Consider the following 64,795-nt stretch of genomic DNA (forward strand, 5'->3'; position numbering starts at 1 on the left):
CCAGAACAGCCATTCCCCAAGTTTATCACCACCAAATCTAAGCATATCAAGTTTTGCAAAACCATTAGCATCATAATAGATGTTCGACGTACCATATCTCTCGTCGTTGGTGTCAGAAATTACGATCGGAGGTGGAGATCTTAGCTGTGAGTATCGTCCGTAGTTGTAAGCTCCCAGCGATTGCTTTGTTTTACGATCAACCGCCTCCCTCAAGAGAGAATGTTTTCTCTTCCACTCTATTGTTTCCGAGGACACGACTGGATCTGATACCATTGATAACGTAAAACGTGAATAAGAGAATAATAGATTCAATTGAAGTTAACTTGATACAAGGTTCATGAAACGCAGCACCAACTTCTCATCTGCAAGAGACTCCACAGAGAAGCTCCAACAAAACGATGCGGAACAAGGTCACCAACCTCAGAAAATAGAAAACAACAATTTAGATTTTGCATAATGAGAAATGATGAGCTAACAGATGCTCTTATAGAGAGTTAACAAACAGTGTTAACCGATTTGTTTCCTTTCCGTGACGTTGACAATATTATTCCGTTACAACTCCAGCTGCCTTTGTCTCACGTGCTTTTCTTCTTCTTCTTATCTTGACCACACATGCACACTCCCATTATACTATATCACCATAGAAATCATTCGACAAATCCATAGAAATCATTCGAATTAAGGTGATTATATGAAAGCCATGCCTCCTTACGGTCCTAATTCTCAAGGTGGTTATCATGGGGGAGGTTTCTCCTCCGGTCGTGGTGGTGCTTGTCGTGGTGGAGGGCGCGGCGGCGGTGGCAGTCGTGGTGGTGGTGGCGGCGGTCGTGGGGAACAACGATGGGGGAATCCGGTAATTTGTTTCTTTCTCTTTTCTTGTAAGTCTACCCCTCTCTCTCTCTCTAATCTTTTTCCTTTACTACTAGTGAATTGATGATTTCTATGTTGATGTGTATTTGGATGCTAGAGAGCTTCTTCATGTATAGATTTATGCAATTGTGAAATCCAGATGAATTGTGTGCCCACTAAGCTAAAATAAGACCATTATGCAAGCCTGAACATATAAGCTAGTGATGATCATATCCATCTCTGCAGTGCATTAATCATCTTATTATGAATCTAGTTTAATAGATTCTCAAGCATTAATCAAGTTGTTTTTTTTGCAGCGAAGCGATATTTTGTATCTCAAGCAACATTGTAGAAAGATTTCGTCTCTTGTCCTTGAGGAGGATGAAGAAGTAAGATTTTTAATTTCTCTTTTCAATACCATATGCTTGATAAGTGATTTAGGATTTTCTGTATTTTGATTTTGTCTAGATAGATTGAAGAGCAACATAGGAAAGCATTAGAGGAATATCCTTCTGATTTTGCATAAGATGAGGTTAGTATAGACTACTGATTGGTGATTGCTTTGAAAGATGTCATCAACATCTTCTCTTACGCTCATTACAGAAGTATTAACATTGAATGTGGGAATGAAAGACGAGGCCAAAGGAAGCATGGTCCACGATGCTAAGGCTGGTGAAAAAACTGCATCCATCTTCCAGTTTATATTTGCACTTGTTGAGTTAGCGGATTAGATCTTTATTGGTTCAGGATAAGCGAGGAGGTTGAAAAAAGATACAATATAGTCAGAAGTGTTGGCGAACAATGTATACATGATGATGAGCTGAAGGACCTTCTGGCTAAAAAGGCGGTTCCAGTTTGCTATGATGGTTTTGAACCATCAGGGAGGATGCATATCGCTCAGGTAAGAATGATTCTCATATCTTTGTTTTATATTGTGTATCATGCTTTGGAATTCTTTCATATTTCTTTCATTTTTAAGTGAGAAGCTTTTGTTAGTGCGTATAACTCTGCTATTACCTTCGCAGGGAATGATGTAGATCTTGAATATGAACAAATTGACTTATGCGGGTTGCCGAGTGAAAATTTGGATTGCAGATTGGTTTGCATATGAACAACAAGTTAGAAGGTTATTTGATAAATAAAAACCAATTGTTTAAAAAATTAATATTCTAATGATTAAGCAATCTTATAGGAATTCTCTAGTGGAAGGTTGGTTTTGTTTAAATTTGTTAAGGGTTGCTTCGATTAGTTTAATATTAATTATAGGGAAAACGAGCTATTTCCCCCGATAACTATCATATCTAGCCAGATAGAGCCCAAACTTTGACCTCGATCTATATATCCATCAAACAAACGTTCTACATCTATTTCTCCCAAAATAAAAGTTTTCTATTTAAACCTCCTCGAATTGATAGTTTGAGTTCTATTACCCCATAAATTTGGGTTTCATCTGTTTATTGTTCACTAAACTAATTACTAGACAAATAAAACCAATTAAAACCAAAGAAAACCAAATTTATATTAGATTAGAACCCGATTGGAACCTAAAACCAAAACACCTGATCGATGAAAACAAAACCAAAACACTCGATTGGCACCTAGAGCAAATTCTTTGTTCTTACAATAAAAACAATTTTTTAATGGAAAAAATGAAGGAGAGCATATTTCATGTCCATGACACTACTATTATCGTATATGAATTTGAAGTCTTCATAATTTTGTTGACACCACCGTCGTTGGTGTGGGATGAAGGCGCTGTCGGGGATCCATAGGTTGTTGAAGAAGAAGACGAGTGAAGAGGACGAGGAGGAGGGGAGAGAGATGGACACAGCTTCATCATCGTCGCTCCATGGATTGAGATCTGGTAAGGGAAGAGCTGTTCCAACCGAGTTGACTCAGCGAGGTGGAGAGTGGAGATGGTTGAGGAGAGAAAGAGGAGTCGAGGAAAAGCGAGTCTTCACGGGTGAGAGACATGTCGAGAAGGTGAAGGCGATCTGGGTAGTCCACCAAACAGCGCCGTTGCAATAATCCATGGCTCTGTTCCTTCCTCTCCACCATCTCCGTCAGCTCTTGCGACGCGACTCTCGGCTATCACTTCCACTCATCTTTATCATCAATCTTCCTACTCTAACAATTATGGTTAATTACAATCTAGTTTAATTACAATGAATTTATCCAATCAGTTTTGTAATGAAAATCCTTTTGTAATTGAAATTGAAAATCAAATTTATCAATATCATTGGTTGATGGAAGAATCGGGCCAAGAAGAAATATCAAATCAATTAATGATTGGTCAGATTTTAATTCAGAATCAACTCTTAGTGGTTTAATATTTGGTTTAATTCGGGTTTTGAAGTGTAAACCAATGTAACCGAGATTTGGGGAGATTTAAATATAAAACTTTTATTTTGGGGAGAAATAGGTATAGAACGTTTGTTTGATGGATATATAGATCGAGGTCAAAGTTTGGGTTCTATCTGGCTAGATATGATAGTTATCAGAAGGAAATAGCTTGTTTCCCATTAATTATATGATTAGTTTAATTAGGAGTAACTTATATGAGTTGCTCTAGTAGGAGATGGTCTCACAGACCCTCTCTTGCTTATCTGTCATTTGATTGCTCAATTTAAAATCAAAAATAATTAGTTAAATTAGATAATAATATTGTATTAAAATATTAATAAAATTGAAGGGTTTACTGATGGAGATGCCTAAAGACCCGCTGATTTGATATTTTGTTATTATAGCGGATGAAAAGCATATTTTTCTTTTTTCTAACTTTTAAGTTAACTCATGAATGTTCGTTTTGATGGAGCAGTATTGCTTGTGGTAAATAAGCTGTGATCGGATCATACAGAAATGCTTCTTTATTCTGATGCATATAAACGTACACCCATATACAAACATATATAATGTTTTATGATAAATTAATATGAAGATGACCATATACAACACAAACGGCCTTTACGAAGGCTCAATTACATTCAAAATAGCATTTGCATGTACGGAATCCATAAACTCCCTCGCAACGAGCATAATCATTAGGCCCGACGTAGTTCCTCTTACAGTACGCATCTCATTCATTACATGATATACCCTCGTTCTCTAGAGTGCAGTACCTACCTTCAAACCCATGAAAGATAAGAACAAACATGTGAGTATGTGCATGGTTAGGCATTTGACAATAGATGAATGAGATTGCATGTGAGCACACGTTGCGAAGCTCTAACTACCTGGATATGAGAAGATGGGCTGCCGGATCCATGGACCATATCGTCTAGCATGAGCCTGCTCACCCTCAGTAGTAGCCCAAACAACTCCACCATCTGAAAGAGGCTTAAGGTTGCGCTTCTCCATCATCTCAGCTTTGATTATATGCACCCAAATGTATATAGTCAAATTTATAACAATGACACATATGTACTGAAAGCATATCTACATATTGTGAATAACGCTATCTCTAATGTGTAGATATGTTTTATCTTATTAAAACACATATATAAAAGTTAAGAGATAAGAAAACATGTTTCAAAGTTAAGAAGTTTGATATGGTACCTAATTAATGTTGGAGAGAAAACACTGAAAACAATTGCAAAAATGAAAGCAAGCGTCACCACTTTCTTTGCCATATCTCTCTATTTAGGTCTTGCTTGTTCTTGTTGAAACCAAACAAGCTCTCGGAAGATATTTATAAGGTTACACTCTGAAAGAAAAATATGGACACGCACACGCATATAGAAAAAGAAATAAAATATAATAGAAGATAAGAATCACACTGGCTACAAGTGTAAAGTGTAGCTTCCGTCCACTACCGCTTAATATATTTCTCTTAACATCACAAAAAAACTGGTTACTTTTACAAAACCCGCACGTTGTGTCTGTAGTAAATAAACTTTATTCACTTGATATATATATTCCATAACAAGATTTTTAGAGAGTAGCTCTTGTTTTTGTAACATATACTTCTAAACGCTGGAGAATTGAAACAGAATACTCTCCATCCGTATAAACCTTTGATTTGTGTCATCAACAGCCACAAATCACTAGCGTAGAGCCTAATGTAGTTCGGCACATCGGTCAGTTGCACATTATTTTACGTAATACGGTAATCGTGTTAAGCCAGCAGCAAAAAAAAAACAAGGCTAAATTCTCGGACAACTAGTCTTAAGTTCACCAAGGCCCTTGAAAATATCCGGAAACGAAACGAAGATTTATATTTAGATTTTTTTTGTAGTGATATACTGATATTTATATTTTTAATAGAGAGCTCTCATCTGGCCATAAGTGTGGAGCGTAGTACTTGTCTTACTGACTTATATATATTGCTATTACTTTCTACATCACACAAGAGGTAGTTACTTTGAAAACTCCACACGTTTGTTTTATGACTTTATCTTTATTCACTTCATACTTCATAGGCTGAGGATGGGAGCTATTATTTTGTAACATTCTTTTACAAATTAGAGAATTCTCCATCTTACTTTTAAATTCTTGAATTATCAACAATTATAAACACAAGCATAGGGAATATAATTACAGTTATAGTCGTATACCAATTATAATTCACAACAACATTTACGTCTATATTGGAAGATTATCTATGTAGGCAAACTTTAAACCGAAAAGAACATGTAGCATAATAGTTTATAGTAGTGTTATCGCCAAGCCCTCATTCAATAGTTCAAATAGGAAACTTGCACAAAGAAAAGAGGGCTTATTATTTATAAGTATACTTTAAACCCCTAAAATCTCCTTAGATCCTTGAGGTACTAAAGAAGATTCAATCTTAAAGTTTACATCCACCAAAGTGTACATAAAAAAAATCTTTAAAGTGTCGGTCTTAATTTGGGTCGTCACATGTAATTTATCGTCAGTTTTAACTAAGTCTTTGTATGTTAGCCTGTCGGGTTGGCTGACCTCTAGTCGTAATTTGACCAAGAATGTTTGATTCCAACCAAGAATGTTTTCGCCTTTTGGAATTTAAGTTCCAAATATTTAGTATGAAAAAATTTTGTTTTGTTTAATTCGAACACATTAAATGCGCATCAATGAAGGGTCCATATCGTCTAGATGGCGCCTAATTAGTAGCCAAATCATTTTCACTCTCCGGGGGTGGTATCACTGTATCAGGTCGCTCTTTTCAACTATTTTAGCTTTGGCTACGTACGTAAATCTACCCAAATGTAAATTTAATTAATTACAGCAATGATCTTTAATGATAGATATCGAACAATTTTGTATATTTTATGCTACATATTATATATCTCTTTATTAAATGTTTTTATTCAATTCGGATCTTTCGTAAGCTAAGTTTAGTTTGTGTAGATATGCTTTATCTTCCTCATGTAAAGTACATAGAAATAAGAAATCACTCTTAAGAAATAAGAAACATGTCAGTAAAAAGTTTGATATGGTACCTATTGTAGGAGAGAGAAGAACACTGGAAACAATTGTGAAAATAAGAGCAAGCATCACCATATCCTCAGTCCTGTCTGACGTCTCCGTTTAGGGTCTTGCTTGATCTTGTTGGTTTGGAACCAATGAGCTCTAAGGGTAAATATTTTATAAGATTACAGTCTGAAAAGAAAAATGGAAAAAAAAAAAATGTGGACACATATACAGAAAATCAAAATAGAAGATAAGACAGGTTCACACTGGCCAGTGGCCACAGGCCCACACTTATGTATAGTTCCATTAATTACTGCTTATGGCTTCTACTTTCAGCATTACACAAAAGTTTGGTATTTGCAAAATCTATAGGTTTTTACTTTTTAGTAGATAGACTTCATCACTTCATACATATTCACAAAATGACTTTAAAAAGGATATCTTGTTTTTGCACCATCCTTTAAAAGATTTGGAGAACTCCATCTTTATGATATTTTGTGTCATCAACGGCTACATATAACACATGCATATAGAGAATTTCATTTAGTTTGTATAGTGTATGCCAAGTAATTAATACGGAAACAGTCACATGTTTAATCAAAGGATATATATGTGTCTACTACTATTAGGACATACTCAATCCAACCATAAGCCTTATAGATTGTAGTAGTATTGTCGTATCATCACCTGGTAGATTCCTTATCCTTGAAAAGGACACAAAGAACACTTAAAACCAAGTCTCATAAATTCCAAATATAACCAAGTCTCATTCGATAGTTCGAATAGGAAACTCAAATCAAGAAAAATAGTATGGTTCTGAAGTTTAAACTCTTAAATCACCTTAGAACCCTGTGGAACTAAAGGATTCCAATACATTTTAGGGTTAAGTTATATCACCCACAAAAGGGTATTTGAGTCGAGACATTGAGGGTCATTCAGCTGATTCAGTATTAAACTTTACATCCCCAGACCCAAAGTACAGAAAAAAAGAGAAGCTTTCTGTAAATTAGTAGTCTCCTCTTTTGGTTGTATCCCAGTAAGAGATGAGAACTAAACCGCCATTTTCATCTCTATCTTCTTGTGAGGATCATAGCCTATGAGGTCAAAGTCAGCAGCCACAAAAGAATCAATTTGTTTCTTCTCTGGGTTTATCTTCAAAACCTGCAGTAATAAAGGCCATGGCAGAATATAAAAACACAGTAAGGATAGATGAAAAATACATTCCTATGTAATGATCGTTGCTAGCTATACTTACTGGAAAAGGTTTTGGTGGATTCTGAAGTTGCTCTTGCAGAGGCCTCACATGAGTTCTGTACACATGAGCATCCCCTATAACATGGATAAAATCACCAGGAACAAGATTGCACACGTGAGCGAGCATGCAAGTAAGAAGAGAGTAGGACGCAATGTTAAACGGCACACCAAGTCCCATGTCTGCTGAACGCTGATACATTTGACACGAGAGTTCCCCTTCTGCCACATAGAACTGCAAAGAAAAGAGTAATAAAAAAATCAAACTCATTGTAACGAAACAAAGGTATTAGCAATAAAGTAGAATTACTTGTGCAAACATATGGCATGGAGGAAGTGCCATCATCTTGAGATCAGAAGGATTCCAAGCTGACATTATGATACGACGATCATCAGGATTGTTCTTGATTTTGTCAATTACATCTGAGAGTTGATCAAATCCTTGACCGGTATAATCAGCATGCATATCTGTGTACCTGTAAAACAAGAGAGAGATGTTTCACCAAAAGAAATCCATCCAAACAGAACAAAAAGCCAAAATGTGCATAAATATGTTACTGACTTAGCACCAAAGTGTCTCCATTGAAATCCGTATACAGGTCCAAGGTCACCTTCCTCTCTCTCTTTCAGACCGATACTGAAATTACGGTAGATAAATAAGCGAGAAGTCCATCAACATCAGATTTTCATTTACCGCAAGGATAATGCCGGTTAATAACCATACCCATCAAGATACTCTCTTGACGCATTCCCATCCCATATATGGATACCTTTCTCCTGAAGGACCTGCCCATGTATAAAGCCTATCAGAGAACTACCTAATTCATTTGTATAGTTTTAGAGAACAGCAGAGACTGACTGGCTTAATCATGGTGATAGAATATCTCTGTTTTACCTTTGCACTGGTTGAACCGCTTATAAACCATAGAAGTTCCTCAACAACACCTCTCCAGAAAACTCTCTACACAAAAGATGCAAAGAGAGCGTGAGTTTGAATATGAGATAGTGTAGATATGCAACTGCCACCAAATTAAAACCACCAAAATACAACAGAAGACAAAGTGAGCATACCTTTGTTGTCAGAAGTGGAAAACTTCTTCGTAAATTGAATTTCATCTGTGTTAAAAAGAAAATGTGAGATGATGTAACCTTACTAACCAACCAGAAAGTTTGAACACATATAAAGCTTTTTCACATCACCTGGCAACCAAATTTCGATAATGTACCAGTCCCGGTCCTATCATTCTTTACGTTGCCATTAGAGATAATATCTTCAACCATATTCAAATACCGAAACTCCTCATGCTGATCAAAAACCATCTTAGGAAGAAATGAAAACTTCTTCCCATCAAACTGAAGAGACTGTGAGTCATTTCTTTCATCAGAGGATTCATCAGCAGAACTTTTCACTCGGACAAAACTCGTGAAGCAAAACCTCAGACCATTTTCAGTAACTGGAAACGACGAATACCAAGGCTGATAAACAGAAGCATCAATCCCAGGTATAAACGTATCACAGTCAATACTAGTATCAATCTCAGTTAAATGGATAGCATCACAACTAGGCCTGTTCAATGCTTCCCTACACAAATACAACCAAATCAAACAGTTAGTTGCAACAACTAGGACTAAGAGAATCCAGCAAAAAGAGGGATGAGACAGAGACAACAACACATTACCTCAATATGTCACCACCTCCTATAACAAACACCCTCTCAATAGACAAACAATACGGCGGTAAAGCTAACAAATCAAGAGCAGAATCTACACTACTGCAAGTGACAACATTCTCAGTATTGGCAATATCAAACCCACCAGAGCGAGTCAGAACAACGTTAAGACGACCCGAAAGCGGCCTATGCTTAATTGGAATAGACTCCCAAGTCTTTCTACCCATCACAACAGCATTTTTTTTAGAGGAATCAGACGTTGTTAGAGTGATGTCCTTGAAGAACTTGAGATCCGTAGGCAAATTCCATGGCAATTTCCCATCTTTACCAATACCCATTTCTTTAGTCGCAGCAACAACAACTTGGTAAGTCCTTTGAGGCTCTGTAGCAGCCATGACGGTGGTGTCGTTGCTAACGAGAGTCGTTGTTTCCATGGTCGAAATCGAAACCTTTGATGATGAATTGCGAAAGAGATTACAAAGCCGTCTTCGGGACTGAGAGATAAATTATAACACACAAAAATTAAAACAAATTCAAGAATCGAAATTTTCAACGACGAGCGAAGACGGTAAGCAAAAAAAAAAGGGTATGGAGATGAGATCAGTACTGACCGATTTAAAGGCGAAAGGAAGAATCTTTGAGGGATTGAGCAAATACCCCAGAAGGGATTTATCGAAATCGAAGAAGAAAAGACGAAATCAGGATAAAGTTGGTAAAGCTTTACCTTTTTTTTTTTGGGGGGGTTTTGGTTGAAAAGGACAGAAGAAGAGAGAGAGGATAAGCGGGAGAGAATAGAGGGAAACGCCGATTCTTAAAACTTTTGCGTAAACATTATTTCTGTTTGTCGAAATTTGTATACAGTTTACTTAAGAATGTCAAAACAGTTTACTTAAGAATGTCAAAATGGTTAACGCAACTGATTATCCAATTAGTTAAAAGTTAAATGGATTGAGTCATTTAACAATTGAGTTGGATTAATGGACGAATACATTTAGTTAAATGAGTTAGATAAATAATTAGATTAATCAACTACAATATAAATTAACTAATATTTAATATAAAATAATTATAATTAATTTTTATTATTATTTTTACTATTATCATCATTATCACCATCACATAACTTTTTATTGGAAAATTATAGAGGAAAAATCTGGTTTTGCATTTTTGACAGGAAAATTGTAGGTTTGGGATTTTGGCGGAAAATTCTGAGTTTGCGTTTCTGACGGGAAAATTACAGGTTCGCGTTTTTGGCGGAAAATTTATGGGTTTGGGTTTTTTGACAAAAAAAATTTACGGATTTGTATTTTGGTGGAAAAATTGCGAGTTTGCATTTTGGCGGAAAATTTATGGGTTTGCATTTTTTGCGGGAAAATTGCGGATTTACGTTTTGGCAGGTAAATTGCGGATTTTTGTTTTTGGAGGGAAAATTATAAGTTCAAAATTTTTGCGGGAAATTGTGGGTTTGCAATTTGAGCGGAAAAATTATAAGATGATGATGATGACACCATGCTGTTGACTATGATATATATTGATATGATGATGGTGATGTTAATATGATTATGAAGGTATGATGATGATGATAATATGACAATGTTGATGATGATGATAGTATGATGATGTTGATATGATGATGGTAGGTTGATGATGATGATAGTATGATGATGTTGATGATATTAGGTTGATAATAGAGAAATTGATGGGTTAGTGGTTAACTCATAAACCCATTATAACCAAACTCATTTGAGTCATGAACTCATTTAATCATCAACTTATTTAACCCATCAACTCATTAGGGTCTAAAATTTCAACTCATTAGAGTTCATTTAATTTCACTTATATTTTTAGTGATGTGTGCAATGTTTATGTATGCTTGTTTTAAAATTACATATATGTTAATATTACTTTTAATTAAAATAATTTATTATCAGTTAATTATTATGATAATTATTAAATAAAAAAATCTTTAAATAATTATTAACCTAACATTTATGAAATCCAAACTTTTGTATCACTTATTTTATTTGGTATAATAAAAATAAACATATCTTAAAGATGAGTTAAACCAAATTAAAATAACTGTATAAAAATCTAACTTTATGCATAGATTTATAAAAAAAATAAAAATCAAATTTATTCCTTAATTCTTGGTTTCTTTCGTTGATCATCAATTGGTTCTTGATATTCGTTACGGATTTCACGTTTTGTTCCGTAATTTTCATCGTTTGAAGAATGTAAAAGTTTGATGTGATGCATCAAAATCAAAAATTTTAACTTGAATCTCGAACAAATAAGTATTTCCAACAATTGAATGCACACATGTGGGAACGTCTTCTAGTTCTTTTTCACCCAAATTAATTTTTATCTATATGAACAACATAATAATAGTTAATTGAATTTTAGGTCTAAATATATTAATTCATACAATAAAACAATTTTCTATAATGGAAGTGTCTTTAGTCAAGTGGTTACAGCACCACCTCTGCGACCGATTCCACTGGAGTTCGAATCCACTAAGTCGCCTTATCCCGCGTAGTAGGGATTGGCTATGAATCGGGCCTTGTCGACTCAGTGTTGACAAAAAAAAATTCTATAATTTATAGCTCTTACGATTTTTACAGTTGTTCTAGTGATTTTTTCTGCATCTTTATCAAATATAACAAAAGATAATATCTGGTAATAAATTATATTTCTACCTGCTGTAATAAGGCCGAAAAAGACTCCATCTTGTAGGTCTTTAAGAAGTTCTTCCCATTTCATTTTAAATACACTACATTCAATATCAGGTCTGTTATTTGCATACTCATTTCCCTTCTTTTTAATATGTTCGTTCACTTCTTCCCATTTTGAATTTGCTGTTCTAATAATGAAAAAGTCTGGATTTCCATACAGTCTACATATTGTCATTGCGTCTCGATAATTCTCTACCATGTATCGCGGTCCACCTGTGAACAAAGATGGTAAAATTATTTCTTGACCTAGTTTTTTTGAATCTGCAGCGCCTTGTTCAACTTCATCACATACATTATTGTAAAGATCTGCTCTAAGTTTTTTTCTGGTTATACTGATAAAAGTTCATATGTTCTTGCTCAATAACAGTGTATGCATCAACCACGTATTGATGGAAAAGACGGCCTGAACAAATTATTGTTCCTGAAGATGTCAATCTTGAATGTATTTGGTATACAAAATACTCTCATATTGTAATATATGATTTTTTCGTAGTATATCCTTCTCTATATGGAAAGGTTCATTCCATATAACCTTGTTAACCATATGGAAACAATAAAAGATATTGTAGATACATGTACGATGGATGTAAATAGCTGATGTATTGTGGTTTGTTCATTTTTGGATGCACCATTATATTTCTCTCACAATTTGGAATAGACATGTCACCCATAATAAGTCCAATTATCTCGTCTCCTTGTGGAAGGTCAAATTGTCTACCACGTTTTTTATTTTTGATTAATCTGATTAATTATTCTTCAATTATTCAGGATCCTTATCTATCTCTAGCAATTCTGAACCTTTTAGCTAACTCGTTGTATTTGTCAAACATTTCAATCAATTCGCTGAGAACAGTTTCATTTAACTCATTATTTTTTCTTTTGGCAAGTGCATTAAGACAATTTTGTAGTGAGCGGTATCCTATATGTATAGCTGTGCAAAACGTGGTAGATCCCCTTCGACTGGTAGTAGAGATCCAATTTTGTGGTAATTTTGACCATGCATACAAAAAGTGAAAGGACCATTTCCTGAATTGATATCGTAATCAATTTCCACCCATTGATGTAAAAGCAAGCATTGAATTATATACTCGTATATTGTTCTGAAACGATGTTGACCGTGATAATAAGTTATCTAAGTAAGTTGGAGATTGTCGAGATAGTTGCAGCACAATTCGTCCTTGTTGACATCAAATCAAAAAATTCAACTCTTTTCCACTTTGTTTAACACTTTCAAACTTTCACACCAAAGTCTCACAATAATTACATGTCACTAAGTGATTGTCTTCTCCTTTATTGTTTTCTGAACAAAGAACCATACACTTTTATAAAATAATATAATTTTATGCAATTTTATTTAATTGTATAATTATTATAGTAAAGAATATTGAATTTCATAATATAGAATATAATTATTATCACGTTTGTTTGACGTTTTCTTCCCGGGACATCTTCATTTTTGGTTTAGAGCACAATTATCTTGATTTTTAACAATACATCCTCTAGTAGATGGATTGCCATAAAAATATCTTCAATTATCCTTTTTCTGTAAGATTTCCTTCCAAGATATATGTGGTTAAATTTGATGGGTTTGAATGTTTGCTATTTATAACTATTTTGGAAAATTAAAAATGCAAAAAGTTAAATTTGTTACCATTTTCTTAGTTGCATAGTTGTAATCTGGGGTCCCTATATTTTGTAAAATAATATTAGTCAATGATGAAAAATATATATGTGAAGTTGAATATGATTTTTATACTTACGCATGGATTTAGTTTGTTGACCCATGCCTCTATTGTAGCTCGTTTCAGCCGCATATGAGGTTCATCTATGAGCGCTTTCTCCATCATAACAATCTGATCACTATTTATAGTTCCATTCCTTTTGTTGGCTGACTTTTCGTTCTTTTCACAGTTTTGGTTTCCATCTCTAATGCTCATGTTTGAAAATTCTAACTGAGTTGGATACATTGGAATGACCTCTTCCTCTCTCTATATATATGACAAAGATACAAGAGACTACATATATTTATATTTAAATTCTTTTTCTTTTAGGATTAGGCCAATAATTCAATATAACGTAGATTGTTTTTTTTCTTTATTTTTTTATTTTTTAAAGTTTCTTTTTCTTTTAAAATTAGAAATTTGTGTAAAATTGACACTTGTCACGATTTTATGAGTTAGTAACTTTTGAAATTGTAACTTGTCACAATCTGGTGAATTAGTAACTTTTGAAATTGACACATGTCACGATCTGGTGAGTTAGTAAATTTTGAAACCATACTTTATATAATAAGATACTGATTTTATAACATTTTGAGATATTTTCATAATTATTTCTTATAAATTGAATATATTAATTTAAAATAAAATTAAGATAGGATTTGATAAAATTAAGGTAGGATTTGTTTTGATAGGGGTCAAATTTTATTTAATAACCAAAATCTATTAAAAAAATTTGTGGAGATCAATGAGCATATTTTTAACAATTTTGTGGAGGTCAATAAGCATATTTTTAACTATTTTCTGATTTATTTGTGGGGTTATGATTATGAAGAATCAGACTCTACTAGTCCAGTTGCTTCAACCAAAAGAAAAAAAACAGTTGGCGAAAGGCAGGGAAGGAGCAACAATTTTGGAAGAAGTGACATGAAGGAGAATCAAACTCATCTGCTCTTCCTTTACGAAATGTCACAAACAAATTTATATAAATTATGTTTTGTTATTTTTAAGAAATCATATTTAAAGACGGTTAGGAGACGGCATAGACAATTCCGTTTTGATAAGCACTGGTTGGGTAAAGAGGGTATAACAGGTGCGGTCGATTCAATTGGAATCAAACAAAAAACTTTCGGATCCCAGGTTTTGTGGATAAGATTAGGAATTGCCGGAATTCGATTTCGTGGGGGCGAAAGAATAATATTAGTTCTGGTCCCTCAGCTGTTTCTTTCTTGAAGTCGGCTTTGCAAGAGGCGAAAATGGATGATTTGATTTCTCAGGCAGAAATTCGGGGTATTGAGAGGAAATTAAAAGAGGCGTATCGTGATGAGGAAATATACTGGCAACAAAAAATCAGGAAATTTTGGTTAAGGGTTGGGGACAAAAATACTAAATATTTCCACGCCTCTACTAAATAGAGGCCGATGAGAAATAGGATTATTGGTTTATTTAATGCTGATAATGTCTGGAACGAATCTCCCTCGGGTATGGAGCATATTGCTACTAAATACTTTGAGGATCTTTTTAAGAATTTGGATGGTAGGGGTATTTCCGAGATGCTTCAGGAAATAAACCCTCTTATTAAGGACAGGATAAACAGAGATCTTACTAGGGACATTACTGAAGCGGAAGTCCGAAAGGCTTTATTTGCTATGCATCCAGAGAAGGCTCCAGGTCATGACGGTATCTTTCAACGATTCTGGTCTTCTTTAAAAGGGGATTTGGTGGCTCTCGTTAGAGAGTTTTTTCGAACGGGTAGTTTCGATCTTCGTTTAAATGAGACGAATATCTATCTCATTCCTAAAGTTGAACGACCACAGCGAATGGCGGAGTTTAGGCCAATTAGTCTTTGAAATGTGAGTTGCAAATTTATCTCTAAAGTTTTGTGCTTCCGGTTACGACGAGTCCTGCCTCTCTTGGTCAGAGACTCAGTCGGCTTTTATTTCTGGTCGTCTAATTACGGATAATATTCTTGTTGCTCAGGAGATGTTTCATGGGCTCAATACTAACCGACAGTGTAATTCGGAGTTCCTGGCCTTCAAAACAGATATGAGTAAGGCTTATGATCGGGTTGAATGGAATTTCTTGGAGGAGGTTTTGGTTAAATTATGATTTGATCAGAAATGGATTTCGTGGATCATGTGGTGTGTTTCTTTTGTATCGTATCAAGTTCTTATGAATGGTCAGCCTAGGGGTTCTATTATTCCACAGAGGGGCTTACGTCAAGGGGATCCTTTGTCATTGTATTTGTTCATACTTTGCACAGAGGTTTTGATAGCAAATAATAAAAAGGCTGAACAGGAGAAGAACTTGACGGGTATCATAATCGCTCGAGATAGCCCCACTGTTTCACATTTGTTGTTCGCTGATGACAGTCTGTTTTTTTGTAAGGCTGAAGCGACTGAATGCCGGAAGGTAATGGAAATAATAGGTAATTACGGTAAAGCATCTAGGCAAGAGGTTAACCTGGAGAAATCTTCTATTATGTTTGGTAAGAAGGTTCCACCTGAGATACTATCTCAAATAATATCAGTTATTGGTATTTCCAAAGAAGGCGGTATGGGCACTTATTTGGTTCCACCTTCAGGGTTCGAAAACTAAGGTTTTTAGCTATGTGAAGGATCGGTTGGATGACCGAGTAAATGGTTGGTCTGCAAATTATTTATCGAAAGGCGGAAAGGAAATTATGATTAAATCAGTGGCGTTAGCACTTCCCTCCCATGTTATGCCGTGTTATAAATACCGCAGGAGCTGACGTCTAAACTAACGGGTGCAACTTCCACCTTTTGGTGGAAGGCTAACGATAAGGCCCCTGGTATGCACTGGATAGTTTGGGATAAACTGTGTAAAGATAAGTTCGAAGGGGGTCTAGGTTTCCGAGCTCTGGAACAATTTAATGATGCCATGCTGGCTAAACAGTTTTGGCGGCTAATTCATTATCCGACATCCTTAATGGCTCGGGTGATGAGAGATCGACATTTTAGGAATAAACATCCTCTATTGGCCAAAAAACCAAATAATCCTTCCTTTGCGTGGAGGAGTATCTATTCTACTAAGGAAATGGTGGAACAAGAAGCGAGGTGGGCGGTAGGCTCATGCCGTTCTATCTCAGTATGGCGGGATCCGTGGTTACTAGATGTCCGGCCAAGACCAGCTAATGGTCGGGGCGGTGGTTGCTCCCGAGCTTGATGGTTAACCACTTAATTAATCCGATTACGAAGGACTGGAATTTACCCATATTAGAGTATTTTTTTGATCTGGTGGATATACCGATTATTCAGAGTATGACGGTCAGTAAATTCTATAAACTAGATCAATTAGTATGAGACTTCACTAAGTCGGAGAAGTATTCAGTGAAATCAGGCTATCGTTTAGCCCGTGAATTAATTGCGGAAGTGGAATACGGGCCTACGTGCGTGGCTCTTTGAGCTCAATCGTGGAAACTTGAGGTTCCCCCGAAGGTTCAACACTTTTTCTGGCAGGTTGCTTCTGGTACTCTCCCGGTACTGGAACAGCTCGCGCATCGGGGTGTTCGCTGTGATACTCTTTGCAAACGATGTGATTCTGCGACAGAATCTATAAATCACGCTCTCTTTAAGTGTCCTCGTTCGCGAAATATATGGGAATTGTCCCAACTATCTTTAGATCCTGAAGGCTTTCCATATGCCTCAATTTATGCAAATTTAGATTTTATTTTTGTGGCGGGCTTCATGCCAATTGGGAGTAACTGATATAGCTGTCCGTCTTCCCTGGATTTTATGGTCAGTTTGGAAAGATAGGAATAAGAAGGTCAGGGAACAGAGGCCAAACCAAGTGATATTTTAAATCAGACGAATAATGATAAATTACTGTGGGAGGAGGCCAAATCTTTTTCGAGGAGATATCTGCATCCTCCGCCTCTTTTGGAGGAGAGGGATTCATTTCCACACTGTCAGGTTGATGGTTCATGGAAAGGTTCGGATCCTTTTTAGGGTCTGGGTTGGTGGTATTGTAATGGTGAAGATTCGACACTTCTCCTGGGAGCATGAAGTCAACGACGTGGCCCAACCCCACTACATGCAGAGTTACAAGCTCTTATCTGGGCTATGGAATCTCTGTTGGCGGCTGGGGTTGACTGTCATGCCTATGAGACGGATTGTGCATAGTTAGTTGCAATGGTGCAGTTGCCCGATGATTGGCCCGCTTTCTCGAACCTGCTGGAAGATTTCTCTTTGCTCCGTTCTTCCTTCCCTTCCTTCACCTCGACCAGGATTCTTCGTGTGTCCAACGTCAAGGAAGATTGTCTTGCTCGTTCTTCAAGATCGTTAATTTCTGAAACTTTTTTTTGTAAACTCTTACCCTCGTGTTTGGGCAACCAATCTTGGAGTTATCTTTTAATTTATTTAATGTTTGGTTTAAAAAAAAAAACATCATATTTAAAGTTCATCAATGGAAGAAGAAAAATAATAAAAACTTAATAAGTATACTTTAATTAAACTAGTATAAAATTTAATATTAGTTTATAGTAAAAACATTCATTAGGAGATCACTAATGGAGATGACCTTATTTCACACACATAGAAGCAAGTTGTCTTGGGACGCTAACAATGGCTCAAGATCAAAAACAACATATTTAGGATCTGAATGGTGACTGCGGTCGGGGCGGCCAAATCTGTCAGCGGTTTAAACCGCTCCAAAAATAAGGCGGCCAGCAGACCGCTGCAGACCAATTCTATTTGTACACAAAAACGGTCTGTAGTTGGTCCGCAGCTTTTTTCTTCCTATTATCTTTAGACTGCATCGCTGCGGACTGTATTTGATGAATGGTGAATAAAAAACGGTTTAATCCACTGATGGATTTGTCCGCCCTGACCGCTGCAACCATTCACCCCCTTAATTATCCAAAGGATCTCAAAAATCCTATTCCAAAAATATGGTTCATGAGACGGAAAGAAAAAAAAAATTCTCTTTCTTCTCGCTCTCTACATCTTTTACAGAGAGAAAGTGATTTCCTTGTCGTCGTCCGGTGTATTATCCGGTTAGCCGTCCGACATCTTCCGTGTTACACAGCATTGGTAATCGGCTCTCGTCCAACATCGACCGGTTTCAATAGCGGCGATGGCTGGCTCTCGTCCAGTATCGACCGGTTTCATTAGCGGCGATAGCTAGCTCTCGTCTGGTATCGACTGACTTCATTAGTGGTGATGACTGGCTTTAGTTTCTTTTCTGGCGGAGTTTAGTTTTCTCCTTTCGGTTTCTTCCTTAATTTTGTATTTTTCTAATAATCTCTTTGAATCTCTGGTTGGTTGGTGTTGGCGATCTCGTCAATTCTGCTTCACGTCCATTGAGTTTTCTCTTGGCCTAAGTTGTTGTTGTTGCTCAACTCGCCCCTGAAAAATTTGATTCCCTTTGGCTGCTCTTTCATGATTTCAGAGTTTCTCTTTGATAGGCAACCGTGGCCTTCTCAATTCCGAATTGAAAACGCATATTTGTGGCTAAGTCTAGTTACGATCGACTTTGTGTTTGTATAAGCATAAAGCAAATAACGCACAAGTTTTGTTAACGGAGTTCGGTTTTTCCTACATTCCTGGGACCTAGTCCAGAACAAATTCACTAGAACAAGATAACAATTACAACTGCATATGATACAAGCACTACTATGCCTATCATTCTATTCTAGATGAATAAACCATCAAAAGATCTATCTATCTTGTTGATGGGGCGACACCACACATCTTGTATGTATCTCTCAAAACTACCTTGAAGCGCGCAGGTCTTCATGAAGCGCCCTCTTGGTATTTATATCAATTGTCCAACCCCTAGGGTTGACAACTTTCCTATTATACAACAAATAGGAAATTGAGAACTTTCCTTTTTCTTTTTGGATAAGGAAAGTTTCTCTTCATGATCTCATCTTGAATCTTCCATTCAAGATGTTCATCCAGCTAAGCAGCCGCCACTTGATTTGTCCAAGTCGGACTCAAGCTTATGTACTCAAACTCTTCAATTCAGCTTCTTGTCCTACTTCCTGTATTTAACAGCGGACTAGTACAAGAACTGCTTCAGACGTTTGATACATCCTCCCATATATCTAACTGCAGGGTTCTTGATTCAACACCTTATCTTCTCTGCTTTGTGTTAATCACTGTGTCAGCATGATCACCAAGTGCTACTTAAGGTCTGCTCTACCGGCATTTGTATTAAGTAATACTTCATCCTTTTTGTCAAGTAATACTTCATCTTCTGTGTCAACTCTTCCAGCATTTGTATCATGTAATGCATCAGCCTCTGTGTCAGTTTTGTCTTTGTTTAAGTAGAGAATCCATGACATGTTCTAAGCCTTATAAAACTTCAATCAACACAACATCTTCAATCTCTCCCTTGGTGATTGAGTTTTATAATCCATGTTCCTTTTAAAACCAGCTTCAATCTCTCGCTTAATGATAGAATTTTCAATTTTATGCATCTTATAAAACCATTCATCACAATATTTCTTCAATCTCTCCCTTGATGACTGAGTTTTAAATCTCTTTCAATCTCTGATTTCATCATGCAATGTGTCTTGAAAGATCAAACATCCTCATTCTCCCCCTTTTTAACTTAGTTTGATACTCAAGCATTCTTCTCTTAAATCAGATCCAAGTAGCAACCAATCAATCAGACCACAACACTCCCCATAAGATCAACAACTCTTCTATGTGTGATATCTCCCCCTGCTTGAGTGCATAACTAAGTTAAAAACTCTAATTGTCTGTGTGCTATATCGTATGTATGTTTGACATCCTGTGCGGACTCTAATAGATATGGTGACACAACTTTTGATTGTTCTCGGAAGTTCCTTCTATTCAACCGTCACTTACAACACAAGTGGTTCAGTCTGACATCCATGGAGCATCTTCTGCATTAACCCTTCTGATATTTCCTCTTCATTCCTTCTCTTGAAGCAAAATATTAAGCTCTCTAACGTAATTCCTGCAAAGCTTTTCCAAAATCACCATCTAATCCACAAACTTTCACCATGAATTGAGCTATCAAAACGCTCCCTAGTATCAACAAGCTGCATTCATGCTCTTCTTCTAAATTATCATACTCAAAATGCCCAAAGATTTAACAACCAATCTGAGAGTATTTCTCTGCAATTACCCATCATGAACTCGACAGTTTAGACTTAAGTCGCCCCTTTTTGTTCTCTTTGCTTTCTAATATTGAAAGCCTCTTTCTCCTTGTGATAGCAACAGATCCATTAATACTTCAATATGCAAATCCTCATGTTTAAGAATGAGCTATTGAGTGAACTGATTCTTCATCACTATCTAGTGCTTTAGGAAAACACAATCAGATTTTTCCTCATTAATAACTATTCTGGATAAACCAGATTCTGAAGACGACGACATAGAGATCAGATTGATATTAGAACTGCTGTGTCAATGCTGAATTTTACCACCATAAGCCAAGCTTGATAAATCCTTGCAAAATTCCTTTAAAACCCACAACAACTCCTAAATCAACATGCCTTGATTAACCAGAAAGTCTCATGACGCAATATCATCATAAACCTTACTATAACAATGAAGAAGAACCTCTTCTACCACATATTTTTATCTTTCTCATGAACTAGGAACTTTTGATGCCTCAACTTTTTTTCTTAGTCTCAGTTGCGATCTCTATGTTTCACAATCTCATCTAAGAATACTTTTCACATATTCCAGAATGCTTCCCAACATCTATGCTCTTCAGCTTTCATGTTATAAGAAATTCATTGTTATGCCAGACTTCGAATCAGCTGTTTTGAACTATCATCCTTCAACTGTGTCCATGGACTCCAAAAACAGTTCCCTTCTACCCGAATCTAGTTCAACATGTCTATAGTATCTCTGCCAAATTTCATCTCATTACAAGTTCATTTGATCCTCCTTTTGATGTCACCACCGGAACTGAAAAAACCTGAAACTTTGGAAAAAAAACTGTGCCTGAAACACACTGAAGATGCTTGAATAAATCACAAACCAACCGTCAAAACTTCAATCCAACCGTTTAATCTCAAGTCCGTAATAGCACCAAGCTCCTCACAAAATTTCAGCATGATCGGATTACTTTGGGATCTTCTAACCCTCTCTTGAAGTTGCTATCTTCAAACAGATTTTTGTTATCTTTCTCAGATTTTTTGAAAAATCTTCTCAAAGAATTTCACAAAAACTCACAAAAACTCGGCCTCAAAGCAACCTCAAATCTTGACCAAATCCTTTGTGAACACAATCCATGACTCAACAGAGGTTAAAGGCTTTGTATTGAAGCTTTTCCAAAAACAGAGAACTCTTGACGGAAGCATTTACATCCGAAAATCATATATTTTGACATCGATGATGCAATTGAAATCTCCTCTTCCCTTACTTCTCCCCCATGGCTGCAGCTCTCTCTTCCTAAGAGATCTCTTTTTATCTCTTTAATCACACAACCTTCTTTATGTTATTTGTTAATCACACATGCATGTTTACATGACCAAACGGGATCATCTCTAAAAATATGATCTGCAAGCTGGCCTTCAAGAATTTATTCCACAACTTCTTGTCTTGAAACAACTAAAATTATGCTCCATTAGTAAGTAGATCGATCTTTCCTTTCATCGCCAAAAAGAAAATTGAATTAGCCACAGAAGATTGATTCCCATAATCAAACAACTCTTGAACTAAAACTTTTTAATCAGTTTTGAAGCAGATCATAAACGGAGCAGCAAAACAACCCAGAAAATTATGAAACTTGGTGAAAACATCCAAACCAGTCATATGAAGCCACAGGAAGAAACAGATCGCGATTTGGGTTTTCGGTTAGCGAGTTATGCTCAAATCCGTAAGACAGCTACGAAACAAAACAGACCAGCGAGCAGCCAACTTTAAGAGCGATTTACCATCAAAATACATGGAATCAGAAGGTGGTCTTTATATCAATGGAAAGATCTCGCTTCCAAGTTTCTAAAACATCTTTCAAAACTAGAATCCGAGTTCAGTAGCCATAGTAACTGAAGAAGACAGTAGCAACCCGTGTTCTAAAAATTGTTCTTGAAACCTGCAACCTTCTTTTCATCATTCTTTTATTTCTCTGCAACTATCAGCATTATCTTTAAGAACTGTTTTCTAAATTCTCATCTTTGAGATTCATCTGTCTTTCTCATGACATGAACCATTGTTAGCTGCATCAAGAACTAAACTCCCTTTGCTTTGAACAAGAATACGAACAAGCTTTTTATTTTCTTCTCATGAAGCTCAACTTTCTTCTCCATCATGGACAAAGAGAGCACTCTAAGCTTTCCACTTGAATCACTATTGATTCTTCCTCAAAAATAAACCAACTGAAATCTTCACAACAAGAACCATAAGTTACTCTTCTTTTCCTTTTATTCTTAGATCTCCAATAAATCTTCTAAAGCTTCTTTCCCGGTAATAGAACCACCTTTCTTAAGAGTTTGATGCAATTTTCAATGTCATCTTTGCAGCTCTGCTGAAATCTCCGTCATGATGAATAGACGATTGAACCTTCTTTGAGTACTTAGACCCAAATTGTTCTTATGCTAACAATTTTCACTTTCCACCTAGCAGCTTTTTCAATTCGAAACCTAATCTGTAAGGAAAAATCTCAGTTTGATAACCGAAACGGTCAGTACTTTTGATTTTACAACTTCTCTTCTTCAGTCAATCACGATTTACAAACATACTCTCTCTAGAGACGTCTTTATCCAATACTCTTTCGAATCAAAAACCAAACCATGCTTAGTTACTATTGTAATCTGTAATCAACCCAACGAAAATTTGCCCAGCTTCTAATCTCAATGCTTAACCAAGTTTTGGAACAGACCCATCACACAGCTTCGACACGAGACTGACAAAGCTCATCTCTTCACCAAGACTAGATTCGCCTCTTTCATCTGACATAGATACTGACCTTCCTAGTTCCTCCTTGGTTTCAAATTTGTACCCCGAGACTTCCACTAAGGCTTGAGACGAATTCCCGAATTGCTAACTTTATTTCATAGGCAAATTTCACCATCACAAAATAAAAACCTATTCACCTTCTATGCTTGTGCTTCAAAATCGACCTCTTTCTTCTTCCTTCAGGGTTTGTGAATTCTTCTTTTACTATTATATTCCCAGACAGATCCACATGCAACACATCTACTTCTGAACCTTTGAGAGTTGAGATCTTATCCTTATCTTCGCATCAATAGAATCAGTTGTAGCTCCAGCTATAGTTATTTGCATCAAAGCATATATCCCATGGTAAAATTAAAAATCAAATTTGATGCTGTAAAGTTTCTGAATCAAGCACCCTCTGATTTTATGAGCTTCTCTATTCAACTTCTGATTTCTTCCTCTAACTCATGATGAAAAATCTTGCTTTACAATTTTGATTGACCACGATTTATCCGGTCTGATGACGTCTCTTTGCCAACCCCAAGATAAATGTAGAACTTTATTCCCAATTGATTCTGACTTTTGGGCTTTGAAACAAACAACAACCAAAAAGATTTCCTTTTCTAACATCTGACATCTCTCGTACTGGAGCTTCTTCACACATCTTGCTTCATACTTAACGACTTCAACACTTCTTACGCCTTCGTTCCGATCTTGTGCTGTCAATGTTATTCCCTTGTTTATTTTTAAACAAAAAAAATCACACAAGACTTAAATACCAGTCACATTCATAAAACCATATGAGATCCTCTTCATTCAAACTCCTCCTTCTTTTGACAGCACAAGAAGCGATGATTCTGAATCTTCTTTTGAACGTGATACGTCGTCAACTTTCATCATAGCCCTAACACACCGTATCTCTCTTTTGCTTCGTTTCTTCAATTCTCACAAAGCATACGCATAAACACGATCGCACTTCTCATTCTTCTTGTCTAGCCACAAATCCAGGATCACACCCGAAACAAGAACAGATCTCTATCGAACACCGCTCTGATATCAATTGAAAACGCATATTTGTGGCTAAGTCTAGTTACGATCGACTTTGTGTTTGTATAAGCATAAAGCAAATAACGCACAAGCTTTGTTAATGGGGTTCGGTTTTTCCTACATTCCCGGGACCTAGTCCAGAACAAATTCACTAGAACAAGATAGCAATTACAACTGCATATGTTACAAGCACTACTATGCCTATCATTCTATTCTAGATGAATAAACCATCAAAAGATCTATCTATCTTGTTGATGGGGTGACACCACACATCTTGTGTGCATCTCTCAAAACTACCTTGAAGCGCGCAGATCTTCATGAAGCGCCCTCTTGGTATTTATATCAATTGTCCAACCCCTAGGGTTGACAACTTTCCTATTATACAACAAATAGGAAATTGAGAACTTTCCTTTTTCTTTTTGGATAAGGAAAGTTTCTTTTCATGATCTCATCTTGAATCTTCCGATGTTCATCCAGCTAAACAGCCGCTACTTGGCTTGTCCAAGTCGGCCTCAAGCTTATGTACTCAAACTCTTCAATTCAGCTTCTTGTACTACTTCCTGTATTTAACGACGGACTAGTACAAGAACTGCTTCAGACGTTTGATACATCCTCCCATATATCTAACTGCAGGATTCTTGATTCAACACCTTATCTTCTCTGCTTTGTGTTAATCACTGTGTCAGCACGATCACCAAGTGCTACTTAAGGTCTGCTCTACCAGCATTTGTATTAAGTAATATTTCATCCTTTTTGTCAAATAATACTTCATCTTCTGTGTCAACTCTTCCAGCATTTGTATCATGTAATGCATCAGCGTCTGTGTTAGTTTTGTCTTTGTTTAAGTAGAGAATCCATGACATGTTCTAAGCTTTATAAAACTTCAATCAACACAATATTTTCAATCTCTCTTTTGATGATTAAGTTTTATAATCTATGCTTTTTTAAAAATCAGCTTCAATCTTTCGCTTAATGATAGAATTTTCAATTTTATGCATCTTATAAAACCATTCATCACAATATATTTTCACGAATCTCTTTTACCCGTGTTTTGCCGGATTCCTTTGAGTTTCTAGCAATCAGTAAGATTGGAGATTGATGTTTTTGGTGTAAATCGTTTTGGCCTTATTCGGTGATCAAATCAATGATGTTAGTTGGTGAATTCCGGCGACACCCTCAGATTCACCGGTGTTGGAATCGCATGTAGCGGAGGTTGTGAGCAGAACACGTGTCCCCAGCTTATCAAAATCGTGATGACAAGGCTTTGATGTTGTGTCTTTTTCTTGGGCTTTGCTTAATATAAAAGTTTACGTATTTGAGCTGTTGTTGTAAAATACGTTTCAGCTTTGCCGTCCCCGTAAACCATTCGGGTTTTGTATAACTGGTTGTGATATTAATGATACTAGCCTTTATGAAAAAAAAAATGTGGTTCATTTTTTCACAATAAAAAGATAGTTTATTTCTAATACAAAATCCATTTAACTTTGACTCAGAAATATACTACTTTCTCCATTTAAAAAATATAAAATGTTTGAGTTAAAAGCATGCATAATAAAAAAATATTTATTTTTTAAAAATTTAATTAATCATAAACAAAAATAAAAAATGCATAAAATAAATAGTAAAAAATATAAAATTAATTAAAAATTTACTAGATAGTTAAAAATATCTTATATTATAAAATAAAATAAAATCTTTAAAATATCGTATATAATAAAATGGAGTGAGTACTAAATATGGTTTAGTCTCAGTAATCTAAAGGAAATAATGTGAAATGTGGGAGAAGAGCCATATATAACAGGGTGGCCACAAATCATGAAATTTTGGGAACCAGATTTTGGATATGTGAAGTAACTTGGATATGAATTTGCTAATATCGGCAGGTCTGAAGATCTATAGAAACAATTAAATATGTATATATAATTCTTAAAATAGTTCTTTATTTATATTTAATAATTTTTCATGTAAAATACCTCAAATTACTTTATTAAAAATATTTTAAGACATATTTATCTGTTCATTTTCAAACATTGTCACCAAAATTATATATATACTAGCATTTGATCCGCGTTACGCACGAGAGTTAGATAAGGGTGTTTTTCGATTGTTTTGTTAATTTGTTTTTAGATTATGTATTTTTTCTCTTTGTGTCTAGTTATGTTGTTTGTATGTTTTTCTTTGCACTTTTGTTGGTTTATTTTTTTTGTATGTTTTTTCAGCTAGTATAAAGTAGTCAACTTTTTTAGTTTTAATAAATTTTAGAGAATTTGTTAAAAATACTATCTTTTGATATGCCCCTTTTCAAAAATACTCCTTTTTTGGCCATTTTCATTTTAGCCCACCTTTAATTTTTAATGACCAATTTACCTTTAGATGAAAAATATTTTATTTAATAAAAAGAAAAACAAATTTTCTGCCAAAAAAATTTCCGAAATATTTTCCCGCCAAAAAAATTTCGAAAAGGTTTTTAAAAGGTTTAATAAGGTAGAAATCTTATAAAAACTTTATAAACATCTTGTAAACGCTTTTACAAGATTTTTAAAAGAGTTTTAAAAGGTTTAATAAGGTAGAAATCTTATAAAAACTTTATAAACATCTTGTAAACGCTTTTACAAGATTTTTAAAAGAGTTTTAAAAGGTTTAAAAGTTTTTTAAAAAGTTTTTTAAACACCTTGTAAACGCTTTTACAAGGTTTTTAAAAAAATTTCAAAAAATTTAAAAGGTTTTTAAAAGATTTTCAAAAAAGATTTTTTATAAGATTTTTTAAAAAAATTTGAAAGGTTTTCAAAGGTTTTTTAAAAAGTTTTTAAAAGGTTTTTTAAACACCTTATAAACGCTTTTACAAGGTTTTTAAAAAAGTTTTAAACACCTTGTAAAAGCGATTACAAAGTGTTTCAAAGGTTTACAAGGTTTTGGCGGGAAAGTTTTTTTATTTTGGCGGGAAAAAATAATTTTTGACGGAAAAGTTTTTTGATTTTGGCGGGAAAAAATAATTTTTGACGAAAAAGTTTTTTGATTGTAGCGGGAAAAAAAAAATTTGGTGGGAAATTTTTCATTTTTGGCGGAATTTTGTTTGATTTTGGTGACTTACATTTTGTTTGTCATTTAAAGAAAGGGTAATTTGGTCATTTTATACATAAAGAGGGGTAGTTTTTAAAATAGTCAACATAGAGAGGTATTTTTAAAAAAGACATAGAAAATAGGGTATTTTTGAGAATGCCCCTAAATTTTAAATCATTATGATCTTTTTTGGTTTAACAAAAATTTAGAATTAGAAGTTAAGTTTGTATAGTAATTGTTGTTGTCTCGCTTTACTCGTTAGTTGTGCTTAATTTAAATTATTTGTCATTTTGTCATTAGATTGTTATTTGGTTTTATTATATGTGGTTGTAGGTAATCTTTTAATTTATTATCATTATTTTTTTTTGTCAACCATTGAGCCACAACAGGCCGACCCATAAGCAAAATCTCTACATTCGTAGGGAACGGGACTCGATCCTTAGTGTGATGGCGCCTTGTGCTTTAAAGACTTACCATTAGCCACTACACCAAGATCACTTCATAATTATTTTATTATTTAATTATTAACATGTGCGAGTAGTTTTTTGTCAATGCTTTTGTGTTTGTATTGATTAGTTAGTGGTTTTTGATTTAAAATCTCAATTACTTACAATTCTGTTTTCATTATTATTATTTTTTTCTGTGTTTCTGCCGTTTGGTCTTATTTTCTATAAAACTTAAAATTGTGTTGGCCCATTGGGTCGTTAATTAATTTATTCATTGTTTTTGAGATCTTAGTTTTAAGTTTTGTTTCGGTTGGCCCCAAAGTGTGGTTTTCGATTGGATGTGAATTGTGTGTTGTAAAATTTAATTTTCGCCTCTATAATGCTTTTTTAAAAAACATTTTGGGGTGTATATTTGTGGCCGGTTTAGTAAGCCATTCAGTTTAGGTCTAATGTGAACAAAATGTAGAACTCGAATTTCAGAATCTTTTCCTTCAACTATCGGTGTGTATCTCTTATATTTTCTTCTATTTGGTGATGGTTTTTTCAATTGCTAGCGACTAATGTTCATTGAATTTTAGTTTTGTTTCCCTGATCCTCTATAAGTGTTTGTTTTTTTTTCATTTGAGTTATTTTTTCATTTGATTTTTAAGTAGCCCTGTTTTTCGAAGCCAACAATTTTTATGATCTCTATGTCCCTGAAGCTAAAGACCTTTTTACATATATCTATCTCCTGGTAGTCGTAATACTTTTAGATCTGTTTTTAAGATTGTTTGTTGGAAGTTTCTTCAATATATGTTGATCTTGTATGTTCTGTTTTTGTTGTCATGGTAAGTGGTGGATTTTTTTTTTTTTCCAATCGTTTGTATTCTTGCTAAATTTTCAGTTATGTTCTCTCGTTCTCTTGTTTAAATTTTTTTGAAGGCATAGGTAATGTTTATGAAGGAGGAAAACAAATACTTTTAATTTGAATTTTGGAAATTTTTAGAGGATGATAATATTGGTGAATCTTTCGGTTTATCCTTAAGCTAAAAGATTAATTTCAAAGATATCCTTTAAGTGGTCTGGGACGAAAGAATAAAGAAGGGGAGAGACACCTCAGGTTGCACACCGGCGGACGGTTGAGTGGAGCTTCCTGGAGAAAGGTTTTATTTCCATAGCATATAAAACATGTATTACTAATGGATTGAGTTTTTAAAGAAATATGAAACTAGACTTTTAAATAAATATGAAACAAATACATAGGAATTATTTAGTGGGTTATATCAAAAAAATATAGGTTTATTTAAAAGAAGAATATGCTGAGGTGATAGTACCAGGAGTGAGGAAACTGAACTTTATATATATAGTATATATATATATATAGCTTATTTCGATAATATTTTAAAAATTATACTATCTATTTGTAACACACATAAATTTTACAAAACCGGATCTATATCGGATTCAAGTATCGTGCATGATCTTTGAATTTAAATAATTGGATCTGGATTAGAAAGCTCCGAATACTCTAATTTTTAGATGGATCTAGTCAGCTCTTGGATCTCAGATATTTTGCACATTCTTAATATTAGCATTTAATTTGGTTGTAAAGTAAGTTTAATTATGTAAGTGTAAGTGGTGGGTTGCACTTAGTCCAAATTGGCGTCATACACTTTACAATTATTTAGCATTTACTGTCCAGCTATGCTTCAATTTTCATAAATTTTAATATTATATCGCACACATGTCCATTTCCATACATTAAGAAAATGAACCAATTGTAAAAACGAAAAAATCTTTTGGACCTAATCAATAGCTTGTTAGAACATATCAAGTAATTTTCTACATGTCTTGATTAGTTTCAGATGATCTTCACCATTACCATTTCCCACCTTCCCCCCTCAAGCACACATCCCCAATAAGGTAAGAACAAGAAAAAATCTATTTTCCTAAATCTTGATTAATTCTTATATTGGATTCTCTTTTTCTTGATCTTTCACCATCTACCCTTCTCCGGGATCAATATGATGAACTTCATTGTGCGATTGGGTGTTTCATTACACAATGGTATGAATAATCTGGCCAATAATTATTTGGAACAATCTTAATCGTCTTGTAGGTGTTTCATCAAAACCATGGCTGACACCAAACAAGGTTAGAAGTCAACAATGCATTTGCCTTGTCAATAATACTTTTTTTGTCCTGTCTAAGTTAATGCAAAATAATCATGTGCGGTTTAGATTTGGAGATTTCAGAGGATGAGAGGAAGATAGTGAAGATGGGCTCGCTTAAAAAAAAAGCGATAAGTGCATCAAACAGATTCAAGAACTCGTTCAAGAAGAAGACTCGGAGGAGCAGCAGCAAAATCGTGTCCGTTGACAACATCAACGCTGAGGATCGTCAGTGTCTTGACGCGTTCCGTGAAGTTCTTGTCTACGACGACCTTTTACCCTCCAAACATGACGATCTTCATATGATGCTCAGGTTGTTCATTTTTTCCTTGGTTATTCCAATTAGGCCCAAATAATGCGATGTGTTATGAATAATATAGTTGACGCATGAAGTCATCTAATACAGTATATGGTTTTCAAGTCAATAGTTTAACGACAAAAACTAACACATTAATATTGTTCGAAATTTTGAATAATGAATCTAAGATTGTTAGCCAAATGCAAGATCACCCAAATACACCAAACAAAATGACATTTTAATTAGGTTAAGTTTAATATCACATTTTAATTAGGATTTTTTTTATTACTCAGTCTACCCTTCTGTCTTTCATTGCCAATAAATTTTGTAATTAGGTGTTATTTTTTTTTATGATTATGGGGACAGTTATTTTACGGATCTTTTGATGTTTGTTTGATCTACATATATAGATACTTAAGGGCGAGAAAATTTGACATTGAGAAAGCAAAGCAAATGTGGAGTGACATGCTTCAATGGAGGAAGGATTTTGGAGCCGACACGATCATTGAGGTAAATCTTTTTTTTTTTTCCCAAAATCTTGGAATATCCCATACCGAGTAAATATTATAAATACTATATATATTCAATTGACAATTTTTCTGTTTGGTTTGTTTTCTCTAATAATGAAGGATTTTGAGTTTGAAGAGATCGATGAAGTACTCAAGCATTATCCTCAAGGCTATCATGGAGTGGACAAAGAAGGCAGGCCGGTTTACATTGAGAGATTAGGCCAAATCGACGCAAACAAGCTATTGCAAGTGACTACGATGGACCGGTACGAGAGATACCATGTGAAAGAGTTTGAGAAGATGTTCAACATCAAGTTCCCTTCTTGCTCGGCGGCAGCCAATAAGCACATCGATCAAAGCACGACCATTTTTGATGTACAAGGCGTGGTTAGTTACATTTTATACCTTTGTTTCTTCTTTCGAAAAAAGCGTAAATGTGAATGGTGGTTTGAATATTTAATAGCATGTTGCATTTTTTTCAAATATTAGGGACTTAAGAACTTCAACAAATCCGCGAGAGAACTTCTTCAACGCCTTCTCAAGATCGATAACGACAACTATCCTGAGGTAGCTATTCACAAATGGACATGTCCATTTTCAAGTGTTAACAAAAGTTCTAATTAAGTTTTTCTTGGTAGACTCTTCACAGAATGTTTATCATCAACGCGGGTCCTGGATTTCGGCTCTTGTGGGGGCCAGTTAAGTCTTTTCTTGATCCAAAGACGACATCAAAGATTCATGTTCTTGGGAACAAGTACCAGAGCAAATTACTTGAAGCCATTGACGCTAGGTGAGAATACTAGTCTTTAACTCATTTAATTATATATATCGACTTTTTTCTTCTGTATTAGGTATCATTCTACAAATACAATACTTATTGCTCAAAAGTCCTTGTTCTACTCCTTCCATGTGTTAGCGAGTTGCCACATTTCTTTGGCGGCCGTTGCACTTGTGAAGGTAAAGGAGGCTGTATGCGATCTGATAAAGGCCCGTGGAATGATCCTGAGCTTCTTAAGGTTAACTTTGAGCTTAATTAACATTTTCTATTCTATATTAAGCGTGTTTTGAGTCTCTTACTAAACACAAGTGTGTTCGTATGGTAAGTAGATGGATAAGACCCCCGAAGCTAGGTTCTCGACTATTTCAGAGGAGGAAGATAAGCTTATAGTAGAAGGGACAACAATATCAATGGTCTTTGAAGTAAGCTAAGAACTTTGTCAACAATACTAAAAGCCTTAGCGTTCTTTTCTTTCTACTTATAATTCTCATAAAATATGGATCAAATTCGTAGCCTCTAGAGAGAAACAAGATGAAAACCATCGAAGAGAATGTGTCTGAGAAACACATTGACAAGTTCATGGCAGTGTCTTTGCCTCCAAAACCTCATTTAAGGACCCTAAAAAGAGGTATATTTTAATATATATCTACTCACATTAATGCTCAAGTCTGAAGATTAATTTCTTGCTCTAAAAATCCAATCTGTTTACTCCTCATATATACACTGTTACGTAGGGAAGGGGCCACAAAACAAAGATGATAGCTTTCTTGTGGGAGGGGTTATCGCTTTTGTGATGGGAATTGTTGCAATGCTCCGGCTATCTAAAGACGTTCCAAAGAAGCTCACAGAAGCTGCATTATTTGGCAACTCTGTCTACCACGAGCAATCACAAATGTCTAAACCGAACGAAGATCAAACTCCAGCACCACCAGTCTCAAACTCCGAGTACCTAATTATGGTGAAACGAATGGCCGAGCTTGAAGAAAAGTACAAGACCCTTGACTCAAAATCAGCAGATGATTTATTAGAGAAAGAGGATAAACTTCAGGCCGCAGTTAACCGAGTTCAAGTGCTTGAGCATGAGTTATCTGAAACCAAAAAGGTAAGATCTACATATAACCTCAACCTAATTACTCAAATATGTAGTAACGATTACGTTATGTTTTCCGGGTTAGGCTTTGGATGAAACGATCGCTAACCAGAAGGGGATTCTTTCATATATTGAGAAGAAAAAGAAGAAGAAGAAGAAACTGGTGAGACGAATCATTTAGAAAACTTTTGTTAATACTTTATGCTTAATTAGTTTCCAACATTCTTTGTCTATGTCCCTAATCATTTTCTTATTATTATTTTTCCAGTTTTGCATGTTCTAAATCAGCGAACAATGGTTATGATCTCCCACCACTTTTCAGATGAGAAGCAAGAGTGTTTCTCACACAAATGAGATATATAAATGCATTATTTTAGTGAAAATAAACTCTCCCATCGGTCCTGTTTTGTATATAACTTTTTTTTTTACTTAACAAGTAGTGGATTTTTCCACAAGAGGTTTGTTTTGGGTGTTCCCTTGCAATTTGGAGTGCTTATATTGGGTGTTCTTTTGCATTTTTTTTCTTTTATGTTAATTTTATACGTGAATTATAATCTCGTGCAGAGTAATGGATAATGTAAGGATGATGAGTTGGTGATTATCTATTGCTTAATGTCCTTGACGAAATAGTTTATATCCAACAGAATTGTTCATGAAATCATTTTTCCTTTCTAGTACTGAAAGATATATATAGAAACTTTGTGACTTGTGAGTGACTGAGAGCTCGGATGAGATTTTTTTCGTGAGACAAATTAAGAAGAGGTTCTTTATAACTAAATTTTGAGTTCAAGAGCTAGCTAGGTGAGTGCACAATAGACAGATTTCGGTTGTGGTTTACGCACGAGTAAGAGCCTAAATAGAGAAAACAAAGGAGGATTGTCTTTCAAAAACACGTAGAGATATGCATTCTAAGGAGTAGTGTGTGCGCGAATTTTTTTCCGAGTGTTTGCTTTTGTTTTAAAACTTATGAATATTTTATATTTCATGGTGTAGAACTGTGTGGTTGTTCCCTTATTTAGGTAAACATCACGATTAAATATAGAAAGCTCGTAGACACGATTATGAAGAAGCCCTTTCCAACTAAATTTTCTGGCGCCGAGGGTGTTGTTGCTCGCCGGCGTCAGGATCTCATCGTTTCAATACTTGTTCATCCTAGATTCACTTCTATTAGTTGTTTTTTTCTAATTTTTTTCTAATTTTTTTCTCCTTTTTCCCCCTTTTTATAACCCTTTTCAATCCTTCTTAACTTGTGCCTCCAAACCAAACCACGACCGTTGCCAGCTCCCGTCGATCTCTCACTCACCGGAGATGCTCTTTGCTCAGCAAATCTCTATGCAAAACTCGGGAGGCCGTCTCACTCTCCCTTCATCTTGGCAATTGTTTGAGAAATTAGGGTTTTTTCCTAGTGGACCTAATTTCTAGATTTGATTTAATTCAGAGCCACCGTTTATTCCCGCTAACCTTTCACGCACTGAAGATGCTCTCTGCAACGCAAATCTCTTCGTCAATCTCGGGCAGTCATCAAAATCATTACTCAACTTGGTAAACAGTTGTGAATTAGGGTTTTTCCCAGTGGATCTAGTATCCAATCTCGAATCAAACCACGACCACCATCCCTTACCGCTGATCCTTCACTCACCGGAGATGTTCCTTACATGGCAAATCTCTCTGCAAATTCCGGTCAGTCGTCACACCCAATCCTCTCTTTGGCATCCGCTTGAGAAACTAGGGTTTTCCCTAGTGAACCTAGTTTCACATGTCGGCCCACTTACCATCACAAGGCCCAAGTCCATAAGCCTTAACAAAAGTTATGAAACAACAAAATCCAAGTCCAGCTATCAACCGTCTATGCCCTGCCAAAGTGAAACACTGTGTCGATCTCCTCTTCTCAATGGCAGAATACTTAATGGGAGAAAGGTATCACCAATGTTGCTATGGTTATTCATATATCATGTCAGAACCATGGTTTTTGTCGATATTAAAGACTTGTGGTATGAGTTTTTAAGCCTGCACATTTGTGGTCTAATTATTTTGAATTGTTCTAGCCAAAGGGATAATCAAGGTCTTGAACTAGATATGTTAAATGACGGTTATCACTCAAGCTGGTCATTTGATGATGTCAAGCATCGGTTTATAATCACTCCCTTCAACCGGATCCCATACCAAATATATTATATTGTGTTATATCGAAGAGATCCACTCCTTGTGCTTTGGGACTCAAAGCAACCCTTCAGTGACTAAAACACCATAGTCACCTAGATCCTTGTTATCTTGCTACTATGGGTAGTGCCTCTCGCTCCGGTGAGAATGAAAGCATTGATTCTTTCATCAATGTCACTTTGTCATATGACCATGACCAAGCTTTCGTCCTTCGATATCCTCGAGGATGACCTCTCGATTCACCATGATCTCACATGTGCTACTGGCCTCTCAAGCCATTGGTTCATAGCTCGTTTGGAATTGAAATCAATAACTCTTATCTTTCATTTTATGGCATTGGGGGATGTCTTCTATTGTAATCTTTTAAACTTTGGGACTCTTAGTCCTCTGCGTTGTAATTGTTTCTCTCTGGATTGAATGAAAAGCAAGTTGTTTGACAAAAAAAAAAAAGGTAATGATTGTTACTTTTAGCTGTAGAGACTTTGACTTTAAAATTTTAGCTGCAGAGAATTTGACTGTAAATGCTTTGATTGTAGAAACTTTAAATTTAAAATAATGCAAAAATATAAAAATTAACGACGACTAGCCCACATAGCATTAGCAATCTCATCATGGAAACCTTCCATGTATTGTCTCGAACTAACGTCTAGTTCCATCACATTTGGAAGTTCTTCCTTATTTAGGGCATGCACGCATTCTGACCAAAAATCAGGATCTTCAATATGTGAATTGCGAACAAAATTATGGAGGGACATAGTCGCCACGACCATTTTTCTCGAGCTTATATCTCCGTCATCTCTCATGACTTGCCATTTTCGTTTCAATACTCCAAGGCCCTGTTCGTTTCATCATTTTGCATTTTCATTCAAATGATACATTCAAAAGCTTCATCCAAATGATTTATTTGAATGTCAAATAACTCAACAAACAAAAAAATAAATTGTTCATTTGGATGATGCATCCGAATGAAAATGTGTTTGTTTGGTTTATTTACATTCTCATCTAAATAGATTTGATTAGAATAATGACTAAAATACCCATGTTTTTATATAACAATTTTTTAATCTTAATCTTAACCATATTACTTTTAAATATTGATCTAAAATATATATACATAAATTTTCATTCAAAACCAAACAAAAACTCTAGAAATCCCAATATAAATTATTTATATCAATTTTTTTATAAGATATAAAACATGTTATGCCAATGTAAATTATTTATAACAATTTTTTGTAAGTTTTTACAATAGAAAGACTTGTGATTGCGGAAAGAGGTGAAATGACCGCACCCAGATTCCCAATCCCCGCACAGGATTGATGAAAATGATTCCACTGGAACCCCATAATTCCGACGAGAAAACCGGCGTAGAAATTGCTCCTTACAAAGACTCTCGCAAATACACCAAACCCTACCTCATCTAGTTACTGAGTCGCAGAACCAACCACCCCTAGCGACCGAGTAACAAGAGATGTGGGCTGGAATATTTGATTCCATCCAGCCACGGACAACACTTCTCTATGAATACTCTAATTCACTATCAACTCCTCTAGTATCGAACATCACCTCCACCTGGTGTCGAACGTCACCCATCGCACCACTTACGAACCAACACACATGGTGTCAGTCGACACCCTACCAGTGTCGGTCGACACCGACGCCCTTGACATCACCTCCGTCAAACTTTTCTCATCCAAAACTAACTTTCCTACGAGCCAAACACATGACAAAATGCTGGTGTCGATCGACACCCCAACATTGCCACAAAACAACCATGGAAAACGTCATTACTAACTTTGAATTAAAACACAAACTAACTGTACATTCCACAAATCCACCATTGGATATTAACCCTATAAAACCACGAAGCTCTCCACCAAATTTCACCCAAATCGGACTCTGTTTCATTCTTCAAACGTTGCTCTAAAGTGGCCATCCTGAACTAGTTCGAGCAGTCGTCTGCAGCTGATTGTGTCGACCGGCGACACCACAATGGTGTCGAACGACACCATGCCTGCAACCACGACCTAACTGTCTTCTTCAGCCCCTCTTGGCCCCAAAACTATAAATCTTCACAACTATTGATTCCCTAATCGATTAATCACATAAACTACACATTCGTAGAGACAATAGCAATAGAAAACAACACATGTATTCTCTCAATCCATCTTACCTATCACAAATTCATATTAACTATATCAATCCTCTAGACGAAAACCATAACATCTAGTTACCTTGGATTAGGACCGAATTTGAGCAAGGAACAACAAACACTAAAAAAACAATGGTGCTTCCCTTCCCTCCTCCATGTCTCAACAACACATCTCAGCCTCTTTCCTTCTACTGACCAACCCCAAACCATCTCCATTGTCCCTCCTTCCAAGAGAGATAACCACAACTCTCCCTTCTCCTCCAAGGACAGAAAACGGCAGGGAGAGGAACCTCCCCCCCCCCATCACCAAGTGGGCGTTCTCCTTTTTATAGGAACTTTAGGGTTTCTCCAAAACCACTAAACCGCACAAAACTGGAGAACAAACCAAACCGATAACCTTAAACAATATGGTGTCGATCGACACCCCCTTGGTGTCGGTCGACACCCCCTTGGTGTCGGTCGACACCAACCTCCATAAACCAAACTCGGTTCACGTGCGTTACAAGAGGTGGCTACTGATTGTAGCCAAGCGAAGGAGAAGCTTGTAATTGTAGAAACAGAGCTCGAGGCTTTGAGGTTGGAGTCTCAGCAATGGAAAGAGAAACACGATGAAATTAGGAAAGAAACTGAACTGCTCATGAACACGAGCGAGAGACTTAGGATTGAAGCAGAGGAATCAATTTTGGCTTGGAATGGAAAAGAATCTGTGTAATAATCCAACTCCCAAATGTTTCCTGCAAAACTAATGAATAAATTCAGAGTTACTAAGAGACTGCAAAAATCAGAACCAAAATCAAAAATGAGACTGCAAAAACCATAATAGGACTGTTGCAAGAGAAATTTGAAAAGGAAAAAGAATGCATCATCATGAATCTCACTAAAGCCGAGCAAGAGGTAACTATAACAAACAATAACACTCTCTTGTTCTGAAATCATTCCACTTAACCCACAACCTTTAAACAAGTGGAACATAACTTAAAGCTAAGTGACAATCCCAAATCCTCTCTCGGTTTGGCTCACTACTTCACACAATCTAATTCTCAATTTAAACTCATCATCACTACATCATCTTAACGCAAGTATAACATGTAAAGAACATAACTTAAAGCCTAGTTTATGAGATATTACAAAACTAAAGAAAGGGGAAATGGAAACAAACCATAGTAGGACTATTGGATATGTATGGAACGTAATGGAGTTGTATAAAACAGATAAGAGCCAAAATGATCACAAACCTTCTAATATGGAAGTCTAGTTCGTTCTGCCATCTCCATAGTGATAGAATCACGCATATCTTCCATCATTCTATCACCAGCAGGTATGTATGGAACATGTCCATCGTTTTCATCACCATGATGTTCATATGATTCCACCACTTCCCAATGTAAAAAATCAATATCATCCTCCTGTGAATTTCTGATAAAATTATGGAGAGCCATTGTTGCTGTCACAATCTTAATCCATTTATTCAGCTCATACCTAGGGTGCTTCCTGTCAAAAATTCTCCATTTGGCCTTCCAAACACCAAAAGTCTGCTCAATTACCGATCTCAAACCAGAATGTTTACGGTTAAACAGTTCCCTATTGTTGGTTGGTGGTCCTCCTCTGCTGAACTGGTCTAGGTGATATCTAACTCTACAGTGAGGGCCTAGGTAACTACTTCTATTTGGATAACCTGAGTCGACTAAATAGTATTTTCCAGGCGGAGGATGAGGGAAAGAAGCTTCTTGTGTAGCACAATATGTTAGTACTTTTCTGTCATGTGCTCTCCCGGGAACTCCAACATAAGCATAAGTAAACCTCATACTGAAATTGCATATTGCAAGCAAATTCATTGTTGCTTCTGCTTTTCGACTTCTAAATGGCTCCACATTCCTTGATGGAGGACGAACTAGCATATGATTACCATCAAGGGCACCAATGCAGTCTCTAAAATAAGGCATATATATACCGGCTATCATCTACTAGAAAACGACTAACACTTGTCAAATCATCCCTTGTAGGTTTCACTATATATGCTACAAGTTTTAATAGAGCACTTAAAACATCATCCAAATTCCTCTTCAATGTATCAAGTGAATGTTGATATCGCTCAGCTATGACGCGTACAATTAGATCTTGTGCAACCATCTCTAAGAACATCGCAACACTCTCTTCAAGAAAAATATGGCAAGATCCCTCTAACTTAGGTTGTTCTGATAGATTCCTACATAAACTCCTAAATGTTGATTGGTTCATGCGTAGAATATCAAAGCATTGTACCTTAGACTCGAATATAAACCGCTGCACATGATGCCAACCTTCACCTCTGTTTGTCCTCACTAATTGTCTGTCAATATTAACTTCCTTCAATCCATACATTTTTTCTATAAGAGCATACATGTAGTTTTCCTCCTCTAATACCAAATCCATATCATTATCCTCAATCAAACACCTAAACGTTTCCTACAATTTAAACAAAAACATGAACACATATTACATTCTAAAGCATGAAACTTAATTGAATCATTCGTACCTGCATAATGAATAATCTTAGAAAGAACTTGAATGAAGCTATATTAAAAGACCTTCAAGGACTGCTCCTTAATTCCAAGTGATAGACATGTGACCAAAATTAGTAGGACATTGAAAGATAATCTCAAATAAACATCATAAAATCTCAAATACACATAATGAAATCTCAAGTAATCATAATGAAATCTAAAATAAGCATGATGAAATCTCAAATAAACATAATAAAATCTCATAGGAATTGAAAGTTAAACACTAGAGTTTACAGAAAACATAAAACAATAGTTGTAAACATACTCACTCTAGAGTTTATAAAAAACATAAGAGTAGATATTAGGTTTACAAAAACAATAAAAATGTTGAGAACTTCAAGTTTTGTCATGCATCCCTGCTTTCACCAGTTGCAAACTCCAAGTAGAGAACCTTATTCTCATCATCTTCATAGAATAAAAATGTCTGGCGATTAGAAATATCTTGCTTCAGATGCTGAATTGATGCTCTGTATAAGAGAGACCACAATCTTATAGCATACAGAGAGTGTAGAACCTTCAAAGCTCGAAGCTGGTAACAACTAAACTCAGGGTGGCTCTATATTAGTCGGTTCTTGTGGGAAAGAATATTGTCCTGTGATTGAACACTGTTCTTAATAACTTCTGCTACACGTTCTCATGCTTTTGCAGACCTTGATCTTTTTCTATTAGCCCTTGACTTACTTGAAGATGAGGGACCAATGTTAACAGTGGAAACTGAGAAACCATTACCAATATTGCTCTAAGTAGGAAGGATTTGCATTGATCCACCATCATCATCAGGATCAACATCTTGAGTAGAAAGGAATTACCATTCAGTATCATTATCAGGATCATCATCTTGATTCTGATGCATTGCGTATAACTACTCTTCTCCTTGTTGTGAAGACCAACCCTCAGCTCCACTGATATGAACTGTACCAAAGACTTTTTCCATCAAATCCACATATGCAACTGGTTTAATTTATTTCTTAGCTCTTGGCCTTTCCTGAACAAAACAATGAGAACAAAAAAAGTGATGCATGCTATTTAGATATCCGCAGAGTATACCAAACAATGATCACTGGATTCATAGATCTGATATCGCTGAACATTGTTTATCATAAAAGATGCATGCTATCTAGAAGATGATTCAGATAAATCATTCATCATAAAACGAAGATCCAAAGACGAAATCGATTATCTTGCAGCATCATTCACATTCTGTTTTCTTATATTTCCTTTAAGCTTCTCATCAATTCTTAGTTGGAGATAGAAACGGGTTTGCTCATCACTCCATGCAAGATTCTTAAGTGATATAAACATACACTTTTGTATAAAATCAATCTACACTACAAAACTGCATTAACTAAAATATGAGTTTAGAGGGGAAGATACTCACATCAGTGTCAGGGATAGTTGTCATTGTTTTTTTGAAGAAGTTCTAAGTCCTACACTAAAAAACACTTCTAATTATTCCAACCCACCAACTAAGATCAAAGGAAGCGATGCAGAATCCAAAATAAAGTATAGCAAAGAACAAAATTGTCAAACAGAGGGATATAAATAAACACAAACCCATGTCTAAAAACATTCACAAGATCAAGCCAAATTCAAAATGTTTGTATATATTTGCTGTCAAAGCATTATAAACAAAAACAGAAGAGAGCAAAACCAAACCAGTTCATACAAAAATAGCACTAAAACAAGCTTTAGACTCATCAAAACCAACCTGATTCTGTGATGCATTTCATCAAACATGTGGTTTGCATCAACAACTACAAGCTCTAGACTCATCAAAACCAATCAACTGTTAATTCCTAAACCTAGTAAACACTTCTAATCATTCAAACATGAACACATTGTCAAACTTTGAAGCAGTATCACCTAAATCAAACTCTGAAGCAGTATCACCTAAATCAAACATGAACACATTTCAAAACTAGTGAAATTTGGACAAAGCCACCAGCTGAAATCAAAGGAAGCAAATGCAGAATCAAAAACTAAGTATAGCAAACAACAAAATCTTACACAGAGTTCGATCAAACACCAACCAAATCAATCTGAGATGATCAGAGCTATTAGAGATATCGGAGCTATTAGAGAGAACTTACCAAAACGATGAAGCGATGAGAGATGAAGCGATGAATGGGAGAGACAATGCAACGATGAAGCGATGAGAGATTCTGAGAGAACAAAGCTTCGTTAAAGCTGAGAGAGAGAAAGAGCCCAACTCTTGAGAAGATTCATCCGAATGAAGAAACGAACAACACCTAAATGTTCTCTCAATAACAGATCGAAGTAATGAATGACGGTGATTGAACATTTCTTTATAACTTCTCTCTTGTTGGTTTCTAAAACCAGATAGGTGATATCGTTCTCCTCTATATGGACAAAGAAATCCATGACGTAATGCATATCCCGAATCTCCGAGATAATATTTACCATCAGATGGGTGTGGAAAATCAGAATCACCTTCCATGGCAAGCGAGAGAACTTTGGCATCATGTGCAGATCCGGGAATACCACCATAAATATATGTAAACATCATGTCTATGTTACATATTGCGAGGATGTTCATAGTTGTATCGCCTTGCCTATTCCAGTATCTTTGTTTATGTTGTCCATAAACCATGACGGGTACATGTGTTCCATCAATTGCACTGATAAATCCTTTAAAATGTGTCCAATAACGTCGGTCAGCTTGCAATTTTGGATGAACTTGCGTAAGAGCTGTAAGATTTGGTGCAAACATATTAGTGGCCATCAACACGAATGCATCAAGAGCTTCATGAAATTTTTTGGAGACTGTCTCAGCTGAATTCCCGAATGTACGCATTGCATTCCTTTGTGTTATTTTATGTCCACACATGTGTAGAAACATAGCCACACTCTCTTTGGAAGACATGTTAGATGTGTCGCACAAACCATATTCTTCTTTGAGATCGCTGCATAATTTGCTAAAAACCTCCAGCCACATCCTTAACATATTGTGGATGATCTCAGCCATGGATGAACCCGTGATGATGATATCATCAAAGTAAACAAGAAAATATACATAGGCAGAGCTGGTGCGAAGAATAAAGAGAGAAGCATCTGCAACCGAGTTCTTGAAGCCAATACTAAGGAGACAGTCTTTCAATGTATTATACCATGCCCAGGGGTCTTGTTTGATACCATAAACAGCTTTCTTGAGCCGAAGAACGTGATTGGGATGTTCTTTGTCAACAAGACCTATTGGTTGAACCATGAACACTTCCTCTTCAAGCGGACCTTAAAGAACGCGTTGTTGATATCCAGTTTCTTAAAGGGCATGTTATGTGCTAAATCCGTGTCAAGAATCATGCAGATCGTGGCAGCTTGATGACAGGACTGAAGGTCTCATGAAAATCAATACCCGGACGTTGATGAAAGCCCTTAGCGACCAGGCGAGCTTTAAACCGATCAACATCTCCATTTGGCAAGCGTTTGACACGGTAAACCCACTTGGAACCAACAATATTCTTAGCCATTGACCGATCAACCAATTCACAAGTATCATTGTGAGCACACACATCATATTCATCACTCATTTCTCTATGCCATCGCTCATCCTTGAGAGCTTGTATGTGATTTTCAGGCTCGACTTCTTTTAGAAAGGCAGTGAGACCATACTTAGGATTTGGTTTTACAATGTTATTTTTGGACCGTGTGAGCATAGAATGAGTGTTAACCAGCTACGACGGAGCCAGAGAAGCAGCAGCTGCTGGTGGTGATGCAATTAACACTAAAGAATCTGGTGGAATGGTGGTCGGTTGTGTCAATGTTGTTGTTGCGGGTGAAGGAGCTGGGCACGCGAACTGGTCGAGTGGCCGATGAAACACAGGAACAAGAGATGATGATGTCGTGTCTGAAGATATAAAAGAAATAGTCGATGAGTAGGAGTGTTTGGAAAGTTTTTGGAAAGGGAAAAAGGACTCATGAAACTCGACATGATGAGACATAAACACGAGAACTTTCAACATCAAGAAAACAATATGTACTCTGACTCAGAGAGTAACCCAAGAATACACACGGTTTGGACTTGGCAGCAAATTTATTCAGGCCATAGGGACAAAGCAAGGGGTAGCAGAGGCAACCAAAGATGCGTAGTTTGGCATAATTTGGTGTTCACTGAAATAGAAGCTGGTGCGGTGATGTGTTCACCAGATTAGGTCTGGTGAAGCGGTTAATTAAGTACACTGCTGCAGCAAACGAGTACGTCCAGTATGTTGGTAGAATGCCCGCATGAAAGAGAAGAGCAAGCCTAGTTTCGACAATATGGCGATAGCGTCTGATAATAGGATTTTCACCAAGGGGAACCAATTCCTTATGCAGTTGTAGTACAAAGGGTTATCAATCCAAATGGTTGTTATGCTAGCAGATGAGATATGATCAGAACTATGCAAGTCAAGCCAAGCAATAATGGGATTTGATCTAACAATCCTAAAATAATTAAAAGAAATTAAATAAATAAGAACCACACGACCTAAGCACTCGATGCAAGCATTCGAGTATAGGATCGGTGGAGTGATCGGGTAAAGAAGAAGAGTATGAACAGCTTGAAGGTGTACACGAAGCTGGTGATCGGGTACCAGTTCGGGTATAGGGTCGAGTTATGAATAAAAACGTAAACAATCAAGATGTGAAAGCTCCTAAGGATGGGGTCATCGACTCCTAAGTGTTCCTGACCAGTATGGATGTCCTACATGCCTCAAGCAAATATTCCCTAGACAATGAATCTCTAAAATCTTGTAAAAACACTCTTGTGATAGACTCAATCAACCTTGATCACTCCCCTACCCAACTCTCGTTGGAGAAACATGACCAAGCAGGCAATACAAACCGATTCATTATTGTCAATAAACTCCTTACACATCTAATCTCTTAGGCTAAGTGAGTAAATCTCTAGCATTGATTGATTCAAGCATTTCAACAACATCTCTCGATGGCAAAACACCCTAGATCTACTCTCAACCTCTCGGTCTGAAAATAGCACTAAGAACACCAATCTAGAAAGGAATTTATATAACATAAACAATCAAGCTAAGGCATCCTAACCGATCAAGAACACATATTTGTCTATCCCATCCTTAGAAACTTTGTTTCACTACTCAGATCTCATTGCAGAAACATAAAAATACAAATAAACGAAAATTGCATTGTATTGAAAATAGAAATAGAGTAGAAGAGTACAGAATCGAAATCTAAAAGAATAGCAAAAGAAATGAAAAATAAATCCTAACAAAGTGGAAAAAAAGAGTTTGAATCGCTCAGTCTCTCGTTCAGAAGCTCTCGCTCTCTGTTCTGAGGGTCCGCGGCGTGCTTCTGCGAGAGGAAGAAGAGGGGGGTTTATATACGGAAACCCTTTAAACCTAGCTGCCTAGTCCTGCCCGAGGGTCTGCTCGAGATGATGCTCGAGGATGAGGTCGGGTTACTTCTCGGATAGGTCTTTGGGTTGTTCTTCCTTCTCTCGGATCTTCCTCGATCAGGTTGAGGTTCGGACTGTTCTTCCTGCTCATAAGCTCCTTCAGGTACATGCTCGGATTTGACCTTGTTTCTCCCCATTTTAGACTCTAAAGCACATGTTTTCATCCAAAATGTGCAAAAGCAAGAATGCAACACCCTAAATGGCCTAAATGCGGATTCCTACGGTTAATGACCGAAAAATGCTAAGGTTAGGGTATATATAATGCAAAATATGGACAAAAAAGGATGCTTAAAACATGTAAATTAGAGAGTTATCACACCCCCAAACTTAAATCTTGCTAGTCCTCTAGCAAGGAAGTAGGAGGATGCGGATCAAAAATGGGGACTCATAACCTTTTTATGCTAAGCGAAAGATTCAAGCTATTGTCCTTAAAGATAGTTTAATGGTGCTAAGATCAATCAACATACTTACAAATATTTTTCTATGCTTATTACCATGCATCGATCTAGTTCAACCTCCAACTAAAATTAAAGACTTGCAATTCCAAAGAACATCTCTTTCATATTCATTAAAGTGTTTGGCGAATTCTTGCAAATGGAAAGTGAATCAAGCTCAATCGGTTTCAAGGGTACGGCTTTTTGGTAGGGTGGTTTCAAACAATGACTTTGGGTGGCTCACTCTCAAAAGAAAGAATGCTAGACAGTTGTGAAAACTATCTAAGATTGAGAACAATTAAGGCATACAAAGCTTAGTTCTTGATGATCTACCCCTTTTCTCATTCACTTTCTTTTTATCCAATACCCTAGAGTAAAACTACCCATAACTTTGATTTGAACTCTTTTTTTTTTACAATCCCTAAGATCTAAACTTTAAACATGTAGCTCTCTTTTTTTTTTTTCTTTGCTAAACTCCTAATAATATTTCTATATTATTATTATTTTTTCTAGGAGACTATAGCAAGATCTTTCTCTTTTTTTTTTTTACTTAGAGACTTAGAGCTAATTAAACTGAACCTTAGGGACTTTCTTCTCTGATTTCTCTTTTATTCCTCAGCCCAACCCCAAATAATCATGCTAACCACCTATCTTTCAAAACTGATTCTATTAGCTAGTCCAAATGAATCTAACTTAGCTAAATCAAGAGCCAGTTCTTTGCCGTTCTCAATACTCTCAAGGTTTCACAACCTATAACACAATGAAAAGGCCTCACTCAACAATTCACAACAAGGCTTGAAAGAAAAGGTTTGGGTTTAAGGGTACGAAAAACAATTTCAGGTTAAGCGAAAAGATTGGCTAAATTAGAGTGTTAACCCGAGTTTAGAGTTACCATGAGCAAGCATTCAAATTCCATAAGCAAGATAATTTAAGTTCAGGTTAAGTCCAATAATATAGAGATGATACAATGTTCAAGCAAGTTTCACAAAAGTGGAGGAAACTTTCAAAAGACGCAAGGTTTTAAAACAAAGATTTTTCATTTTTTTCCAAAGATTGATCTAGCAACAATGAACTGTGATTAAGGGTTATAACTTCAATCCTAAGGTTGGACTTTAAACAAGGTAGTTTTAATCATTGTCCCCTAAAATGCATATGCGAAAATCGTATATGAAGCAATCTAGACTCAATTCTAATATGTAAATGCAACTACATGAATACTCTCTCTTTTTTTTTTAATTTATAAAAAATTTCAAATTTTTTGGGTTTTTTATGCAAATAGATGCAGACTCAAATGACTAAAACTATTATGCAAAAATTTGAAATAAGAAAATAAGAAAATAAAACACAATGGTAAACACATTCTCAGACCCTCCCCCAAACTTAAATTACACAGTCTCTTGTGTAAATAAAAGTCTGAAAAAGAAATCTGAGAATCACAAAATGGAACAAACTTTAATGCAATGTTACTTACAAAGGTTGGATGAATTTGGTACCTCATGGGTTGGTGAAGGAAGAAGTCACAGCAGCTTCCACGCTTCCCAATGCATACCCAGGCTTGTTCTCAGCTCCAGTGGTTGCTGATTTTGGCTCATCTCATTGATGTGCGCAGACCTGTTGCTCGGACCAGGATCCGAGTCATGCATCGGGTAGGGGATCGAGTACCCCATCGGGTTAGGCATCAGATAGGCTCTAGCTCATTCAAATATCCCCTTAACACTTCTGTTATATGTCTTTTGTTCCTAGAATTCAAAAACACTTTGGGACTTCCTCCCAAGTGAGCTTGTTTAAAGTCACTAAGCTTGACTTTTCACCCTTCTCATGCTTTAGAAGATTCATAGAGAGGAGATGGAGTCCTCCCTATTCCCTAAGATTTCATTTTTCCTCTCCCGGATCAATGCTAAAAGTGTTATTCCTCCTGGTTATACACAGCCCTTGCTTTGCTTTCTTTGAGGAAGAACCACTAACTTTCCTTTGGAGTTTCTTGATTTCTCCACTCACCTTCTTGAGTGAATCTATCAACTCCCTCACAGAATCCTTGAGAATGTTAGTAGTTTGAAGTGCTGACAACCCATCAGATGCGAGATTACTTGACTCTAGCTGTTGGGGAAGCTTGGAGATTGAATCTGGGCATTCTGGAAGAGCTGGAGTATGACCCGACCACGGACCCGAACATGAACCCAACCATGGGGTCGAGTTATGGGGTCGTGCTCTCCTTGGAACTTCCTCACATGCTGCGAAAATTTCTGCTTTTGGCCCATTTACACCCTTAAAGATTTCAGATTCAGTTTCATGACCTTTGTGTTTAATCCAGAAAGTCTGCCCATAAATAGTTGGCTTCTTCTGCTCAAGCTCTTTAACTTGTGGCGTATCCTTCATTTCAGCATGTTCTAACAAAGGTTCATGACTCAAGACCATCATTGTTTGCTTATCAATATAAGCCTTGTTCTTTTTCACCATTTGCTCTTTGAACCGTCTTGGAAATGGCAAAGGTAGCTGATATGGAGGAGGAATGAACCGAACTGGATATTCAGAATCTTGAGCAATGACTCGATCAAGCACTCGAACATGTGTATGGTCGAGTGGTGTCGCAAGCTCAGTTCACTTCTCATTCTGCACTTCTGGTTGGAGAAAATCCTCCCCATCTTGGTTGTCACTGTCCACGGTGAGCTTTGTAGGTAGTTCTTTGAGAGATATAGTTTGGGCAGTGGCAAACTCTTTGAGATTGTTAATTGCAGTCCCATTGAATAGACTAGAAGAAGGAGATGCACTCTTGCTCTCTAAGTGAAGCATTCGGCAGGTTAAAGCTTCAATCTTGATATTAAGGGCACCATATGTGCAGTCTATCTTGTTATTCATCTCTGTGAGCTTTTTACTTGTTTCTATAGCTCCATTAGCTTGACCTTGTATGATTTGCTGAAGCATACTCTTCATCTCCTGATCTTGAGCAGGAGCATGCTTGGGTTGTTGTGGAGGATAGTTTGGGACCATAAACTGCTCATCTTCACAAACAACATGTACTTGCTTCTTCTGGGTTAGAAGGAGTTTATCTAGCTTCTCAAGCTTCTCATATAAGGCTTTTAGTTCCTTTCTATGCCCTTCCTCAGAATCAACACCTCCCCTTAAGCTGGGATCATATTCCTCACTGTAATTTCCATTGCACTGAGCAAGATTCTCTACTAATTCCCAACCTTCAGCGACATCTCTATTCATGAAACTTCCATTGGAGGCTGTGTCTAGAAGTATTCTGATACTGGGAATAACAACTCTATACAAGATACTCAACAAAGATGCATTGTTGAATCCATGATGTGGGCATTGTCTCTGGTAGCCTTTGAATCGCTCCCATGCTTCACTGAAAGACTCGCCATTATGTTGGAGAAATCCTAAAATTTCGTTCCTCAAACATGCAGTTCTTGAACTAGAGAAGAACTTTGCGAGGAAGACCTTCTAACAATCAATCCAAGAGGGGATTTTTCCAGGAGGTAGAGTCTTCTCCCACTGATGGGCTTTATCTCCTAGAGAAAAAGGAAACAATCTCAGCTTCAAGGCATCCTCACTAACTCCATTTATATTGGTGAGGCTACATAGCCTGTCAAACTCATCAAGATGTGCAAGGGGGTCTTCAGTAGGCAGTCCATGAAATATGTTGCTCCGAACCATTGAGAACAGACTACTCTTGATTGTGAAGGTTGTGTTGTGGACAGCAGGAGGCACTATACCATAACTTTGATTATGAGTAGTGCGAGCATCGCTATCACCAATCTTCCTTCTCCTTTGAAGTTCAGTTTGATCCTTTGGGTTTTCCATTCCCACTTCTTCTTGTTCTACTCGGATACTGTCCATTGATGTCTTGGTTCTCTTGGCAAACGGTTGGAGTATACAAGTACTCGATCAAGAATCTGAAAAGTCACACAACCAGGTGCTCGGGTAGACAGGTTCGGGTAGAGGTTCGGGTGGTGGATCAGGTAGGGGGTCGCGTAGGTTCACCTAACATCCAAAACACACAAGCGAACAGTCAGTACCGAGAACAAATAATAATAAAAAGAACTTGATCTAGCAAGTGCTAAAATCCTAACTGTAACAAGAAACAACCAAATGGCAACGGTGCCAAATTGATAATAGGATTTTCACTGAGGGTATCAATTCCCTATGCAGTTGTAGTACAAAGGGTTATCAATCCAAATGGTTGTTATGCTAGCAGATGAGATATGATCAGAACTATGCAAGTCAAGCCAAGCAATAATGGGGTTTGATCTAACAATCCTAAAATAATTAAAAGAAATTAAATAAACAAGAACCATACGACCTAAGAACTCGATGCAACCATTCGAGTACAGGATCGGGTGGAGTGATCGGGTAAAGAAGAAGAGTATGAACAGCTCGAAGGTGTACATGAAGCTGGTGATCGGGTACCAGTTCAGGTATAGGGTCGAGTTATGAATAAAAACGTAAACAATCAAGATGCGAAAGCTCCTAAGGATGGGGTAATCGACTTCTTTCCTGACCAGTATGGATGTCCTACATGCCACAAGCAAATATTCCCTAGACAATGAATCTCTAAAATCTTGTTAAAACACTCTCATGATAGAAACAATCAACCTTGATCACTCCCCTACCCAACTCTCGTTGGAGAAACATGACCAAGCAGGCAATACAAACCGATTCATTATTGTCAATAAACTCCTTACACATCTAATCTCTTAGGCTAAGTGAGTAATCTCTAGCATTGATTGATTCAAGCATTTCAACAACATCTATCGATGGCAAAACACCCTAGATCTACTCTCAACCTCTCGGTCTGAAAATAGCATTAAGAACACCAATCTAGAAAGGAATTTATATAACATAAACAATCAAGCTAAGACATCCTAACCGATCAAGAACACATATTTGTCTATCCTATCCCTAAAAACTTTGTTTCACTACTCAGATCTTATTGCAGAAACATAAAAATACAAATAAACGAAAATTGCATTGTATTGAAAATAGAAATAGAGTAGAAGAGTACAGAATCGAAATCTAAAAGAATAGCAAAAGAAATGAAAAATAAATCCTAACAAAGTGGAAAAAAAGAGTTTGAATCGCTCAGTCTCTCATTCAGAAGCTCTCGCTCTCTGTTCTGAGGGTCTGCGGCGTGCTTCTGCGAGAGGAAGAAGAGGGGGGTTTATATACGGAAACCCTTTAAACCTAGCTGCCCAGTCCTGCCCGAAGCTCTGCTCGAGGCGGTGCTCGAGGATGAGGTCGGGTTACTTCTCGAATAGGTCTTTGGGTTGTTCTTCCTTCTCTCGGATCTTCCTTGATCGGGTTGAGGTTCGGACTGTTCTTCCTGCTCATAAGCTCCTTCGGGTACATGCTCGGATTTGACCTTGTTTCTCCCCATTTTAGACTCTAAAGCACCTGTTTTCATCCAAAATGTGCAAAAGCAAGAATGCAACACCCTAAATAGCCTAAATGCGGATTCCTACGGTTAATGACCGAAAAATGCTAAGGTTAGAGTATATATAATGCAAAATATGGACAAAAAAGGATGCTTAAAACATGGAAATTAGAGAGTTATCAGCGACGCTCAGCAATTCCATTGTGTTATGGAGTGTGCAAATGTGTTGTTAATTGCGAGATGTCGGGTGTACCAAGAAAATGTGAGAGCAATGTACTCTCCACCATTATCAGAGTATAAGGTGGTGATGATGGTCTTTAAGCGGTTTTCAACCAAAGACTTGAAAAGAGGGAAAACTTGAACGACTTGAGACTTTGTTTTCAGTGGGTCCAACTGTGAGTACCGGGTGAAGTGATCAACAAAGATGACATAGTATTTATAACCATCAACCGAAAGAATAGGTAATGTCCAGACATCAGAGAATATAATATCAAGAGGAGCTTTTGAGACAGGAGTCGATGAAAAGAAAGGCAATTTGTGACTTTTATTACTGGAGCAAGAATTGCAAATAAGAGAAGACGACATTGAATTTGAAATAGGTAAAGAAAAACTATAAATCATATGGCGAAGTGTATGAGAATGTGGATGTCCTAAGAAAGAGTGCCAATCAGCGAATGAAGACTTGGAAAATAAAAAGGCAGAGATGGGTGGAGTGTCTTTCAAAGGCCATTCGTACACTCCCTCATTGGCTTTTCCGCTGAGTAGAGTTGTCCCCGTGCTGAGTAGAGTTGTCCCCGTGCTGAGATCCTTCCCCTGAAAATCAAAAGGACACAATTATACTATAACATTATTTGCTTTGCACAGTTTGTTCACTGAGATAAGGTTTTTGCTTATCGATGGCACACATAAAACATTGGTAAGATGAAGTGAACGAGAAGGTAAAGGAAGAATGGTTGAACCAGTATATGTAATAGGGAGATTAGCTCCATTTCCAACAGTCACGCTCTCGTCCCCAGTGTAAGGAGAGTGAAGCAACAAATTGGCCAGGTCACTAGCAATATGGTGCGAAACACCACTGTCAAGAAGCCATGGATACATATCTGGAGAGGTTGCAGTCGTATGATGCGCCTGGTTGGGCCACTGTGGAGACGGAAGAGGCAGATGTGGAGCAGAGGCAGGCAATGGAAGGACACGACGATACAAAGATGCTTGGTAAGGTGAATATTATTGTTGAAGTGGGGTGGAGACACCCTGATGCTGGTATTGCGGACATCTTTTTGCTTCATGGCCCGACACTCCATAAATTTTACACTTCCTAAGATATGGACGAGGAGGATGGAAACCTCCACGGGAAGGTGAGTAGCCGCCACGGGAAGGTGAGTAGCCTCCACGAGTACCAGAAAAGGCACCACGTCTTGGTTGTGATCAAAACTGGGTGGCGTTAGCCATGATAGGAGTAGAGTTGGGGATGAGTTCCTCACTACGCAAGGTATTCTCTCGATTGTTAAGCTTCTCGTGGATCTCATCAATTGAAATTGGGACATCACGACCATTAACCATCTCCACAATTGCTCTGTAGTCATCACCAAGACCACATGTGACAACATCAAGCAGGTCTTCATGTTTCATAGCAGCACCCAGAAAAGCAAGTTGATCAGTTTTGTCAACAATTAGTCTCATGTACTCATTGATTGACTTATTATCCTTGGTGATTTGTTTGGTTTCTTATTTTAGTTGCTTGATATGGCCACAGGATGGTTTGTCATAGGTGTAGCGGAGAATCTGCCATACTTCTCGAGACATGGTAGCTCTGGCGACTATTGGTTGAATCGCAAGGGAGAGTGAGCCAAGGAGAGAGTTGTACAGCATCTTGTCTTGGCGTTGCTAGGTGGCAAACTCTGGATTGGTCACGGCGGTGCCGTTAGAAGATTTTACTGTCTCCTCAGGGATACAAGGTTCATCAATAATGAACCAATGAAGTTCATGCGCCTTTAGGAGAGCACGAACCTGCAATCTCCAGATGAGAAAATTCGTCGGAGTAAGTTTGGTGATGTTGGACATGTTAAAAGATATCAAAGTGGATTTAGGGAAGATCGGAACTGATTCAGCCGATTCAGAGGAGCCTTCTTTTGCCATTGAGAAAAGGAAAGAAAAAAAGAAAAGAGAAAACAAAAGAAGAAGAAAGTATCAGCCTTTAGAGGAGGAGGCGGAAGAAAAAAGAAATTTAGGTTAAGATCAGATATGCTTTGATACCATATAGAAAATTGTGAAAGCTTAATTATTATTGATCATATGCATAACATATATATACTAGTAGGGATCCAGTATCTTTGTGATAGACTCAAATCTAATTATCCTAAATAACAGTTGGTTATTATACTAATAGTATCATCTATAAAAAAAATTACATAAGTGACTAAGTGAAACGTGGTTTTCATAAGGATTGACCAATTATTAGAGCAGGTCTACTTTAAGAAAAGTAAGAAGATTAAGTCAAACGGAGCACATAGAATAATTGAGTTATATCTCAATTAATATTTCATACTTTTTAGTATAAAAGTTTAACCTATAACTAAAATATTCAATTTACATAAAAATTCTCTTTTTATCCTCCACCACTCACCTCTCAAAGTTTTGTGTTTGGTAAAGTTTTTTTGTCCTTATGAATGATCGAAACTACACTTCTCTTAAACAAATCCTTGGATCTAATTCTAATATGATTCTTTTTGTAAATTCGTATGTCGAATTACAACTCTTAACGTTGTGACTTATTTTTAATACGTTCCACTGTTCCACATATAATTTTCCATGCAGTTTTTGGCAATGTTCTTATAACGCACACAGATGACAAGAATGAAGTACTTTTGAAGGAAAAGTAGATGCTCAACGTGAGTAGCATGGAATTAACGCACAAAATTGGACGAAGTAGGTTTTGTCCCACATTGCAAGTTGGTGTGAACTAAAATATCTCTAGTATATAAGGTAGAGATTTGATAGGCGCATTACTAGCGGACACGGATAGAAGTTTTCTGGACAAGAGTTCACTTGGATCATTTCATCCATTACCGAGCCAAAAGAAGAGGACTTGTTCAAATCTTATACACGAACAAATGGCCGGTTTAAAATACTCCCTTGCAAATTTTATCATCAATTCAAGTATTTTAAGGAGAATAGTTAAACCAGACTTTTCTTTATCGAATTCAAGAGTTGTCCGTGGAACTCACCGAGATCCTGAAGTAGAGCACCCAAGCATCTTATACCACAATTCACTCACCAATTTCTCCTAGATTTAAAAAAAAAAATCAGCAAACCAACCATTTAATTAATCCTAGGTAAATTAACCAACATGACGTTACCACAATGCATATTCATAAACTATCTCGATGCAATTCAGAAGTAATAATATTTTCTAAACCTTCAAAATGTAATAATGTTGGAAAATACTTAAATTTGGGTTGACAAATCGGATTATGTCACCTAATAAAAAGATTTTTTTATTTAAAAAACTAATAATATAATATTTAGTTTTGATTTACAAGGTTATATGTCGGTTTGGGTTTATAAATAAAGTTTAGATTTGATAATTAAACAAAATTATATGTCGGTTTGGGTTGATAAATAAGAATTAGAGTTCAGATTTTATATTAAAAAAGATTATATGTCGGTTTGGATTGACAAATGAAAATTAGGTTTAGATTTTATAATTAAAAGAGATTACATGTCGAATTGGGTTCTGAGAATAATAGAAAGAATTTTAATGACTTTATGTTTTTGCTGATTGTTAGAATCATAGAAAATTGAAAGTTAAAAATGAAGGATTCTAAGAGATTGTTTAGGAAGTTTTTTAAAATCTTGATGATTTGTTTTTTCTAATCTTGTAAAATCTTTCTATTTGATGAAAGAGTTTTCATGACTTTTGTTATGAAGGAAATGATATAAAATTCTATACCAATAACATAAAATTTGAATTCATTAACAATCCAAGATTCTTTTGTTTTACTCGAATAACATAATACTTTTAATGACTTTATAAAACTCTTAATCCAATAACACTAGATTTATCAAGATTTTAGATAACTTTTTACAAATCCACAACCAATAACACCAAATTTTTAAAGAGTTTTTAAAAGTCTTGATTGAATAACAATATCTTTTACCTAACTTTTAAAGTCATTAAAATTCTTTCTAAATCCTAAACCAATACCTCTCCTTAGAGTTTAGAATTTAAAATTAAACAGAGTTATATCTTGGTATGTTAAGTTTAATTTCTCTTATGAAAAATATATTTTAAAAAAATGGAAAAAGAAGAGATGTAGATGGTGAAGGACGTCAACAAAGTTAAAAGGAAAGAAATACCTAATGTTAGTTTAATTTTATATGAGATGACATCTTTTTTATCATTCAATAATGTTTGTAAACTGTTTTCACTCTTTTGTAGTTCTAGCCATTTTAGTATATTTGCGGGTAAAATATAATAAAATATATCTATAATGATTTATATATTTAGTATAAAAACTCATATATATATATATATATATATATATCCATGCATTCATGAATATTGTTACATTACATACGAAGATAAATTTTATATTTGCGAGACAAGTGTGGTTAATAGAAATTAAGCGGTACGAAATAATATTTGATTGGTGAAAAGAGTAATTGCGGTTCACAATAAAATCAGACATATATTTCTATATTATAATAATAATTGCATGAATAAACTAGTAAATATATAAATAATCAATATAATTGTATTTTATTGTTTACTAGATAAGGGCTCGCACGATGTGCGGGTTTAAAAAATGTTGATGAAAATAAATTCTTAACTTTAAACAATTTTTTGAAAATATATAAAGAAATTTTATTTCTTAAAGTAAATTTATAAATAATTTAAGTTTCTTCATACATTTATTTATATTTATATATTTTTAATATATTATAACAATTATTACAATAATCTAAAGCTAAATTATATCCCACTAAAACTTTTGCCAAATACTCATCGTTACAAATATTATTATTGTCAAATTTCAAAAACGTTTCACAACTTATTTACAAAATATTTTACATGCAACAAATTCATCAAAGCAACATTTAATAAGTAACCACGTATAATTTTACTCTATGTTTTACCATTAAAAATATGTTCTTACACCCAAAATAATTTTATTGTTAAAGTATGCTCTTTATCACCACCTATAAAATGTCTTCTAAACAAATTAAACAAATTGTATGTTGCTTTACTTTCATTTTGGCATAATTATAGTTCTTATAATTACTAAAATTGTTTTGTGACATAATTTCTTTAACCATGAAGTTTTTTTTAGTCCAAAGATATTTTGGATGAACAACTGGTGAAAATTATCTACTCGATTACAATGATTTTATGACTAACCCAATAAAGTTAATAAATTAAAAAAAAAAAGTTAATATAATATAATAAAAATAAAAATTTGAAAATTATAATCAGGATGGCATATATAAGTCTTAGATGATTCAGATATACAAAATCAAAACTTTATATACAATCCAAAATATGACATATGTCATAATCACGTTAAGGATCAACGACCTATTTACTCTTCAGAAATATCCAATTGTACCAAAACAACTTAAAGCTATGACCTCGTCTCAAATATTCTTGAATCATAAATTCTCAACTTATTTTTACCCGAATCAAAAACTCTTATATATTTCTCTATATACCTGGCTTAAACGGTTTTGCGAACCTAATTCGATAGAAACCCACATAAATCCGGTTTGAAACCAATTTTAAAATGGTATACCATTCCAATTTCCCAAATTTGAAATCGCTTCTCAATTACTCGATCAAGCAGCTCTTGTCAATACCGAAATCATCAACATTATTCAGAAAAGACAACTCTAAATTTTGACCAAAAACATCAACCACCGACTTATCTTCCAAACTTATAATGCTACTAACTGTAGAATCACTTTTGAAACCTCCATCAGTGTATCAATTCTCGATTAAATTAGCGAGCTTATATACTTCAATTTTATTGCATCTGATAGCTTCCATTGAAAAACCCGCACGAATCAAAAACCCACGCAATAGATCGACAAAATTATATAAGAAAAAAAAAATTAAAGATCAAAGCTTTCGATAAAAACATGTAATGTTATGTAGATATAATGTTATTTTCTTAATTAGCTGTCCTATTATGTTTCAAAAATAATAATTCTTTTGACATAACTTATGTTATTCTTTTTAAATATGTTATTCACTATTTATTTATTAATAAGCTAATAATATACATGGTTAGTTAATTACTTTTTTGTTTATACATGTCAAAATCTTATTGAGCAAACATGTATAATATAAGTAACGTACAATGGAAAATATATTAGTTTTGTTAATTTTCTTTTTTTTGATTTAGAATTTTTTTTAGATATAAATATGTAAATTTTATTTAGATTTGATGTTATCTTCTTAATTATCTGTTTTGAAAAATAATATTTTTTGACATATGTCAACATCTCATCAGTGTACTTGACACGTGTCATGATCATGTTAATAGCTAATTTGAAAACCCTACTTTATATAGTAAATTAAAGTTTTAATATAATAAAAAAAATTAGTTCAGATTTCAATTCAAGCTTTTTTCCCAAGATTGCCAATCGGTTCTTCATGATTTTCGTTTTCTTCGCATGTGCCTTCACAAATCTTGTTGCAGTACTCAGTGTCTAAAATTGGCTAACCATAGAGACATAAAATTTATTTATTTATTTTTTTGTGCAAACAAAGACATAAAATTTAATATGTTAGGTTATATAGAATAATTATACGACCAAATATAGATGACACATAGTATATTTATTTTACCATGTAGTGATTGAGAATCTTTTGTAATAGTGAAACTTTGATATGGATGGCACATAGTATATTTATCTTAGTTGTTTTTTTTAAAATATAATAAGATTACAATTATCTTACGCTTTCTTTTACCAAGCTTTAAAACTGTGATTTCTTATCGTTAAAATTGACATGTGTCACGATCTGATGAGTTACTAACTTGGATATTTCATCGTTAAAATTGACATGTGTCACGATCTGGTGAATTTTTAATTTTGATCTCTAATCGTTAAAACTAACATGTGTCACGATCTAGTGAGTTACTAACTTTGATAACCAAGGTTTATATAATAAGATTTTGTGTTAATGAAAAAAGTATTTCATAAATAATATTTAATTAAACTATAAGTTCAAGTTTTTATGTACATATTATTTATATGCATAACTAAAAACACCATTTATTAATTAATATTTTTTTCTTTTTATGACTTATATGAACTTATTATTATTTATTTTGTTATTTTTATTTATAATTGTTTATTGTATAATTATGAACTTATTACTAAGCAGTTATTAGTCATGAAAAGCGGATTTTAAGATTCCGCACCATATGTGGAGTTATTTATAAGATAGTGCGTTTTCATTTTATCAGACATAACAAAAGATAAAAGCGGATTTTCTTAAACAAAAAAGGATTTCTTTTTTGTATTTTAGAAACCCAAACTACTATTCTTTTACTAAACGCTGCGACAGCGGCAGCGATGGAGTTAAACGAAGCGTCATAAAAAATAGAAATAAATTAAACAACACCGAAGCTAAAAAATAACAGTTTCAGATGAGTCGCAGAAGGCATAAAATGAGTCGCGACGGCATCATACGAGTCGCTGAAATTAACATCAACACTTCAGTCATCATCTCCATTCATTTTCTGCGATAATTTTTTTCTCACTACTGTATTTTTCTCTCTCTCGAAAGTATTTTTCTTCTATCTTGTCGCTGTTATAGCGTTTGGTAAAAGAACAGGACCATAGTAATTGCGAATTTCTTATTTTTAGAAATACGTCCCGCTTATTTAAGTCGCTATTCATATTCATAGCCTCGATATATAAAAATCGAAGTCACTAACTTCTTTAGACTTATGCTGCCCAACAACAGGAAAGTGGTCTCCTTTTAACCTTTTCTTCCTCCCCCATTTTCATGAACACTATTGATTATTAAATTAATAATCTCAAAAAAGCATAATACGACATAAAACTTGCATTATCTGACGTCTAATCATAGTTACAAAGCTACACCAAGCAGATATTATAATGTAAATAACGAACTCTTTAGTTTGGCCTCCTGTTTCTTCTCATTTATTATACCCCAACAACTCAAGACCAATTGAGAACTCAAATTTTCCAGAGAAAAAAAAAACTTCCAAAAAAAAAAACAAAAAAAAAAAGTTATGGGTGTGTCACCATTAACAGTGAAGAAACTTGGTTTCATCTTCATGATTGTTTCAGCTTCTGCTCTTTCTGTCTCTTTTGCAGGTTTCATTTCTCTCATCCGATCTTCTGATTTGTTGCAGCTTTACTCTATACTTAATAGAAGATTAAGATGTCTTGTTGTATAATTACTAGAAATATTTTATAATATTTAGAGATTTTATTGAATATGTGGTCTTGCTAACTTATCTATTCACTAACGATTAATTCATATATATATATATATATATATATATACGATTAATTCATATTAGTGGATAGGATTTTTTTTAACAACTAAATTAAATGCATGAGAATTTATAATACAATATTACTCAAAAATCTATAATATATAGTTATCATAAAAGCAGACGCATAATCTTGAACTAATAAACGCACTTATAAAAAATACATAACGAAAACTTTTTTTTTAGACCTTAGAGAATTTTTTATAAAGATACATCAACAATTTATCTTTTAAATTTATGCAGAAATCTTTCGAGGGACTAAAATAAATATACTTTCTTTACCTATGCAGGCCGATCGTCGATTCTAGTCCATACACATATAAATCTTCATGATGAGGTTAGTCTAACAAACATATATAAGGTGGAACATGTTTTTTCATATAGATTTTGTTCATACATGCATATATCATTTCCAAAGTTGAATAAATATTATAACTCTTCTTAATTTGTATGATTACATCCAAGAATTTTTTTAGAAACAAACTAAGTGATTTATAATGATGTGAGAGACAGATGGTGGAAAGAAGCATGCATGAGCATGAGAGGCTTTTAAGAATGAACACAAAGGATTATGGGCACAACAGTCCGTCGCCTAGACTTGAGAGGCCTCCTTTCAAGCTTATTCCCAATTGATGACCTCAGCTTGGGCCTAATCTATCCTTAGTACTAAATGTAGACAAAATTAGTTTCAGTGACTGTATAGTTCTATCGAAGTTTGGAGATGTAATATGAAATAGAGTACGTGAAAACTAAATAAAGGTAAGTAGCTAGCTCGAGCTATGCTACAACTATATCATGTGCGTTGCATATATCCATGTCATCACATTATAGTGTCTTCGTTTTTGGTTTTCAGATATATGTCCTTGTGTTATATATATATATATATATATATATATATATATATATATATAAAAACTAGTACTATTATTATATGTACACATTAATAACACATGGTTTTGCAAAATGAATTTGCAAATATACATGCAATGTTTAATTAACTCCTTTTTGTGATTCTTTTGCTTATGGAATTACGTACTTGTAAACGTTTATATGAAGGTTGTTTGATGTGATTTTATATATGTTTTTGGTAAAAACTTCTAAGATGCCTTAATCCATTGCTTCACTTGATTGATCTGTGGGCTGATAGATAAAATATAAATTAAGAAATACAAACTCACTGAGATTCATCAGTCGGAATATGACTCTAGTATCACCGATCATCTATTTTTGGGAAAATAAATGAGAAAAGTTAAAAACGTGAGAAACTGCTGTGTATGAAATGTCTAAGCTAAGGATTTTATTTTTCCAATCAAAATCTTGCCACAAATCCATTTTCATAATAATAGATACTTTAATAAGTAACCCTAAGTACCAAATCCTAACCATCAAATCTTCCTAATTAATCTACCTTTAGCCTAAAATGAATGTAAAAAAGAAAAAAAGAAAAAAAAAAGTATAAGCAAATATGAAATTCCAAAAGAAAAATGAAGTTTAATCATCCAATTCACCAAAATTTTTAACAATAAGTGTATAGATAAATCCATTTAGAACTAGAACAACAAAACTTGGTAAACAAAAATGACAAAAAGGATTAAACAGAGATTTTTCCAAGTTGGGTTGCTCCGGTTCGGATTGGGTCGAGTCTTGTGGGTTTACTATAATTTTCATTTTCAAATCTCCATAACTTCTTAACCGTAATTCTAAATCCACTTTCGTTTAGACCCAAATTCTTTATTTTTTGATGCCCTTCAATATAGTTTAAGTGGTTTTTTGAATGGTTAAGCTTTTCTTGGCACTTCTTATGAATCTTCTAGCTAATCTTCATAATCAAACCGTTTCAACCAAAATCTTTTGTAATTCAATACTTCCCTTTGTCTCTTTAGCTCTAGTTGCTCATTTTGTACATAAATCATACCAAATGCTACATAAATGTAAATATGCAATCCTAGGAGTCTAAATGCAAATTACCTTAAACTACATGATAAATGCATATTTACAATTATAGTAGTGAGTTAAAAAACCCAAAAACTACCAAGAAAAAGAGCTTAAAACACTTAAAAAATATGATCACATCACCCTTCATCAAAGAATATGGGAAACCTTCATCAAGTATCAAAGTCTTGAAAGTTCTTACGTTGGTTGTCCGAACACTTGGTTGTCCGAACAACAACCAAGAGGCTTGAGCAACCAAGAGGCTTGGATGAAGAGTTTACTTTTTCATAGCCAAAATCTTACAACAACCATTTGGCTGCTAGTGCATTTGCTAGAATTGTTTGAAAATTTGTCTAGTCTTTCGATATCAATACTTTTAATAATTTATTTTAACCATTTTTGGCAAGTGTATTTTGTAGATGGTGTATTCATTTTTACTCTCTTCATTTGTTCATATTTTTGAATTGATAAGTTGAATCGTGTTTTCTTAATTTGTGATCTCTATTGATTTTTTCATTAGGAAAATGGTAACTATTTTATTTTTTATTCGGAACAAGAATTTAATACATGGTACATCTGTGAACAATATTTTTTTAATTAATCTTATTTTTGTTGTTCTAAATTTGTACTATATGAGGTAGAGATTAAGTTAGTATGATCTTCTATTATTACTGTAATCGCTTAATATACCACCAATATTTTTAAAACATAAATACTATTGTTCGTTGAAATTATAAGAATTTTATTTGATATTATATATATATATATATATATTTCATTTTATACTTGTGAGATTTTTAATTATTTATATCTTTAAAAAGTATGTATTATTTTAATGTCCAACACCACAAAATTGCATAGTTTAATCTTTTGACAGAAATAAAATGTTAACTTTTTTTTTTAATCTTCAAAAATATCAATTATGAAAGCCTTGTTAACATATTGTGTAATTAATGTTAAATAGAGAAATAATCATTTGTTATTAAAGAGATTATGCATATTTTGTGGTTTTTATAAGGACAATAACAACAGACAACCATGGTAAAACTCGGTGAAAGACAATAAAATATCAAACGATGGGTATATATATTTGGACTATGGTTAATTTGTTTTGAATCCCTCAATATCGAGCTTTGATCTTAGATGGGAGAGCGGTGGCACCAACGGATGCCTTGGAGGTTTGTTATGCACATCCAAAAAAGTTGAATGGTGTTAATTCGAATTAGCAGTAAACTCAAAGGCTTTTTATGCAAACTATTATTTTCCCATAAAAGTTTAGAGTGAACCGGTTTATCTCTAACTTGGTCAGAGACAATCAAAATCGCCACAACTTCCCAAGTCAGCTTCGAAGCACGAGCGAGCGAGCGAGCGAGGCAAACCCAAACAAACCAAAACAAACCCAGCTTTTTGCTTCGTTCGTTCTCTCATCTTCGATTCTTGTTCATCTTCCTTTAAATTCACCTCGAAATTTCATATCTTTACTGGTTTTAATGGAGATCCTCCAGCCCGATCAAGCTTACTCTAACGGTATCTCTCCCTCTCCCTCCTCCACTCTCACTGTTTACGAATGTTCTCAGCTAAAAAAAAGTTAGGTTCTTTTGTATGATTTTAGTGTCACTCCATTGTATGCATGTCGTTCCCAGACCTGATTTTGTGTTTATTTCGGGGAAATTATGAAGATCTTTGCAATGTTGGTTGTTTGGTGTTTAGACTCTTGCTGACGTCTGTTTCATTTTTTCATCTTTGGGTCTTTTGTGAATTGAATGTAATTTAGGGTTTGTGTGGAATTACCAATTCGTTGACTTTTTAGCTGCGTTGTTCATTTGGAGAGTAATGTATGTGTGGCTTTGTTTGGATTTTTGATGACAGGGTACTATAAGAGTATGCGTAAAAGGAAGCTGAATCAAGTTGATGATGGAGTCCATGTTGGGTCTGTTACACCTGGAGCAAAGCGGGTTAAGAGCTCATCCAAAGTTGTTGATTTTTCTCAGCCATTTGCTGTTAGCAACATGCTTCAGGCTTTGGAAGGTGGTAGATTTGGGAGTGTTACGAAAGAGTTGCAAGAGATAGCTGATCTGAGGATGGATTTAGTTAAGAAATGTATTTGGTTATACCCATCTCTAGCGGATACTGAATTTGGAGGAGGTAAGAATCAGACGATTGAGTTGGAAAATCAACAGGTTGTGGAAGCCGATGTCATCAATTTGGATGATGATGCTGTTTCAAGTAAAGCTCTCTGTGTGGTTCCTTCATCCGAGATTGTGAATCTTGATTCTGATGATGAGGGCAACGAGAGTACGAGGCCTAAGTATCAGTTTCAGTCAAGTCTTGTGCTGCATCAGATGAGTCAAGGGGATTTGACACCAGTAACACCGCAACTCAATTTCGAGGAGGTCAATTTAGGGAGGGGCATGGAGATGCCTTCTGCCATCAAGCGCATTGAGATGCCTTCTGCCTTCAAGGACATGGAGATGCCTTCTGCCATCAAGGACATGGTGGTAAGTTCCTTTTTCTGTCAAGCTATCTGGTTCTGCGTTTAGACTTGATTAAAGGTTACAAATTAAATGTAACCTGTATTTATAAACTAGCCATAAAAGAGGTTGATCTTTTGTTTACTTGTAATTTTCACAGGAGGGACAAACAAGTAGAGATAAAGTACTTCCCATAGAAAATGGTATGGTTAACGATAAAGGTGTCTACGTGGGCGTTGAGGAGGATGACAGTGATAATGAGTCTAAATCAGGAGATGAGGATCTTGGTGATATCTGGAATGAAATGGCCATGTCAATAGTGTGCTCCAAGGTATATATGTCTGAAGATTTTGTTAAGATGGAACTGAAATTTCAATCCTTTGCTTTTTCTCCGAGACAAGGATTGAAATTCATCTTGTTGTCCAATATATTAACAAAAATAGAAATTCATCACAAGGATTTAAATATTGACAAACCGATCAGTATGGACTCTACGTTTGCATAAATTGTTTCCCTACTGCAACTGTGCAGTTGTTCCTTTTAGTAACTGTTCTCTCTTAATTTTAGATTTCTTGCATCTGAGATATTTAGTAGAAAGCTTATGTTCAGAGCTTAGCTCCTTAACTTTAATGTTTTATTTCCCACTTCTCTTGCTTTGTTCATTGAGATTACAATAAACGTGTAGGATGTAGCCGGGGAGACTTCACAAAAGGAACCAAAGGCAGATGTAGTGGAAGACTGTGAGCACTCGTTTATTCTAAAGGACGATATGGGTTCTGTTTGCCGTGTCTGTGGAGTTATTGAGAAAAGCATATTAGATATAATCGATGTGCAATTCACTAAAGTAAGTATCCTTTCCTTTTCTGATACGAAGCTAATTTGTGCTTTGATGGAAAAGTATGT

General features: G+C 35.3%; 5 protein-coding genes and 1 long non-coding RNA gene across 8 annotated transcripts in view; 3 read left to right on the top strand and 3 right to left on the bottom strand.

Moving 5' to 3' along the window:
* Window positions 7,007-9,975, bottom strand: LOC104766934 (bifunctional dihydrofolate reductase-thymidylate synthase 1). Its single transcript, XM_010490908.2, has 10 exons — window positions 9,770-9,975; window positions 9,168-9,652; window positions 8,689-9,070; window positions 8,560-8,604; window positions 8,384-8,449; window positions 8,213-8,274; window positions 8,051-8,125; window positions 7,799-7,964; window positions 7,493-7,723; window positions 7,007-7,398 (listed from the first exon to the last, which is right to left on the bottom strand). Exons 2-10 carry the CDS (start codon window positions 9,590-9,592, stop codon window positions 7,288-7,290), a joined length of 1,563 nt encoding a protein of 520 aa, XP_010489210.1. The 5' UTR covers window positions 9,593-9,652; window positions 9,770-9,975; the 3' UTR covers window positions 7,007-7,287.
* On the bottom strand, window positions 13,295-13,861 carry LOC104766935. Its single transcript, XR_764154.1, has 3 exons — window positions 13,651-13,861; window positions 13,542-13,576; window positions 13,295-13,433 (listed from the first exon to the last, which is right to left on the bottom strand). It is a non-coding gene; the product is annotated as an uncharacterized LOC104766935 (long non-coding RNA).
* LOC104766936 (phosphatidylinositol/phosphatidylcholine transfer protein SFH7-like) lies at window positions 29,782-33,484 on the top strand. Of its 2 annotated transcripts, XM_010490910.2 has the most exons (13): window positions 29,782-29,944; window positions 30,141-30,175; window positions 30,262-30,505; window positions 30,901-31,000; window positions 31,120-31,386; window positions 31,489-31,566; window positions 31,638-31,789; window positions 31,916-32,015; window positions 32,107-32,199; window positions 32,291-32,405; window positions 32,512-32,879; window positions 32,953-33,030; window positions 33,136-33,484. In XM_010490910.2, the coding sequence occupies exons 2-13, from the start codon at window positions 30,157-30,159 to the stop codon at window positions 33,148-33,150; spliced, it is 1,629 nt and encodes a 542-aa protein (XP_010489212.1). In that variant the 5' UTR covers window positions 29,782-29,944; window positions 30,141-30,156; the 3' UTR covers window positions 33,151-33,484. The 2 variants fall into 2 exon arrangements, with proteins under 2 accessions (XP_010489212.1, XP_010489211.1); XM_010490909.2 differs by lacking the exon at window positions 33,136-33,484 and having other exon boundaries at window positions 32,953-33,063.
* Window positions 38,418-39,700, bottom strand: LOC104768099. Its single transcript, XM_010492031.1, has 3 exons — window positions 39,695-39,700; window positions 39,131-39,624; window positions 38,418-38,985 (listed from the first exon to the last, which is right to left on the bottom strand). The coding sequence occupies exons 1-3, from the start codon at window positions 39,698-39,700 to the stop codon at window positions 38,418-38,420; spliced, it is 1,068 nt and encodes a 355-aa protein (XP_010490333.1).
* LOC109130932 lies at window positions 59,130-60,326 on the top strand. The gene is made up of 3 exons (XM_019241062.1): window positions 59,130-59,307; window positions 59,780-59,826; window positions 60,003-60,326. Exons 1-3 carry the CDS (start codon window positions 59,223-59,225, stop codon window positions 60,120-60,122), a joined length of 252 nt encoding a protein of 83 aa, XP_019096607.1. The 5' UTR covers window positions 59,130-59,222; the 3' UTR covers window positions 60,123-60,326.
* Window positions 62,705-64,795, top strand: part of LOC104766939 (protein CHROMATIN REMODELING 35-like) — a 4,739-nt gene continuing 2,648 nt past the window's right edge. The window contains exons 1-4 of one of the 2 annotated variants that reach the window (XM_019241057.1): window positions 62,705-62,948; window positions 63,291-63,919; window positions 64,053-64,223; window positions 64,578-64,736. In XM_019241057.1, the coding sequence (XP_019096602.1) occupies window positions 62,912-62,948; window positions 63,291-63,919; window positions 64,053-64,223; window positions 64,578-64,736 (996 nt within the window). In that variant the 5' untranslated portion in view covers window positions 62,705-62,911. The remainder of the gene's footprint in view (window positions 62,949-63,290; window positions 63,920-64,052; window positions 64,224-64,577; window positions 64,737-64,795) is intronic. The other variant, XM_010490912.2, reaches the window with a different exon arrangement.

This window comes from Camelina sativa, chromosome 19, assembly GCF_000633955.1.
Source record: "Camelina sativa cultivar DH55 chromosome 19, Cs, whole genome shotgun sequence".
Taxonomy (NCBI): Eukaryota; Viridiplantae; Streptophyta; class Magnoliopsida; order Brassicales; family Brassicaceae; genus Camelina; species Camelina sativa.

Bases quoted from the DNA above. Each gene is read 5' to 3' on its own strand.
- LOC104766934 (XM_010490908.2), bottom strand. From the start codon at position 9,592: ATGGAAACAACGACTCTCGTTAGCAACGACACCACCGTCATGGCTGCT. The intron at 9,071-9,167 runs GTAATGTGTTGT...GTATTTGTGTAG, and splicing joins GGAGGTGGTGACATATTGAG to GGAAGCATTGAACAGGCCTA. The intron at 8,126-8,212 runs GTATGGTTATTA...CCGTAATTTCAG, and splicing joins TCAAGAGAGTATCTTGATGG to TATCGGTCTGAAAGAGAGAG.
- LOC104766936 (XM_010490909.2), top strand. The intron at 30,506-30,900 runs GTTGTTCATTTT...CTACATATATAG, and splicing joins GATCTTCATATGATGCTCAG to ATACTTAAGGGCGAGAAAAT. The intron at 31,567-31,637 runs GTAGCTATTCAC...TTTTCTTGGTAG, and splicing joins ATAACGACAACTATCCTGAG to ACTCTTCACAGAATGTTTAT.
- LOC104768099 (XM_010492031.1), bottom strand. The intron at 38,986-39,130 runs GTATATATATGC...ATGCAATTTCAG, and splicing joins TTTCTAGTAGATGATAGCCG to TATGAGGTTTACTTATGCTT.
- LOC109130932 (XM_019241062.1), top strand. From the start codon at position 59,223: ATGGGTGTGTCACCATTAACAGTGAAGAAACTTGGTTTCATCTTCATG. The intron at 59,308-59,779 runs GTTTCATTTCTC...TTACCTATGCAG, and splicing joins TCTTTCTGTCTCTTTTGCAG to GCCGATCGTCGATTCTAGTC. The intron at 59,827-60,002 runs GTTAGTCTAACA...TGTGAGAGACAG, and splicing joins ATATAAATCTTCATGATGAG to ATGGTGGAAAGAAGCATGCA.